At 43.2% G+C, this 60,948-nt stretch overlaps 3 protein-coding genes across 5 annotated transcripts; 1 reads left to right on the forward strand and 2 right to left on the reverse strand.

Moving 5' to 3' along the window:
* Window positions 1-20,343: 20,343 nt before the first annotated feature.
* Window positions 20,344-42,531, reverse strand: smg7 (SMG7 nonsense mediated mRNA decay factor). 3 transcript variants are annotated; one of them, XM_047589795.1, is made up of 24 exons: window positions 42,417-42,531; window positions 41,308-41,339; window positions 40,235-40,352; window positions 38,859-38,991; window positions 37,892-38,063; window positions 37,289-37,360; window positions 36,483-36,633; window positions 36,269-36,404; window positions 36,022-36,184; window positions 35,360-35,519; window positions 35,208-35,278; window positions 33,625-33,685; window positions 33,350-33,469; window positions 32,005-32,428; window positions 30,664-30,805; window positions 29,486-29,880; window positions 29,123-29,328; window positions 27,949-28,096; window positions 27,650-27,799; window positions 26,849-26,935; window positions 26,085-26,235; window positions 24,897-25,067; window positions 23,252-23,412; window positions 20,344-22,592 (listed from the first exon to the last, which is right to left on the reverse strand). In XM_047589795.1, the coding sequence occupies exons 1-24, from the start codon at window positions 42,440-42,442 to the stop codon at window positions 22,479-22,481; spliced, it is 3,564 nt and encodes a 1,187-aa protein (XP_047445751.1). In that variant the 5' UTR covers window positions 42,443-42,531; the 3' UTR covers window positions 20,344-22,478. The 3 variants fall into 3 exon arrangements, with proteins under 3 accessions (XP_047445751.1, XP_047445752.1, XP_047445753.1); XM_047589796.1 differs by lacking the exon at window positions 27,650-27,799; XM_047589797.1 differs by lacking the exons at window positions 26,849-26,935; window positions 27,650-27,799.
* Window positions 42,532-45,695: 3,164 nt separating this feature from the next.
* Window positions 45,696-47,800, reverse strand: LOC125010964 (zinc finger protein OZF-like). Its single transcript, XM_047589935.1, has 2 exons — window positions 47,647-47,800; window positions 45,696-47,294 (listed from the first exon to the last, which is right to left on the reverse strand). Exons 1-2 carry the CDS (start codon window positions 47,690-47,692, stop codon window positions 45,868-45,870), a joined length of 1,473 nt encoding a protein of 490 aa, XP_047445891.1. The 5' UTR covers window positions 47,693-47,800; the 3' UTR covers window positions 45,696-45,867.
* A 3,421-nt stretch (window positions 47,801-51,221) lies between these two features.
* Window positions 51,222-59,878, forward strand: LOC125010611. The gene is made up of 4 exons (XM_047589377.1): window positions 51,222-52,586; window positions 53,760-53,830; window positions 53,923-54,289; window positions 57,479-59,878. The coding sequence occupies exons 1-4, from the start codon at window positions 51,222-51,224 to the stop codon at window positions 58,862-58,864; spliced, it is 3,189 nt and encodes a 1,062-aa protein (XP_047445333.1). The 3' UTR covers window positions 58,865-59,878.
* The last annotated feature ends 1,070 nt before the right edge of the window (window positions 59,879-60,948 follow it).

The raw sequence follows: 60,948 nt of genomic DNA on the forward strand, positions 1-60,948 counted from the left end.
ATTTGTCACTGTTCAGTTGAAGATAGTTTGTTTGCATCTATGATTTCATTTCTATGAGACAGATGCTGAGTGTGGAGTGGATGGTGTTGGTGATGGTTTTGGTGGAGATATACAATTGGATGTCGTCGGCATAACAGTGGAAATGTAGTTCATGTTGATGGATGATCTGGCCAAGGGGGAGGATGTAGAGAATGAAGAGGAGGGGGCCAAGCACCGACCCTGGGGAACGCCTTGCGACAGGGGAGCGGTGGGGGAAGTGCAGTTGTTTATGCTGATGAACTGTTGTCGGTTGGTGAGGTAGGAGTGAAACCAGGAGAGTGCTGTGCCGGTGATATGGAGAGAGGATTCCAGACGGGGGAGCAGGATGGAGTGGCTGATGGTGTCAAAGGCTGATGTGAGGTCGAGGAGGATGAGGATGGTGAAGTGTCTGGAGTCCGAGGAGAGGAGGAGGTCATTGGTGACTTTCAGCAGGACTGTAAATACTATTCTCTAAATACTGAGGTTCCTCAGTCATCCAGGTGATGGCATAAATCAAGGAACAAACTGAAAAGGGGGAATTTAGGGTCCTTTTACGTCGTTTTAATCATAAATGTGACAGGATCCTAAATGTTATTTACATTGTCTCAATACTGCTGTTGGCAGATGGTTGTGTTCATCACATGGCTTAGTTACACCAGTAGGAGCTAATTCTCTTCTGTTGTGTTGTGTTTGTTAGTTCCTTCAGTCTGCTGGGTTGCACTTAGGGTTAGGGTTAGAAAAGGTATAATGGTTAGGGTCAGGGGTTAGGGGTTGGGCGAAGGTACCGGCCCTGCCTCCCCATGAAGGCAGGATGTGCACAGTCCATTATGCGGCGTCCACCTCCCCTCTGGTCCCAAAACAGTGGTTGGGTGCTGCCACGTCTCCTGTAGGAGACCACCCCTCCTGGACATGGCTCCAAAAACAGCTTATCCTTGAGTGCCTCCTTAGGGTAGGCTTAGGGTTAGGGTTAAAGGTTAGAGTTTGGGTTAGAGGTTGCGGTAGGGGTTAGGGCTTAGGGTTAGAGGGTTAGGGGGTTAGGGCAAAGGGTTAGAGTTAGAGCATTAGGGGTTAGGGTTAGACGCAGATCAACCGCAATTTTTCGCTTGATGTGAAAGGGACTTTACTAGACTCAAACTTTGAACTTTGGAAATTAAGCATGCATCACATATTTTTCCACATCAACCTCTGCAGTTCATTTACTATTTAAAACCAGACTTTTTACATGTTCTTTGTCCATTTTAACATTGTATTTCTTTTATGATCAGAGAAGCTTTTTCATCAGCTGAGACCTTCCTTTGAGGTTGGAAGTTTCTTGGGTTCAGTTCTAATCTGAGTGTTGTCTTTAAATTAACTAAGGTCAGAAATAAATTAGAATTTATCATGTGAGAGTCTTTCCATCTTTTTCCTAAATCTGGAGCATGTTCCTGGTTGTGATCCAGTGGTAGGTAGGGATCCATTGTTTTGAGAAAACTGCTTCTGAAATGTTGAATATGAGTGAGGGGAAAAAAAGGAAAGTAAAGTACAATAAGGACACCGTTCATAAGTAACTTAACTCCACATCTATACTTTACATGATTTCTTATTGAAAACTTTTTACATATTTACCTGTTTTGATATTGTTGTCTTTTACAGTGAATAATTCCCTCTATTTTAATGTGACAGTAAAAGCATCATGTTGTGGTTTTACAGGAGGTTTTGGACCAGACTATTCCCTGAGTTTGGGAGCAATGCTCTAAAAATCAGAAAATCCCAAAAATACTAAAAATAATTTAATCTAAAACATGACGATGTTTTTGTAAATGGGAGCAGTTCAGAGGTTTAATGAGCTGAAGTATAAAAAGTGTCTGGTTTTATTTTGAGAGAAGAACATCTCCAATGATCTTGAATAAATGTCAGGAGCATCAGAAGAAACTCAGCTGATGTTTGTGGAGGTTTTTGTCATAGAGTCAGACTGACTTCAGTCACTGTGGTACGTAGACACGATGAAAAATACTCGTACAAAAACTGTTGCACGGTTTCTCTATGGAAGACTCAGAGCAGCAGCTGAATGAGGCTTGAGGTTTCTCCCCATCAACCCTCTGTGGTTTATTTGAAGAGATGAGAGCTCTTATCTGATAGGAATAAACAAACAGACGTCAGAAAAACTCTTTGGCTTTTTAACAATTTTAATAAAACCTGAATTCAGTGAGAATTTAAATGAATGAAGACATCCATTCATTAACATTTTAACTATGTAAATAATAATTTATTACTTTGGTTGTTTTTTTGTTTTTTCTTTCTTTTTTTTTTGTTGTCTTTGCTTTTTCTACCACACGATGGCAGCAGATCTTTACCAGCATTAATCTGACCTCATGTTCCATGAAAATCTGTTTGGGTTATCATGAAGATCATCTGTTACCCCTCAGCCCTTGTTTCTACTTTCTACAAGGACTCACTGGTCTCCTGAATATTTCCCTTCTCCTCCAGGCATTTCCTCACTTCCACTTCCTGCTGTGGATTCAGAGACTGGACTCTGGTTTTTATCTGTGGTTGGTTTAACAGTGGGTCCTGGGCTGGAGCTTCGTTAGCTTCAGAATGAATCACATCCTCCCTGTGAGTGAGTCGACTGACCGATGGATGGAAAATACGTTGTAAAATACATCCTCCCTGTCCACTTCATTAGGTACTAGTGACTGAATTCTAATCTAAACGCTGTTTAGTTGGAGTAGAACCAGCAGGAAGGTGGTGGATCACCTGTAGATCACTGTGGTTAAACTGGATTGAATTAAACTCTAAAAGAGTTCCATTATTTAGCCTGGTCCACTGACAATGTACAATGTCAAAATAATAGGAACACCAGTCAGTTCAAAGGTCCAGCAGAATGAAAATGGAGTTGAATCAATCAGAACCTTCGGTGAAACAAGATTTAGAGCTGGACTGGTTTCATTAATTCCATGTCCACTCCATGAATCCTCTCATACTCTCAAACTGTCCCATAAGATCAATCATCAGCATATGTTGTATAATTAGCTTCTACGTGTTTCCTTCAGCTTGATGTTTGTATCTATGACAGAAGTTATTTTATCTTGTTTCTCCTGTTCTTCTTCTCTCTCTATCTTCTCTGTTTCTACCCGACTGGTCTTCAGCAGATGGTTCCTCCATGTGAGGTCAAGGTTCTATATCTGTCTTTTGTTTTGTGATCATGTTATGAAGTTTCTTGTTTTGTTTTGTCAAGTTTCCTAGTTTCCTGCCTGTTGTGTGTTCTTGTGCTTTGTCATGTCTGTCTGTGTCATGTTTTGTGTTTCTGGATTTCCTGTCTTGTGCCTCTTTGTCTCTTGATTGTTAATTTGTCATTGCCCTGATCTGTTTCACCTGTGTCTTGTCAGCCCTGAGACCTCTTGTGTCCATATAGCCCTGCCTTTCCCTTTGTCCCTGGTCACATCATTCTGTCAGGTAGTAGGTTGTGGTGTGATGAGGACGCAGGACTATTAATGAGGCAGGAAGTTCTGCGCATGCAAAGAGAACACATGACACGAACAGACAAGACAAACCACAAGGAGACAGGAAACTAAGAAACTTGACAAAATAAAACAGGAAACACAAAACATGATTCACAAAATAAAAAAGACAGACAAACCATGACAGGTTTCTTCCTGTGTAAAGGGAGTTCTTCCCTCAGGCTGCTGTGGAGGCTTCAGGTCAGTATTTGTAAAACGTCTTGAGACAATTTGTATTGTTATTGGCGCTATATAAATAAAACTGAATTGAACTAATAAAGTGACCAGAGACTGTTTATATCAAAACAGAAACGTATAAAAGCTAAACATGAACATTTCCCTGGAAAATGTATTTCTAGAAATCATGTGTACAGGAATGAGGTGTTGGAAAGTTTAAGATGATCATATAAAAAGTATTAATTCTGAATATATTAATTAAAATAATTTGTCCTCTTTTTGTACCACATGGTGGCAGCAGAGCTTTACTATTGATAATTATGTCATTAATCTGACCTCATGTTCTCTGTTATATGAGAACTGTTTGTCCTCTAGGTGGTGGTGGTTACCTGGACATAAACCCAACCAGACATGAGGGACAACATGGAGCTCCTTCAGCTTCGACTCATTGATTCAATAAGAAGCTTCTCCAATGTCTCCAGATCTATTTCATCCAGTGTTTTAATTCAGATCTTGTATTGATGATGTTAAAGTCTGACCACTGATCAAGTGGGGACTGACATCCCAAACATTCTCTATGACAAAGGTTTTCAAAAGGGGGTCCTCGACCCCTCGGGGGTCCGCAGGAGGTACTGCAGTGGGGTTGCAAAATCTTTGGGTGATATTTTTCATATATATATATATATATATATATATTTAGAAAAAAACAATTCCTCCAAATTTAAATTTGTTTAAGGGCACATTAATGTGAATCCAATCCAACATATTTTAGTGAAGGGATAAATTGAGGAGGGAAACAGTCAGTTCTTTCAGTCACCACTCATTCAGAGATACAGGAGCTGTCTCAACAGCCATCGTTTCATACAGAGCGCCGCACTAAACCTGTCAATCTAAGCCTCCTGTACACAGTAGGACCCACCCCACTGCTGCTGAGCCAATCACGAGGCCACATGTTACACACTGACTCTGTCAGGTTCCCCACAATTGGCCAAGAGCTTATTCAGTCCCCAAGTGAGTGTGGGAAGGAGTGTGTGTTGGTGTGTATTGTTGTAACATAAATGTATGGGATACAGGGGTCAGCAGAGACATCAGAGGAGTCCCCGAAGAATGAATTGGTCGAAGCTGTGGATCTGGCCTGAGGGTCAGAGGTTGCCATGGCAACTTGAGGAGTTGTCAGTAATGACAGAAGCGTGCTGGGTACAAACTTTTTTTTTTTTTCACCTCAGTTTGGGGTCCTTGGCCTGAAGAACCCTGTTCTATGGGGTTCAGGTCTGGTCTCTGGTCTGGTCTCATGCTCCCTGAACCTCTTTCACTATCTGAGCCCCATGAATCCTGTTGGTGTCATCTTGGAATATGGAAGGAAAAAAAAAAAAAAACATGGATGCAAGAACCTGCTCATTCAGTGTATTCAGGGAGTCAGCTGACCTCATTCTCTGGGACCAATGTTGATAAACCTGGACCTGAGCAACTGCAGCAACTCCACATCATAGCAGAAAGAAAAGTATAAAATGTAAAGGTGAAAAAAAAAAAAATTGTACCAGAAACGGGTGTGTTATAGATTTATAGGATGATCAAATAAAAAGTATTAATTATTAAAATTATTGTCCTCATTTTGTACCACATGGTGGCAGCAGAGCTTTACCAGTATTAATCTGACTTCATGTTCTCTGTTATATGATGATGATAATGATTTCACGTCATCCTCACATTGAGATCAGAACTTTATCTCCCAATGAGTCTCTACAAAGTTCTTATTTATTGAGCTTTTTATGTTTCAAGAATTTAATTTCTGTGCAAAGAAATCATAAGAGACTGAAGAGAAATAAATAGTAGGTCTACTTTAAAACCATCATTGCTCTTCATCCATGTGGTATTAACCAGGTAAAATGGCTCAGGGGTTGGATTCCTGCTCCATCCAATCATTCAGTGTTTGGAGAATATCTCTCCTCCTCTTCGTTCCACCATGTTCTCCTCTCTAAGCCTCTTAAAGTTCTCCTCCCTGCTCTCAGCACATCTCACTGCAGAACCTTCTTTAGGAACCTTTCCTCTTTACCTCCATCTAGGAACAACTGTGAGAAAACATCACGGTTCTAGTTTCATTTTATTAGGAGCAACTCTTTGCTCTAAGACTCTTAACAGTGGGGTCCATTCACTGGCAAACATATCCTACCTGTCCACTTTATTAGGTATACTAGTGAAGTCATTCTAACATAAATAATGTTGAGTCAGGAAGGTGGTGACTCACCTGGATGATCACTGTGGTTAATCTGGATTGAATTAAACAATAGGTTATCAATTATTTAGCCTAGCTCAATGACTACAATGTCAAAATAATAGGAACACCAGTCAGTTTAATAGTTCTACAACATGAAACGTTGAGTCAACATCTCTCTTAGTTATTAGAAACTAAACCTTTAGGATTCAGTTCAGGTCTTTACAATTAGAATACATTCACCAGTGATCATATACATCATTATATTTAAATATGTTAATATTACATTGCTGTCTCTAATGGATCTGTAGCTACTGCTGGATCAGTACCGTGAACATTTTTGTGTGTTATTTATTTCTGGATCTCCATCCTGTTATTTATGAGACCAATCTGGAATTAGAGCTAGAATTAGTTTTAAAATGTATTTGAAGGTGTTGTCATGAATTTAACCTTGTGTTTAATATTTGTTGGCATTTTAACGGAACATTTCTCTCACCGACATAGTTTCCACGTGATCCTTTAGTCTGTGTGCACCTGTATGTTGCAATGTTTCTGCAGCAAATTGTTCACATAAACAATAAACCCACAAATACTTGAGCAGATGATTACAAAGACATGTAAATGAATCTGAACGTGTCACATGGGGTAAATGTGAGAAACAAGCAGCAAACAGAGCTGCTGCTGTAACCGAGGAGTTTCCTGTCGATGTGAAACTGTTTCTGGTTCCAGCTTTCTGTTGAAATGTGGTTTCAACCGCTGAAAACTGACAAACAGAGCAGAGCAGAGCAGGCTGATAAAGTTACAGCTCGCGTTAAGAAATAAAAATCTTCTCCAGATAACAAACAAAGAAATAAAACAACAGTGGTCCCAGGATTAAACCACAGGGAACTCCATGAGACTCTAATGGATGTGAAATAAAACAAAACTCTTATCTAAAAGAAACTATTAATCTGCATGTTCTCTCATAGAATGACTACGATAAAATAAAATCAGTCAAAGTGACTCCACAGAAAAATAAAATGCAAACACAAGGAAATTACAGCTGCTGAGTTTTTATTAGGAACAAACAGGAAAGAAGTTCAAATAATACGAACTGTGAAGGACGTAAATCTACAGAATGAAACAAACAATCAAATATATATGAGAGCAACGGTTTTATTTACAGATTTGAAGGTTAAATACTGAATGAGTTTAGATTCATGACAAACATTTTAATTTATTGTCACATTTTTGTCTCAAATGTGACGTGTAAAGTTTTTTTCTTTGTGGATTTGTGTCGTAATAATTGCAATTTAAATTTAGCATAAATTTAAAACATGCGGAACATTTTTAACACAGGATTTTTAAAGAGTTTGATTTATGTACAAAATATTTGTCGCATTACAAATAGAAACTGAAAAGTACTTTTATGTTTGTCCTTCTTCTGAATTTAAAAAGCTGCAGAACCCAACAAATAAATGTTAAAAAAAAAAACAGGCTCAGTTACTGGCAGTATTCAGGATGCAGGACAGAACCCGTCCGGGTTCCGTCTGGTCCGAGCTAGAACAGCACAGCTCTGATGGTCAGGATGGTGTTGAAGGCCAGAACTTTGGTGAAAACCACTCGGACTCCGTTCATCACCACCAGGTAGAAGTTCAGCTTGGCTTTTTCTGGGAGGGAGAGAAACAAAATGTCTCTGTATAAGAAAAAAGTTTCCACCCAAGTTTAATCGTGATTTTCTTCTTAAGATCTGAGGGTTGGTGCGACATTATTTTTCGTCACATTTCCACTGACATGATGCAACTTTTATCAAGTCTGTTTTTACTGTTTGTTTCTGTGCTTGGTTTGGAAATATTACTCTATAAAATAAATAAATTAACTGCTTTCATTTAAACCATTTATTAAGCTTTTTATTATTCATGCTTTTATTTTCCTTGTTTTATTGAACATTTTATCTGGTTCTTATTTTTTTATTTCTAATAATGTCTTTATTGTCTCTTCTGTTCAGCACTTTGTGTTGCATTTTATGTATGAACATATAAATAAAGTTTATTACTATTGTTATTTTCCTCAATAAACAGAATAGATCTAGAAGTTTTATACTGCACGTTGGAGCCAGATGTTGATGAAGTGTAGAGCTGTGAAGTTGAACACTTTTCTGGTTTGTTAGTGCAGGTACGTTCAGGTGACTCACCTGGGTGGATGTTGGTGTCGGGTTCTGTTAGGAAACAAGAAACAGGTCAGTTTATTATTTTAACATCCTGAACTGGCTATTTCTAAAACTATTTCTAGTGTTCAATATTTGTCAAGTAAAAACATGTAATTTCTTTCTATCTGATATTCTTAAAATGTTTTAACACCTTCTGTATTGTTTTTAGGGCAGGGTGTTGCTGTGGGTGCAGCTGTGGGTGCAGCTGTGGGTCCAGCCACGGTCTCTGTTTTTTCTTCATTCTTTCTGTCGATGTTCCTTCCATGCAGGCTGCAGGAGTTGATGGTCTTGTTGCTGAATCCAACGTAGTAGTAGGTTTTCTCCTTGGTGGACAGGGCGGCGTTCTTTGTGTTGAGTGTTTGGGGATCGCCAGTCACACCCAGAATCATGTTACCTTCCTTGGGACGGAAGCTGGCGGCCAGGCAGACGTCTGGACTCAACGGGTTCCTGGCACCATCAGGCCCCAGAGGGCTCAGGATGAACAGGACCGGTTCCACGGGGCTCGGATCTGAATCATTCACAGAAAAGGTTTCATTTAAAGTAACAGGAGCTGATTCACTTACTGTTTAACAATATAGAACTCAATCAGATCCTATTTACAGTAGAATGAATGGAACCAGAGGAGTCATCAGAAACTTTAAAGTCAGTCTCAGTAACTTATCGTATAGTGTTGCTACAAAAATAGTGTTTATTGGTCTGACGCTGTAACATCAAGTCTAGCATCAGTGTTTTGACAGGATATTTCACATTTTAACCCTTTATAGGGCTCCCATTTAAATCCTGGTCTCATATCTGGTTCCTGGTCCTTAAACTAATGTGAAAATATATTTGTCACATTAGAACATCAGAGCTGATTCAGACACTTGTCAACATCATCACATTAGAAACATTAGGACACTTGTTCTTCTTCATGGTTCCTAATAAACCAGATATTGTATAGAAGTATTTACACTCACAATTTCAACAATAATTTTCCCCCAAGTCCACTTAGTAGATGAGCATCAGCGGCTAAATCTATGTTATGACCCAGTTTCCAGATATTTTCTTTTTTTTTTTGTCTGACACAAACATGTACAGATATAAACAGACCTGTACGTGACCACTTACATTAGCTTTTCAATTAAACATATTATTGAATCATTTATTGCATTTTTGAGCCAAAATGCAATTATTTCAGTTCTTATAGTCTGACCATTACAAGTCCAACTTCATTCAAAATTTCATTGCAATTTTAAAAATATAATACATTAATATTTAATTTACCCAATTCAATTGAAAATATAACTCTGTTCTCAGTCAATGAATAAATGAATTAATCCACGAGGAAACACATCAATAATTAGGTTAACTGAATCCTGTATTTTACTGTTTTTCTCCACTTTTTCTCCGCTAAATTTGGGAAATGAATTCATCTTCCACTGCTCAGGTCAGACAAATAAAACACAATATAATATTATTTAAGACATTTTACTGGTGTCTTTTTTTTATAGAGAAAGTCAAGAGATAATCTCACGGTCATTTCATTTATATGTGACATAAATGAAGATAAATACATACTTTCAACTAACAACTAACAACTTTAGTCAAAGAAAAAAAAATAGAATTTCAGATGGTCTCTATGACTCTTGCTTTTTTCCAGAAATCATTGATAAATTATTTTAAACGATCAACAGTAACTTTGGTATCATTTTATTTCCTCACATTTTTTTATTTTATTTTTTTTATTTTAACTCCATCACAATTTACTAAAAAGCTCATTGATCAAACTCAGTCATTTCACTTCACATAAACTAACAAACAGGGACTGACTTGATTAATTTGGGCTCATTTTCTATTAGATCAAAATGTTTGATATCGTTTTTCTTGTAACACTATTTACAAACTGAATAACTTTAATAATTTTTAATTTACAGATCTTTGTGGGAATTATGAAGAATGTCTCAGAGAAAATGTGGGAAATATTTACTTGTTTTTACTGGATTAAAAAGCCATATTTCAAATATTTATGAAAAACAGTCACCTGGCTCGGAGAGCTCCAAAATTGTCTGAAGCCTGATTTTAAAGCAAACAAAAGCCCTTACTAACAGTTTGAACAATAAGATATTTACAGGTTTAAGGAAATGCCTCGTTGAGTCAAACTTCCTTTAGTCTTAGATGAAACAGATGTGATGTTCTATTTACTGAAGGTGTTCCACAGGGTTCCGTTGTCGGTCCTCTTATGTTTCTTTATTGCACATTTGTGAAACTCATCAATATGCAGATGATACTGTTTTATATTACTTTATTGACTATTGCTTTATGTCCATGTGCGAATTTGATAAATGTATTGACTGCCCCACAACATTATGAAGCTACAACTGCAGAGAATATTCGTGTTGATCTTTCTTTATTTCATTTGCTACGAAAACAACAATTTTACACGAGTATAATAATAATAATAATAATAATAATTGTTGTTGTTGTTATTGTTGTTATTATTATTATTATAGTTTTACTAATTGTAGTACTCGTAATTTTTGGAGTAAAAACAAAACAACAAAAATGATTATACTTAAAAATACTTAAGTACTAAGTCGTCACAATACATTGTGTATATTCTACAAATTCTTATTATTATTTTTATTCAACAACTAAATTAAGAGCAAATATATTTCAGTGAGTTTAATTATTTCAAACGACTTAAAATGTTTACCTCGTAATTAAACTTGTAAAATAACTTCTTACAAAAAAATGTGTCTCTTTAAAAAAATATATGAATATCAGTATTTTTGATTTTTATGATCAGATTCTCAAGAACAGAAGCAGAAGATACTAAAACCTTTCAAAGAGTTTTAAACTGAATTAAAATTAATTTCCTTTAAAATAACTGAACTTCCTGAATTCACATATTAAAATATTAATTTGAGATGGTTACGCTCTTCTGTCCAGTTCTGCTTTTGTATTTGTATTTGTATTTTTTTTTAGTACATTAATCTTTTATTAGTATTACTATTATAATTATTTCAAATGTTTGACATTTAACTTAATTTAAATTTAACAACCAAAACCTTTTAAATGAAATTATTTAAAAAAAAAAAAAAACTTTTATCTGTGGAGCTCTTTACCCGACTACACATTTAGCTTCAATAAAACGTTTTACTTATTTCATGTTTTTTTGCTTTGACTCTTAATTTGTGACTGTTTAGTTTTAGACTTCATGTAAAGAATGAGCAGCATTAACTGTATATTATTCTTTGTCTTTAACAGCCGCCTCCGGCTCATTAACAGACTAAATCTAGGACCCGACACTGACTGACTGACTTCACTTTGGATGATTTCAGGCTTTAAATGAACAGAAAACATCCTTTAAGACCTTTTCTGACTCTTCCAGGATTCAAACCATCTTTTCTTTCAAGAATCAACATTTAGTTTGTGTGAGGACGAGTTCAGCTCGGCTTCTTCAGCAGCTCGACCTTCACATCACGACTCAACTTTAACTCAAGATTAAGCCTTAAAACCTACAAACTCAGTTCCAGGACTAAACAGACATTATAAATATGTCCAATTTTCACAGTATTAACCAGCAGAAACAGTGTTTTCTTACCTTTAGGGTCGACGGTGAGACGGATTGCTTTTCCAAATGTTAGAGCATCACAGTGATACAGAGCTGTACAAAAACCTGTGAGCAGTCTTTTGTCGTCAGAGAAGCTGAAACAGGTTAAAATCCATTTCCACTGGACTCCATGGGAACTGTGAACCCCACAGGAGCAGACAAAGAGAGACAGAGATGAGTTTTTATCTGGTAAATGTGAAAATATGACAGATTTCAGCAGCAGACGCAGCAGCAGAGCAAAGACTTCAGAGTCAGAAAATACAGAAAAGAGACAGTTGATATTAAAAAAATCATCTGCTGAGGACTCACCTTTGATTCCTGGTGTTTCTGTTGAGTCTGGACTGATCTGAGTGGATTCATGGTTCTAAACTGACTCTTCAGACCAGGCTGGAGGTTTTTGTTCAGCTCTGGGTGGATTTTCAGTCGTAGTGGTACCCCACCCCACACCGTGAAAAACCCTCGTACAAAAACCTGTCACAGCTTCGGGAGGAAACGCTGCCACCACAAACAAAAACTGTCACGCTCACTTACTCTGATACTCGGACCTGTTCACAGGATTATTGACATTTTAAGAATAACTTCTGTTATTATATGATTCATAAAATTTAGTAATCGGTGCCATGGTTAAAAGTCAAATCAATAAAAATGGAAAAATATAAAGTATAACGAGGTAGAAATGTATCTATCTGTCTAATGTGAATAAATGAATATGCCTTGAATCCATATAAATATATGAAGTATATTTATGAAATTATACAACATATATAAAAGCTGTATATACTTAAAACATATAACTTGTATAAATAATATAATTTTAATTATAGTGTAATTTTCTATATAAGTTATGAAATATATAATCCTGCAAATTATATAATGGCATCACAGTCAAACAGACAGCAGAGGAAACAACAAGTAATAAAACAAAACATGACAAAAATACATTTGATTTTACCACACGCACCACAAAGAGATGCAGCACTAAACAACATCATTTCTCAACATAAGGTTCATGTTCAGACCTGATGTGTAATTAAAGTTATTTTGATCTATGGAATATTGTAACAATGGATCACTATGTGCCGCTGCTTCAGAACAATGAACAACCAGGACAATGGACAGTAGGTGGTTTATTTACCATGGTAGAGGTGCAACCAAAAGGATGACAAAGAGAATTTGAAAACACACTCGTGGTAATACCACCATGAATGTACATTGTTCCTATTTTCACCCACAATTTGGTTAATTTGATAATGCAAATACTGTGGAATAATTTGATTATACTCTGGTATAGGTCATTTTGTTCATTGTTCTGGTTTGATGTTAAAAGACAGGAGCTTATAGTCAGAGCTGGACTTAACCATCCCTTAGTTATGCTGCTCTAGGCCTAGGCTGCAGGGGGACGATGCACTGAGGACATGTCCTCTCCTCTTTGTCCTCTAATATCTTATCATTTTATTTTCTATCTCTTATAATTTACTAACCACTGTGTCTCCCTCTCTCCCCTCCATCTTCTTGTGAGGGTCTCTGGTCTGGAGGCTGAATATCTGACCTGTGGAGTTCTAAGCTACATCTGCTGCCGTGGCCTCATCAACCAGCCCAGTCTTCATGGTCTGGAGTCTGTGTATCAGACCTGTGGAGCTCCATAAACTACATCTGCCCCAGTCTTCATGTCCTCCTCCAGGTGTCCCCTCCTACCTAGATGAACTATTCACCAACCTGCCCATGATTCCTGTTATACTCACAAACTGTCACAGATCATCAGCTGTGTGTTATATTACTAGATCCTACATGTTTCCTTCAGCTTGATGTTTGTATCTATGACAGAAGTTAGTTTATCTTGTTTCTCCTGTTCTTCTTCTCTCTCTATCTTCTCTGGTTCTACCCGGCTGGTCTTCAGCAGATGGTTCCTACATATGAGCTGGTTCTGCTCCAGGTTTCTTCCTGTTAAAAGGGAGTTTTTCCCTCAGGCTGCTCTGGAGGTTTCAGGCTGGTTTTTGTGAAGCGTCTTGAGAATATTTGTGTTGTTATTGGTGCTATATAAATAAAACTGAAGTGAACTGAATTGATGAAGTAGACTATTCAAAAACTCTGTTAAGTCATTGGTGAGAAACAGGGGTGGTATTAAATAAATGAATGGCCTCTATACACTGCGATTTTAGCAGTCAAACTAGTGCAGACACACTATGCGACAGGGATCTAATGATCTTTGGTACAACGTCAAGTTTGACGTGTGCAAATTGTAGCCTCCGATGATCGTTCTTCACGTCCCGTGGATAGCTGTGCTCTCTCTCCCGAAATGATTCTCATTAACATCTGGCTCAGTGCAAAAAAAAAAAAATAATAATAATAAAAATAAATAGCTAGACCTACCTCTCTCCCTCACATTTCTCCTTCTCCCAGCTTTCTTTGTCTCGATCCCCTTTATTTTTAAAGAACTGTCTGATGTCCATGACGCCAGCCAGACTGTCCGCTGACAGCGCATCCGTATCTATGATGCGCCGCAGTGTTTGTATTTAAATTTTGCGCGCTACGTGTCGCCCCTCAGTCATAGCGCAGGGGTTTGGATTTCTATTCTGTGATCATAAACTGTGATATAAAATAGACTTATGCGAGAAATTTCATCTGGAATTTTACAGAGGGGCACAGCGCGTGTTTACCGGGGCACGTGTCCAGGTAAAAAGTGTCTGGCGACGCGCATGGGCGAAACGTCTTCAAGAAATTCTACAAGTCCAGTTGCCTTTATTCAACGCCTTTTGGATTTAATGTTTAAATTATATTCGTAAGTTCGTTTAACTTCGCGGCTTCCAATGCCGTGAAGTTAAACAAACTTAATATAATCCATTCGCCGCAGGTGTCCAAAGGAAAAATAAGTGACAGTTTCGTCCGCAAAAACAAGAAGAAAAAAAAAACAATAAAAATGTGCAATCCACGACTAACTGGTATATTAGGAACAAAAACGTTACAAAGAAATGTTGTGATTGGTCATCTGTCGTTTCATTCATTCGTTTCTATTTTATACCAAGAATGAGCCATGGGTCAACGTGGGGCACAGAAGAGACGCGCTGCCTCCTCGATATATGGTCAGAGGAGAGCAGATATCAGCTGCTTGACGCACAAAAATGCCGACGTCTACGGCCAAATCGCCAAGACAATGTGCGACGTAGTGTCGGCTTAAAGTGAAAAAAATAAATAAAATAAAATAAAAATTGCCAAAGATCCCTATTGGACTTTCCTGGTGTGAATACTCTTTAAATAATACAGATTTTATCAAAAGAGGTGCAGAACTAAACAAGTTGATGCAAAAACATTTCTCTCAACATACGTGATATTAACTTATGTTTCTGGATCATATTTTAGTTTCTCTGTATGTAAACAAACATTCGGTGACTAGAACAACATCTGCTGCCTTAAAAATATAATGGATTTCATGGCTTTTTCAGAACCATGAACAACTCTGTTCTTGGTGTGAACATTAATATGACAACCAGCTCAATTGACAGGAGGTGGTTTATTTACTGGTGTAACCAGTCATTATTACACAGGATGGTATGTTACAGTCCCTTGTGCCAAGATCTCAGGCAAAACGCATTTAGGAGCCCAGTCCAACTGGAAACCAACCAGCAGGCTAGCAGTCAGCTACCAACTAGCATCCAACAAGAAGACACCAGCTAACTAGCCTAGCCAACAGCAGCAGGTAAGAAGTGATGGGACATGCAACTACATGTCAACCAACACTTCTCCCCTCTGCAAAACACATTTAGAAACTCAGCCCCCAGAAAGAAAAAAAGAAGCCCAACCAGCAGGCTAACCGTCAGCTAGCACTAGCAACCAAATAGACAACAGGGAACCAAGAAGTTGATGAACAATTAACAAAACACAACGAGGGTAAATGAAATGATTTTATCAGTGAATATGAAATTTGGTTAAACAAACATAATTTGGTCAGTGGATCAACAGCTGTTTGGGTCCCTATGTACCGCCGTTTCAGAACCGTGAACAACTCTGTTCTTGGTGTGAGCAACAGCACAACAACTAGACTGACAATGGACAGGAGGTGGTTCATGAGTTTGTGACAAAGTTTGACCAGAAAAAATGATCTGATGAACAGAAGCCTGAGAACCTTGACTTCAGTCTGACCTCATGTTTATCAAAACCAAGAAGACGAACTCCAGACTCATGTAGTTGATTGTTGGATTCTAGAGTTCAGATTCTGGAGGCCAGTCGTTCTGTAAATGGAAGGGCAACATGAAATGCATTCTGGGATACCTAGCTGTACCAAGTTACACCTCAAGCTCTGTCCTTGCTGACCCACAACTTAATGCTCTTGGCTTTGTAATAAAACGTATAATTTTTCTATAAGTCTAGAGATAGTTTAGAGATTGTGTTTGTGGTGTTCTGATGTATGTGATGTTTCTGGTTTATTTTGGTGAAGGTTCACAGTCGTTCAGGTCTTGACTAGAGGTGGACTCAAAGATGTTTCCTCCAAGAGTTCAGCTCTGAATACCTGGTGGAGAGTTTAGGTTTTTATCAGCTTGAGGTCACATGACAAGAGTCTGGTAATGATTTGATTTGGACATTTTCCGACCTACATTCAACTGAATAACTTAAGTTGCACCAACAGCCCCTCATACCGTCACAGTCGATGGTCCTGAACTCTGATAACTATTTGGATGGTCCTTTTCCTCATGTTGAACCACAAACCTACTAGATCTGATCTACTGATCTACTGGACACAAGTGTCTTAGGGTTCCGTGAGAGGAGACACTCTGTAGATGTTTGAGGTCCATAGAAAGAGGCCTTTTCCTGTTTTTGTGTGATAAGGTGTGACAGGAATGTGGTTCAGTGACGGTCATCTTCATGAACACTTGTGCCTAGTGGTAAGTAAGAGACAAATATTTCTCTGTTGGACCTTTCAGGCCCTCCTCCCCACTTGGTGTGATGAGGTACAGTGGTCTCCTATCTTAATTACAATATACTCGTGCTTTCAGTGACGTATGGTTAGTATGTGTCCAGAGTGCTACCCATCACATTTCCACCACAACACAGCGTCATGATTTCAAGAACCAGTTTGAAACGTGGACCCATCGGACCTCAGCACTTTCCTCTTTGTGTCCCTCTTCTTCTCAGAAGAGGCGGTGTAGTTTCTGGTGGGGTAGAGTTTCAACTTGTAGATGTAGAGATGAACTGTGTTGACTGATGATGGTTTCCTGAACCTCCTGGTAATATCATTTACACAATGATGTGTTTTAAAGCAGGGCAGCCTGAGGGGTCAAAGGTCATGGACATCCTCTGAATCTTGTGATGACGTTAAATAAAACTAGCAAATCCCTTTCAACCTATATTCAACTGAATAAACTGCAAAGATATTTAATGATCTTATTGTTTTTCTGGTCAATTGGAAACAGACCATAATGTCATTGGGGTTTATAAAAATTAATTCAGGAGCATCAAAAGAAACTCAGCTGATGTGAATATTTGTCGAGGAGGATTCAGTGCTAGAAGGTGTCTGTAGGTTTTCGTCAAAGAGTCAGACTGACTTCTGTCACTGTGGTCCATCCACTAGACACGGTGAAAAACACTCGTACAAAAACTGTTGAACTGTTTCTCTATGGAAGACTCAGAGCAGCAGCTGAACGAGGCTTGAGGTTTCTCCTCGTCAACCCTCTGTGGCTTGTTTGAAGAGACGATAGCTCTTATCTGATGTGAATAAAGGTCAGGCTGATGTCACAGCGTTTACTTTGATGTTTAAATATGAGCCCAAATTAAAAATGTGTCTAAAACCAGGTGGATGGAAATGGAAATAGAATCTATGAAGGTTGGAGTTAAATTATAAATCTCAGATCAATGGAGTGTAAACCTTTTAATTTATTTATGGTGTAAAAACAAAGTCTGATGAATTAGTTCCAACACTTCCTGTCTGCTCTGAACTGATGGACATAAATACAGTTCATTCATTCATAAAGATAGAAAAATGAGCCTCCTTGGGGGCTGGTTGGAGATGATAGAAAGGCAACAGGAACTCAAATAACCACTGGTTCCCACCAAGGAATTCACACAGGCTCACCAACACTGGACAATAGACGACTGGAAAAACGTTGTCTGGTCTGATGAGTCTCAATTTCAGCTGCTACATTCAGATGTCAGGGTCAGAATTTAAACAACATGACAGCATGGATCCATCCTGCCTTGTACCAACGGTTCAGGCTGGTGGTGGGGGTGTAATGGGGTGGGGTGGGGGGATGGGGGGGGGGGGGGGGGGGGGGGGGGGGGGGGGGGGGGGGGGGGGGGGGGGGTCATGGTTTAAATGCCACAGCCTACCATGTCCATCCCTTCATGACCACAGTGGACCATCTTCTGACTATCATGTCAACATGGACCAAACCTCTGAGGAATGTTTCCAACACCTTGTAGAAAGTCTGACACCAAGAATTAAGGCAGTTCTGAAGGTGTACCTAATAAAGTGACCGGTGAGTGTGTATAGGGACGTGGAATATGGCAGCGAATCATAGGGTGATGAGTTAATAAGTTTAGCCTTGCTTTTTGAACTGATCTCCGTATATTCTTTGTTTTTCCTTTTTACTTCTAACTAAATAAACAAATGAATAAATAACGTAAACTAAACCTCCTGTCTGCTCACGGCCAGTTCATTAGGTACACTAGTGAATTCATTTCCATCTAAATAATGTTGAGTTGATGGAGAAACAGAGTCAGAAAGGAGGTGATTGACCCAGATGAACCTGAAGGGTCTTTGCACATGGTTGTTGACGAAACGAGAAGCTCCTCATTGCATCAGTTGGATCAAGTTGGTCCTAACTTGTTGAATATCAGCAGAAAGATAATCACCATGACCTAATTATCCACCAGGAGGCTCTGGACTAGCTCAGTTACATCCAGGTGGAGGAGACTTTATTTTTTGTCCAGGCTGTGAATCTTTGTGGAGGATTCAGAGCTGGAAGGCCTCTGGAGGTTTTTGTCATAGAGTCAGACTGACTTCAGTCACTGTGGTACGTAGACACGGTGAAAAACACTCGTACAAAAACTGTTGAACTGTTTCTCTATGGAAGACTGAACAACGGCAGCTGAACGAGGCTTGAGGTTTCCCCCATCAACCCTCTGTGGCTTGTTTGAAGAGATGAGAGCTTTTATCTGATGGGAATGAACGTCAGGCTGATGTCACAACGTTTACTTTGATGTTTAAATGTAGGTCAACAACTGCAGCTTTTTCAGAATCTAAATTAAAGATGAATTCAGTCAGAATATAAAAATATAGAAAATATTCACTAATTAACATTTTCACTGCATGAATAATAATTTTATTTTAGTTGTCACAGTTTTCAGAATATGTCTCATCATTTTCTGCAGGAAAGTCTTGGACCAGACTATTTCCTGGTCCAGAGCTATTTCCTGAATCTAGGACAGAGACTATATAATTTTGTGGACGACAGTCATGAAAACACTTCATGTTTCTTGGTAGTTCTCCTTTTTCTGTGCAAATTAAAAATGTGTCTAAAAAAGGTGGATGGAAATAGACCAGATTAAAACTGAAAGAAGACATGTCTTGTTAGAACTATTTACAGAGAGTTAAATTATTATTAATTATTAGATCAATGGAGTTTAAACCTCTTCGTTTATTTATTTATGGTGTGGAAAACAGAGTTTGATGAATTAGTTCCAACACCTATATTAAATCTGTTCATTATACACCCACTGGCCACTTTATTAGGTACACCTGTTCAATTACTTGTTAACACAAATATCTAATCAGCCAAAAACATGCTGCAATACAAAGCATTTATTCATGTAGAGGTGATCAAGACAACTAACTGAAGTTCAAACATCAGCATCAGAATGAGGAAGAAAGAGGATTTGAGAGACTTTGAACATGGTCTGGTTGGTGGTTGTTGGTCTGAGTATTTCACAAACTACTGATCTACTGGGATTTTAACTCACAACCATCTCTAGGGTTTACAGAGAATGGTCTGAAAAAGAGAAAATATCCAGTGAGCAGCAGTTGTTGATGTGAGAGGTCAGAGGAGAATGGGCAGACTGGGGGGTGGTCATGGTTTAAATGCCACAGCCTACCTGAGGATTGTTGCTGACCATGTCCATCCCTTCATGACCACAGTGGACCATCTTCTGACTATCATGTCAATATGGACCAAACCTCTGAGGAATGTTTCCAACACCTTGTAGAAAGTCTGACACCAAAAATAAATGAATAAATAATGTAAACTAAACCTCCTGTCTGCTCACGGCCAGTTCATTAGCTACACTAGTGAATTCACTTCCATCCAAATAATGTTGAGTTGATGGAGAAACAGCGTCTGAGAAGTGATTGACCTGGACATCTGCAATGGATCTCTACCTACAACTGGATCAGACCCAGGAACAGGAAGGATGGAAGGAAGGAAGGAAGGAAGGATGGAAGGAAGGATGGAAGGAAGAAAGGAAGGAAGGATGTCTCTTATTCAGGTTCATTTCTAGCAGTGGATGAATGAATGAGTTCAGGTTGTAGTCTTTAATGGGACCAGGACTCACTGTGTGTTCACACTGACCAAATAAATGAGGTCACATTGGTTCCAGACCACCTCCACATGTGGACTGAGACCAGATCAGGGTCCAGACTGGGACTCTAGAAACCAGATCAGGGTTTTTGATCAAATGAGAGACGAGGACAGAGTGAAGTCACCGTTAACGTTTATTTAAAGGCTGATTCTGAAGGTCTACAGAGAGACAGGAACACAAAAAGCCTCCAAGTCAAACTCACATCTGGACTTGAGTCCTCGATGCTTCTGGCCCAAAGTCGTCCTCACGTTCAACAATAGTTTATCTTTATTATTTTTCAAATACATTTCGTAAATGCGACATGAAAAGCACGATCACACAGAAAATAGACACGTCTCTTTGTGAAGAAAAAAAAGAAATAAAACCAAACACAGGCTGTGAACGACAGCAGAGAACTGAACTACTTCCTGCTTCCTCTTCTTCGTTGGTACCGCACAGGGCTGCGGCTTCCACTGACGCCTAGAGAGGTCAGAGGTCAGCTGACACCGAGCCAAGGCTGAAAGCACGCAAATAAAAACCAAGGCAGGAACTTTACACGAAGGAGCAGGAACCACCGGGAGTTCATCCGGGAGCTGGTTTTAGTCGAGAAGCTTCTTCACGTTCAGATGAACCAATAAAAAAATATAAATGTTTCCATCAGTCGACCGGTTTATTCTCCGGTTCATCAAGTGCCGTTTTTTTATTTAGTTTCTCTTCATGACAAACAGAATATTTTTAGCTTCTGTGTCCGATTAATAATTCTTTAAAAGAAAAAAAAACATTATTGAGATGAAATGAGGCTCAAAAATCAAAGTCCTCATTTTAAACATTGGGAACTGAGGTTTTGACTTTGAGTTCGTCCGTTTGTTAATTTATTATTTTCTTCACTTTGTTTGCTGCGGCTCATTGTTCAGATTTCAGGCTTCGGTTTCAATTAAAAGTTGCTCCCGCTCATAAAACTCCGCCCACACAAGCCCCGCCCACACATGCCCCGCCCACAGCCTGGTAGTGGACACAGCCCCCTTCGGCCTGTGGTGGTGGGACGGGACGGGACGGGGGGGGACCAGGGGGACGGGGGGAAGGCGTCAACACAGCTGCTTAAAACCAGTAAAAAGGCAGAACATGAACCAAAACAAAAACAGTAAAGAAACAGAGTAAATGCAGGTTAATTAAGCGAGCAGGGTTACACCTTTAGTCTCCTCTTCATAAATTAAGGAGAGAAGAAGAAGAAGAACACCGAAAATATCAAAGCAGGAAGCCAATAGAGCTAAAACTGCTACGAACAAATCACAAAGTACAGTTTCTTGTTAATATCTGCGTCTCTTGAAGCTAACAGTAATACTACCCTAAGATCCACAGGGTTCTTGTATTGGATTTTTTTATCTTTTTTTTTTGTTTTGTTCCTAGCCCCGCCCCCTTTCCCTCCCCTCCTCCCACGCCGTTCCAACTTCTGTCCACTCGCCGGCGTCTCTTCCTTCAAAAGACGAATTCTCGGCTAAGACTCGAGGTCCGTTTAAAGCCCAACTATGGCAATATATAGTTATTTATATATTTATATAGTCGCACTGGACTCTGCTCCTCCTGCCTCCAGCCAGAGAGAGAGAGAGAGAGCCTCCTCCTCCTCCTCCTCCTCGGTAATGAGAGTGAATGGAGATCAGAAATCCGGTCCATTATTGTGATTCCCCCCCAAACCCCCCGTTGGTCGACCACCTGAAACCCGACCACTGCTCCGTCCTCACTCTCCCACGACCCCGGTTCAGTCTGTGGCGACGAGGCGCTAAAAACCGAGCAGACGTCCGGGAGGTCGCTCATCGTCTTTTTTTTTTATTTTCAGACCAAAACTATGAAGGAAGGAGTTCGTTCTTTCTTTCGTTCGTTCGTTCTTGCAGATGAGAGGAGTGGTGGAGATGTGGTGGTGGTGGTGGTGGTGGTGGTGGTGGGGGGTTCCTCAAAGTTCAGATTCCCGCGGGTCGAGGGAAACCCTGCGGATGAGATCCCACGCCCTCCGATCCAGGAGGCGCGTCACCGCTCCTCGTCAGCGAGGGGGGGGTGGTCGTAGGGGGGTGGTGGTGATTCAGCCTCGTCGGGGGTCACGTCGCCTCCCCAGCCTCCACCGTTTAATTTCACCTTTGATTTGGAGCTCGTCAAACTTCTCTGGTTTCTCTGGTTTTGTCGTCATCGTCCCCCCCCCCCCTCCTCCATTCACGTTTTCTCCTGGTGGTGGGTTCTTGTTGACGTCCGGACACAAAGCGCCGCCTTCCCGGCCGCCGTTCAGTGGGGGGGGTTCATGGCGCCGTGGCCTCGCTGCTGCTTCTGCTTCTGCTGCAGGAGGAGCTGCTCCAACGCCGACGGGCCCGGCTGCATCATAGAGCTGGACCAGATAGACTGGAGGGGGGAGGACAGGGGGGAGGACAGGGGGGAGGACAGGGGGAGGACGGGGGGGAGGACAGGGGGGGGGGGACGGGGGGGGAGGACGGGGGGGGAGGACAATATTTCAGAACACGTTTCACTTTGAGGACAATCTGTCTGAAAACTAGGTAATTAATTAAGGAAGGAAGGGAGGAAGGAAGGAAATGAGGGAGAGGAAGGAAAAGGAAAGGAAGGAAGAAAAAGGGAGGGAAGGAAAAAGGAAGGAAGGAAGAAAGGAAGGGAGGAATGAAGGAAGGAAGGAAGGAGGGAAGGAAGGAATGAAGGAGGAAGAGGAAGGAAGGAAAGGAAGGAGAAGAAAGAAGGAAAGGAAGGAAGGAAGAGGAAGGAAGGAAGGAGGAAAGGAAAAATGGAAGGAGAGGAAGGAAGAAAGAAGAAAGGAAGGAAGAATGGAAGAGGAAGGAGGAAGGAGGGAAGGAAAGGGAGGAGAAGGAAGATGGAGAGGAGAAGGAAGGAAGAAGAAGGAAGGAGGAAGAGAAGCAGGAGAGAGACAATAGTGGAAGGTGAGCGGGTCGGGTTGTGAACGAACCCGGTCTGAAATCGTGATATGTAAACATGAAGCAGAGCATGAACGTGTAGTGACACATCGTTGGGAGACAAACCAGGAGGAGACGAACCTTGAGGCTGTCGAGCAGCACGGTGGAGGACGACTCCTCCATGGGAGACTCCTGGTTGGTCCAGGACGTCCCCGTGGACCCGGCCTGGTGCCAGCTGGAGTCTGAGGACGAGGAGGCGGCGGCGGTCGGGAGGTAGTCGAGGCCGAACCCACTGACGCCTCCTGGAGACGAGAACCAGACTCAGACCAGCTGATACAACCCGGTTCACACGGGACCAGATCTACCAGGGTCAGTCAGAAACTACCGGGGACCCACGGTTATCACTGGTATCACTGGTTTCACTGGTATCACTGTGTTATCACTGTGTTATCACCGTTATCACCGTTATCACTGTGTTATCACTATTATCACTGTGTTATCACTGTGTTATCACAGTTATCACCGTGTTATCACCGTGTTATCACTGTGATCACTGTGTTATCACTGGTATCACTGTTATCACTGTGTTATCACTGTGTTATCACTGTGTTATCACTGTTATCACTGTTATCACTGTTATATCACTGTTATATCACTGTGTTATCACTGTGTTATCACTGTGTTATCACCGTGTTATCACCATGTTATCATCACCGTTATCACCGTTATCACCGTTATCACAGTGTTATCACTGTTTATCACTGTGTTATCACTGTGTTATCACTATTATCACTGTGTTATCACTGTTATCACTGTTATCACTATTATCACTGTGTTATCACTGTTATCACTGTGTTATGACCGTTAGCACTGTTTTATCACTGTGTTATCACTGTGTTATCACTGTCATCACCGTTATCACTGTCATCACCGGTATCACTGTGTTATCACCGTTATCACCATTATCACTGTTATCACAGATATCACTGTCATCACCGTTATCACCGCTATCACCATTATCACCGTGTTATCACCGTGTTATCACCGTGTTATCACAGTTATCACAGTTATCACAGATATCACTGTCATCACTGTCATCACTGTTATCACTGTTATCACCGTGTTATCACTGTGTTATCACAGTTATCACAGTCATCACTGTCATCACTGTCATCACCGTTATCACCATTATCACCGTGTTATCACTGTTATCACAGATATCACTGTCATCGCCGTTATCACCGCTATCACCATTATCACCGCTATCACCATTATCACTGTGTTATCACTGTTATCACTGTGTTATCACTGTGTTATCACCGTTATCACTGTGTTATCACTGTGTTATCACTGTGTTATCACTGTGTTATCACCGTTATCACTGTTATCACTGTGTTATCACTGTGTTATCACCGTTATCACCGTTATCACCGTTATCACTGTGTTATCACCGTTATCACTGTGTTATCACTGTGTTATCACTGTGTTATCACTGTGTTATCACCGTTATCACCGTGATCACCGTGTTATCACCGTGTTATCACCGTGTTATCACCGTTATCACTGTTATCACTGTGTTATCACCGTTATCACTGTTATCACTGTGTTATCACCGTTATCACTGTGTTATCGCTGTTAACACCAACATGTGACGTATCTAATATGTTCACACAGATATAAATGCAGTGACTGATTTAATCACTGGCTCAGTCAGACATGGTTCAGTGACCAGGAATAAAGGACGAGGATGTGGTTTGTGTTATAATGTGTGTGTCTCTAGACTCACCGGTCTTGTCCGCCTTCCAGCGGTCCACCACCCGCCGGTCCCGGCTGTCCGGGGTCCCGATGGGTCCGAAGTTGGAGAAGGGCATGGCCCCGTGGTTGTGGGTGGGGGGGGAGGACGGCAGGCTGCTGGGGTTGGAGGAGTGAGGGGATTGGCTGGCCGGGGTGGAGTGGTCTACAATCAGAGACACGTGGACACGGAGACATCAGAGCTCAGTAACCATCATCTGTCAGGTTATAGCAACTATGCTAATTAGCAGGTAACACAAAACAAGACAACAAGGATAAATAGAGACAACACACAAAACCCGCACACAGGCAGAGCACCTAACATATATACAGAACACACAACACAATATATAAAATATATACACACACACACACACATATATACATATACACACACACACACATATAACATATACACACACAACACATATATTACAACAATATACACACACAACATACACACACACATATAAATACACACACACACATATATATACATACACACACACACACACACACACATATATACATATACACACACACACACACACATATATATATACATATACACACACACACACACACACATATATATACATATACACACACACACACACATATATACATATACACACACACACACGTGTATATATATGTGTATATGTGTGTGTGTGTGTGTGTATATGTGTGTGTTGTGTGTGTGTGTGTGTATAGTGTGTGTGTGGTGTGTGGTGGTATTGTGTGTATATTGTGTGTGTGTGTGTGTGTATATACGTGTGTGTGTGTGTGTATATATGTGTGTGTGTGTGTATACGTGTGTGTGTGTGTGTGTATATGTGTGTGTATATATATGTGTGTGTGTGTGTGTGTAAATGTGTGTGTGTGTGTATAACAGTAGTTCTTTGTACGTTGGGTCCTGTATGTTAGTTCCCTCTTTGCTGGGTGGAGGGGGAAGGAGGAGGAGGAGGAGGAGGAGAAGAGGAGGAGGAGCAGGAGGAGGAGGAGGAGGAGCAGGAGGAGCAGGAGGAGGAGAAGAGGAGGAGGAGCAGGAGGAGGAGGAGGAGGAGCAGGAGGAGGAGGAGCAGGAGCAGGAGCAGGAGGAGGAGGAGGATCAGGAGGAGGAGGAGGAGAAGAGGAGGAGGAGCAGGAGGAGGAGGAGCAGGAGCAGGAGGAGGAGGTGTACCTGAGCTGGCTGGAAGAGAAGGGGACCACGGAGTTCCCTCAAACAGGGAGTAGAGGGAGGCCTCCTGGTGCATCATGGGAGCGTCGGGCTTGGAGCTGGGGGGCAGGTTTTTGCCGTAGGCCTGACTGAAGATACTGTTCTGGTTGAACTCCTGGACACAAACACACACTCAGTTCATCACACGCTGTGCGCCCCCTGCTGGACCAAACACTGAACTACCGCTATTCAGAAATACACTTCACAGACTTAAACTAATCATATGTTTTCAATATGTTGATTTACACAAGCTGAAGAAAACTCATCTAATCAAACTCATCTATATATATATAAACACTCGTTCCTCGTTCACTGAAAGAATATATACGATATATTTAATGTGTCATTTACATATACATATATATATAGATTTGACACTGGATAAACAAAGGACCTGAATAACTCACTTAATATTATACAAAATAAATTAATAATAATGAACATAGAATAAAAGGAGGAGCAGGAGGAGGAGGTGGAGGAGGATGAGGAGGAGGAGGAGGTGGGGGAGGAGGAGGAGGACGAGGAGGAGGAGGAAAAGGGGGAGGACGAGGAGCAGGAGGAGGAGGAGGACGAGGAGCAGGAGGAGGAGGAGGTGGTGGAGGAGAAGGAGGAGGACGAGGACGAGGACGAGGAGGAGGATGAGGAGGATGAGCAGGAGGAGCAGAAGCAGCAGGAGGAGCAGGAGCAGAAGCAGCAGGAGCAGGAGGAGCAGGAGGAGGAGGTCTGACCTGCATGGGGAAGCCGGCCATGGGCAGCAGGGAGGAGGTCTGACCCAGGACCTCGGAGCCGCTCTCCATCCTGTTCTGGTTCGGCAGCTGCAGAGACAACGGACGAGTTTCTGAAAATCAGCTCCATGAATCTATTTTAACTCGTACGTGGAAAATAAAAACAGGAGCCTCGTCTCTGAAACCACTTTACACCCGACGCTGAAGAAAAACCAGTCATTCAGACGTGACTTTAAGGAACCAGACGGAGATTTACGGGTTTTAAAGGACTCAATGTTTGGGGAGTTTGTAAAGAGACAAAGTGTTTTATGAGATTTAAGCAGAAAAAGTTTTTATAGCAAACAAGGACGTTTTTGTCCTTAATGAAGGGACAGTAAATTAAACCGAGGGTTGAATGTGCTTTAAATAAACCTGTGTGATAGCGTCTGTACATAGAAGCATAAATACAGGTAAATACACGTTCTATCTTATTATTATTATTATTATCTACAGCTGTGTTATTATTATTTATATCTGGCTGCAGGTTCAGCTGAAATCATTAATGTCTGTTCACACGTTCTAAGAGGCTTTAAACTCAGATCAGACGGTCACTGCTGTTTCATAAGAAGGTGTTAGAGGCGGTGAACATTCAGGCTGGGACGGATGGACGGATGATGGAGGGACGGATGGACGGAGGGATGGACGGATGGATGGATGGAGGGATGGATGGATGGAGGGATGGACGGGGGGGGGGGTCAGCAGGGATGAAAGGATGATGAATGAATGAAGGCAGACGAAGGAGGAGAAGACAGAAGTGCTACATACAAATATATTTGGTCCAGGAGCAGAGCTCAGAGGACCGGCCAAGGCCTGGAAGAAATCAGGAGGCTTAGAAAAGACGAGCTCCTCCTCCTCCTCAAAATCTGCTAGAGTTTTTAACAGGTCGGGAGGTAGAAGAGGCGAGCTCTTGTTGTCCTATGAGAGACGGAGAGGAAGGAGGAAGGAGGAGGGAGGAAAGAGAGGATAAAACCAGAGACAAAGAAAGAAGGGACGCCAGTGAGACCGAGGTGAAGAGAAGGAAAGAAGCTTCGTCTCATTAAGGACCGGCACTAGTCCCAGCCTACCTCAAAGGGGGGTCCCCTGGACCCGGCGGGGGCGTCCTGCTCCGAACACATGCCCCCTGGTGGAGGCCTCCTCATCCTGTCGGCCACCACGGCCAGACCCTCCCCCATCCGGTAGGAGGGCTCCCAGTAGAAGTCAGGATACTTGGAGCTGCACAAGCATTAGACACAAGTAAGAAAACAGCATCAATGATTCCCAGGCACAGACACACCCCCCCCCCCCCCCCCCCCCCCCCCCCCCCCCCATACACAGCCCCCCCCACATCTAAATACACAGGACTAGAGCTGTGATTGGTCGTCTTGGTAACAGTGTGTTTCCTCTTCACTATTTAAATGTGATTGTTTATACCATCAGCTGGAACATGGAGACACTGGGTAAACTAGCTAATTAACTAATTAATTAACTGACTCATTAACTGATTAATTAACTAATGAATTAACAGACTCATTAACTGATTAATTAACAGATTAATTAACTAATTAATAGATTAATTAACTAATAAATTAACCGACTCATTAACTGATTAATTAACTAATGAATTAACAGACTCATTAACTAATGAATTAACAGATTAATTAACTAATGAATTAACCGACTCATTAACTGATTAACTAATTAATTAACGGACTAATCAACTAATGAATTAACAGACTCATTAACTGATTAATTAACCGACTCATTAACGGATTAATTAACAGATTAATTAACCGACTCATTAACGGATTAATTAACTAATGAATTAACAGACTCATTAACTGATTAATTAACAGATTAATTAACTAATTAATAGATTAATTAACTAATAAATTAACCGACTCATTAACTGATTAATTAACTAATGAATTAACAGACTCATTAACTAATGAATTAACAGATTAATTAACTAATGAATTAACCGACTCATTAACTGATTAACTAATTAATTAACGGACTAATCAACTAATGAATTAACAGACTCATTAACTGATTAATTAACCGACTCATTAACGGATTAATTAACAGATTAATTAACCGACTCATTAACGGATTAATTAACTAATTAATTAACCGACTCATTAACTGATTAATTAACCAACTGATTAACAGATTAATTAACGGATTAATTGACAGACTCATTAACTGACTCATTAATGGATTAATTAACCGACTCATTAACGTATTAATTAACGTATTTACTTGATCTTCTTGTCCATGGAGGACAGCGGCGGCTGCTGCTGGTGCTCGTAGAGCTTCAGCGGGTCCTGGGGCGCCATGTAGAAGGTCTGCTGGGGCTGGGGCTGGGTCTGGGGCTGCTTCAGGGACATCGGGATGGGGGACATCTTCTGGAGACTGGCCTGGGCCTGGTTCCACATCTGAGCCGACTGGTCCTGGACCTGCATGAACTGTCCCACCAGACACGGGAGGAAGCATCAGTTACCATGAGGACATCTGGACCGAGCCACCAACCGCGTGGTCCAGTGGTTCTGGCCCAGTGGTGGGTAGAGATCTATCTAATCTGGACCACTGAGGGTCCTGGTCTAGTGGGTGGGGGGGTCTGACCTGCTGCAGCCCCGGGTGGTGAGGAGGACTCTTGCCCATCCCCACCTGCTGCCCCGGTTTGGTGGGAGACTGCTGGTGCTGCTGTCCCATGGTCTGGACCTGGAGCTGGACCGACTGCTGCGAGGGCGGCTGGGGCTGGGGCTGCTGACCCTGGGGGGGGCCCTGGGCCGAGGCCCCCGGCCCCTGACCGGGCCCCGGCCCCGAGGGCCTCTGCTGACTGTAGGGGATGTGGGACTGCTTCCCGGCCTGGACCTGGGTCCCAGACTGGGTGTGGACGGCCGGCTGGAGGAAAGGTCCGGGGACGGAGACGCCGGTGGAGAAGGTGAAGCCCGGGTTCACCTGGAGGCCCGGGAACGGCACCGGGGGAGGGATGACGTAGGCCGAGGGGGGGAAACCTGCAGACAGAGGGCGGGAGACACGATTCAGGACTTCCTGTCACATGACTCATCACTTCAAGTTAATAACAGTCACTCAAAGTCGTCGTCTCTTTCTGGTTAGTGAACGTCTTTTAGTCCAGATTCTATCCAGCGCGTAACGTCCCTCCGCTCTGCTGCGTCCCCTGCGACGTCCCCTGCGACGTCCCCTGCTGCGTCCCTGCTGCGTCCCCGTAACGTCCCTGTAACGTCCCCTGCAGCGTCCCCTGCAGCGTCCCCTGTAACGTCCCCTGCTGCGTCCCTGCTGCGTCCCTGTAACGTCCCTGTAACGTCCCCTGCAGCGTCCCCTGTAACGTCCCCTGCTGCGTCCCTGTAACGTCTCTGCTGCGTCCCCTGTGACGTCCCCTGCAGCGTCCCTGTAACGTCCCTGCAGCGTCCCCTGCAGCGTCCCTGTAACGTCCCTGCAGCGTCCCCTGTAACGTCCCTGCAGCGTCCCCTGCAGCGTCCCCTGCAGCGCTATCATTCCGTAGCAGTTGTAGTTTAGACGGAGCCGTTGCTAAACGTGCTAAACGTGCTAAGCTGAACAGAGACGGGACCAGGACAGGAAATCCGACCAAGAATCAACGTAAAACACTTCGGCCCCTTTCAAAATAAAACACGTTATTGCCGCTCACGTAGCCTCACAGCTTCACATCCACATCACGTCACGGCCGAACTGAAGCGGAGCAGCACAGAATCCTTTATGATACGACACATTCTTTTCATAAGGACAGTAGAAGAACGGTTCTACGTAGAGACACCCACCGGGTCGGCTGGGGAGGGGGGGGAAGGCTCCAGGGTGGTGGATGGGGATGAACTGGGACGAGCAGGTGGTCTGGGTCTGGGTGGCGGGCGTCTTCTTGGCCTCAGAGACCGGAGTCTTCCTCAGCTCCGTCTGGGCCTTCACCTGAACCAGAACCAGAACCAGAACCAGAGAGATGAGAGTTCATTCATTAATCTCTGGCTCCAAACGTCTGATCAACACAGGACGTTAGTTACAATATAACACTTCAACCAGTAAAACATGTGACGCATACGTGGAGGTTTCTTTTATTTAAAGAGATATTTATAAAGTCAACAAACAAACAGAAAGAACCCGACATATAAACTTTAAATGCTTCATAAATTTCTTATTTAACTGTTTAAACTGACGCAGGATAAAAAGGGAAAGTTTGAGGGTAATAGTAGTTTAAGTTTAAGGAGGCGCAGACACATAAAAGAAGAAAGAAGTAAGAAACAAAAGGAATTAAATGTTCTCAGGATGAAATGAAGAAGCAGGAACGTTTCCAGCTGCATTTATCTGTGACGTATTTATTCACATCTAACCCGTTATGTCTGTGATGTCATCAGCAGCGCGACCAGCTACTGTTATAACTGATTACACTCACGCATAAAAAGCTGCATCTGGGGACATTTTAGGGGACAGGTTCAACCAAAACGGGGACTGTCCCCAGAAATAAAAAAACAAACTCTCGTCATTCTGCTGCTTCTGTTTGTTGAAGCTTTGCCTCTTCGCCGCCTCAGAGACGGCAGGTTTACATGGAGACGTTTTCACATCAGCTGTTTCCGTGTGAGGTCGTCTCTTCTACATGAACCTGCTGTTAATCTGTTTTACAGGCGAGCGACAGATCAGTGAAAACATCATGAGACGGATCAAAGATGGACGTCTTTCCTCATCTGCCCTAGTTTCTGTTGTTTTTACGTTACGTTATTTGGTTCCTCGCTTCAGTCCGTCTCAGCTTCGATGAATCTTTATTGGACCATTTGAACCAGTTCATTCCGTTTCTATGTTTTCTGTCTCTAAGTGTGAGGTTTTATTTAGCTGTTATTATTAAAAACAAACTCTCCAGATGAGAAAACGCCACTCGGACAGACTGAGCATGCTCAGACAGGACAGGGACTGACTTCACTCACACTTTAGATCGGTTGAAATGTGAACACGTCTCCGTGTGAACCCGGCTCGTGTCTCGTTGTGCAGCGTTTCCCACAGAGTCGTACATTAAAGGTTTTTACCGGCGCTCAGTGAGACCCAGCTCCACCTGGACCTGCTGGTCTGGGAGCGAATGAGCCTTCACGTTCATGTGGCGACTGAATAAATCACTGCACCTGTTTGCCGGCGTCGGCCGTCTTGTCGTGGCCGGTCTTCTTGGTCTCGCTCTTCCTCTTGCCGTCCCTCTTGGCCTCGCCTTTGCCCGCGGCCCCGTTGCCTTTGGGGAAGTCGCGGCGCTCCTTGCTGCCCTCCTTCAGGTGGTGGTTCCTGGTGGCGTCGCGGCTCAGCTCCCGGGGTTTGATGTTCTCCTTGAAGGTGACGACGGGCCGCTCGCTGCTGTCGGGCCACGAGCTCTGCGTCTTCCCCACGGACAGGACCGACTTGAGGCCGGAGACGCCGCCGTCGTTGGACGTCTGCTCGCCGTTGGACGACTCCTGCAGCACCGGCGCCTCCTTCTCCTGCGGCTCCTCGATGGCCTGCTCCGGGATCTCAGAGACGAAGACCAGGACGCCGCTCTCGTCCACTCTGCACTGGATCAGCCTGGGGACACGAGACACCATCAGGAGGACGCCATGCAGGGACGTCAGTGAGAGGACAACATTTAATATTATTCACTTTATAACATGAAAAAACTCCCATTCAATTTAATTTATATGGAGTTAAGACATAAATGAATGAAGACAAACGAGTAGAAGTTCAGAAAGTGTAAAATAAAAAGTAATAACACGGACGAACATGATGAAGACAAACTAGAACAAGAGGAAGATGAAACTTCACAAAGATAAGAAGAGCAGGAAGGAGACGAAGGAGAAAACAAAGATGAATAATAAGGACACGATGAGACAAACTGGTAAAAGACAAGTGAGACAAAGAAAGAAAGGAGACGACGAAGGAAACTAACAGCTAGAATAAGAGGAGAAAATGAAGAGTGATGAAGACAAACGAGAAAAAGGTAGAAGACGAGATGATAAAGAAGACAAAGCGTCTTTTCCTCCTCTTATGTCTGTCTACAGTCTGTCCACCCATCAGCTGCCAATGGTTAAGACACGTATGGGACCTAAATAATTCATTCATATTCTAACTCAATTCACTCAAACAATTTACATCCTAACATTTAATATTATTATTATCTTTGTCTGTAGTTGGGACGTCTCATGTATTTACTGTCCATCTCATACAACAGTGAAAAAACACTGGTTTAGATGATGCCTTCATGAAACCTTGGAAATGAGAAAGTCTGGTACATCGACTGTTTATTTTAGAACTTAAACTAATTTATATTCTGGCTTGTTGTGTTTTGTTTTTTATGATTATTGTCGTTTGTTTGCTTTTTTCTTTTATTCTGTTTTCCAGTAAACTTTCATTCATTCATTCATTCATTAAGGAAGCAGTCATTTCTGACTCGGAGCTCCTTTTTCCCGAGCCGCCTTGAATGCAGCTGCAGCCCAGGTGTCCACTCACCCCGGCTGGTTGTCAGAAACCCATTTCCCCAGACTGACGAGCCTCTGGTGGCGCGTGTCCTCCAGGAGACCGTCCCTGTCCACCAGGATGCCCTGATGTCCCTTAGTGAAGTCCAGACTCCTGAAACATAACGAGACGTTCAATGACCCAGGAAACACCGTCACCAGGAGGAGACGACGGCTGAGCTCACTCCTCTGGACGTGAGTGGGGAGCGTCCACACTGTTAAGTAAGAGTTCAGGTGGATTTCAGACGTTTTACTACGGGTTAAATGTACCTGAGGGCAGGACGCAGGGCTAAGAAACCCTGGAGCTCAAACTCCTCCGGCAGCGGCGTCACTGTGAGGAAACAAAGAGACAGACGCTTCATTCACAGGTTCAAACTCACTGAGGTCAATGAGGAAGCACCAGAATTAGATCCAACCATTAACACGTCACAATCAAGCACTAAGTTATTATTTACACCTGGACTGAACGCTGCAGATGTTACTGTTTCTTTCTTTTTAATCATATTTATCTTTTTTTCTTGTGGTTTTAAGAGTTTTTCTTTGTGACCAACTCATTTGTTTCCCCCGTGAATCATTAAAAACTAAGTTCATACTAGTTTAATCATTTCCTAGTTCCACTTGGTGTGTTTTACAGGATGTTTCAGGCTGGAAACGTTTCATAATTTCAGTCTGTGATAACGTCTCTGATCAGAACCACAGCACACGGAGGGTTTGTTATATTAGGAAAATATCTGTTGATCCATTAATGTAAAACACAGTTATCAGACTAAAATAAACTCAGGTTATGATGTTCTACACTTTCATAAAAAGACCTGAAATGTCAGATGACTGAGGATGATGAGGAAGCAGAACTCATTCTTCACACTTAAAATCCCTTCGTTTTCCCACAAATCAACAGTGCGTCTCATGTATTAAGCGTAAAACACACTTCGCTTCCACTTATCTGACGGTTTTGTTCCACTTAATGTGCCTCATAGTGCATGTTGTTGCAGTAAGTGATTTAGTTTTTCTTCTACATCTGAATCGTTTATTTATGGTTTATATAGGACAGACAGATACTATAAGACTCAGGCTGTTTGGTCAGTGATGTTACACTTTACTGGAAAGTGAAAATAACAACCGAAATAAAAATAAAAATGAAATAGAGAAACGAAAATAAATTACGAAACAAATAATGTTATTGTGCTGGAAAACAATTCACTAAAGGGAAGTGATTCTGAGTCCAGGTTTATAACTGAAACAAACAGAGGAACCTGGTCAGATTAAATATTTACAACCAGGCTGAACTCAGGTTTAATCATTCCCTCGTTCCTCTTCATTTATTTCAGGGGCGTCGACAGAAGGAATTAAACTACTGGTTTAAACTCTGGACGCGTCCAAACGCGAGTTTAAAACGACGCAAACTTCTCCTGAATATAGTCGGAAAACGCTGGAGACATGCATCCATCAGCCAATCAGGACATGAGGTGTCAGTGGTTGCTAAGCAACAGTGAGGCTATATTCAGTCTATGGAGACAGGAGACAGTTTAGAGACATTCAGACATTATTACTGGTTGGACACCTGATAGTTGTGGACATGGTCCTAAATAGTTTTGATGGAAATAGTTGTAAATAAGTAAATGTGTTGATCAGCTGTAGAAATGTCCAGGTTAGATTTACATTCTAAGTTCTAGAAATGGTTGGTTCCACATGTTTGTGGTTTTCTAACTTGTTCCTCCTGGATCTGATGGTTCTAGTCTGGTTTTAGCTCCAACGTGTTCACAAAGAATGAAACCAAACGAGAGGAAATAGAAAGAAAAACCAGTCTGAGGTCTGGACTCTGGACTCCAGAGGGATAATATCCGTCTTCTCACCTGAGGAGCAGGACAGGTCGTCCTCTTTGGGCTGGAAACTGTTGAGGATGGACACCAGCCAGGGCCAGACGCTGAGGAGACAGGAAGAGGATGAGATGAACAGACGTCCTGCGTGTGATCAGGAGGAGCTGGGAGTAAAAGAAGAGACTCACTGCTGCCTCTGGTCCACGGCCGCCTCGTGGAAGACGCTGGGTCTCAGTTTGAGCCAGTCCAGAGACACCTTGATGGCCGGCAGGGGACACTCCCCCATGATCTCGTCCCCACGGTTCTTGTTGAGCAGAACTCGGCTGCACATCACACCCAGGAAGGACACTGGTGGACGGGAGGAAAGACGGGAGGAAGAATGGGAGGGTCAGTGGGTGATGGAAGAAACCTTGATTCTGGAAAATGAATCCAGACAGAAGAAGAAGAAGAAGAAGAAGAAGAAAAAAAGAACCGTGCCGCTGTTGCTATGCAACCAGCCAAACATCCGCATCACCTTGGAAACTGTTTTGCAAGCTGCTTTTCTACATTTAATTTTCCTGATTATAATTATTTTTGATTTTGTTTTAATCTAATCTTATTTTATCGTTGTTGTGTGTTTTTTTTCTTTCTTTAAGAGTGTTTATCTTCATGTACAACGAAGCTACGGTGACAAAGTCATTTCCTTCATGAATCATTAACGTCTAAGCAGAAGAAAAAGAACAAGAGAGGCAGGAGGAGAAGCAGGTGTTGTGACGTTGTGGTGGTTGTTTTGTGGTGGTTGTTTTGTGGTGGTTGTTGTGACGTTGTGGTGGTTGTGACGTTGTGGTGGTTGTGAGTGTGTTGCTCTCACTGAAGAGTCCGAGGAGCTGGAACCAGCTGATCTGCTGCTCGCTGCTGTAGTTCTGGTCGCCGCCGTCGGCCGCCAGGTCTCTGAGGTGGTGGAGCTCAAACAGGTTGATTACGGTGATGTGGACGAGCTGCTGGGAGCTGAAGGCTTTCTGGAGGATCAGCCTCTGCAGGGACAAGACGGGTGGTGGTGGTGGGGGTGAGAACTGAACCCTGGAGTGAACCGGTAGAACCGACAGAACCCTGTTTACCTGAAACTGCTCCTCCAGTTTCTCCCTCAGACCGTCCAGTTTGTCCAGACTCTTACTCAGGTAGACGTGACCATGAAACTTGATGAAGGCCTTGATGAAATCAGACACGCTCCACTTGGTTTTCACCTCGTCACGACTGCACAGACACGGCAGGGGGGGGGGGTTAATACCAAGGTGATTACAGACCAGTCATGTGATGTGTGGGGGGCGTCACCTCTCCAGAGCCTTGGACAGGGCCTTCTGCAGGTTGGTGGACGCCGCTGGGAACGGGAACTTGACGGCGATGCTGCGGCAGTAGTAGAAGATGGTGGTGAGGTGGTCGCCCTTAGAGGAGGCCAGGATGGCCAGCTGATTGTAGGGTTGACCTGCAGGAGACACGGGGATCCAGGTCTTTATTGAGCCCTGATCTGACCCTAAACGCCCTCAGTCAGATAAGAACAGCAGGATCCGTTCACTGTTTGTTGTTGTTAAGATGACTCCATCACACTAGTCACTGACCAACACCTCCATCACAGCATGGCTACAACCACTGGCTCTGGTTCTTCTTCTTTGGTTTTTATCACTTTTCACGCCAAGAAGAAGAACCACAGACCTTCGACTGCAGTGGTTCAGGTTTATGTCAGACCTGAAATAATCAAACTCCTAAAGATTGTTCTTGGCTGAAGCTCAAAACTGATTTTAAAACGGACTGATATCAGACCCGATACCGATCAGGACGTCCCTTAAAAACTACAAACATGGCTGCTACTGAACATCTTGCTAGTTCACGTTCTACGTAGGACTGTGTGGGTAATGTCTCTACTCCATGGAGCTGGTTCTGGTTCTGGTTCCGGTTCTGGTTCCAGGTTTGTTCCTGTTAAAGGGAGTTTTCCCTTCGAGCTGTTCTGGAGGTTTCAGATTATATTTTGTGAAGCATCTTGAGACTTTTTGTTTTGTTTTTTGTTTTGTTATTGACACTATATAAATAAACCTGAACTAGCCTAGCTTAGCACGATGTAAGAGGGGACCTCTGAGACTCACCGTTTGAAGGAACCAGCTGAGCGGCGTGTCGGTAGTAAGACTCCGCCTGGCTGGTCTGGTTACGATAACGAGCTGAAACACAGAAAACATCCAGAGACGCTCAGTGCACATGTTCAGAGCCAAGCAGCTCTCAGCTTTCTTTAAACGCGAGTATTTAACAGTGGATTAAAGAAAGTCCAGTTCTCTACCACGTCTCAAATCAAACTTCCTGGTATCGTTCAGGTCCCGTTAACATTATCTAGATGAAGCATTTCATTTATATCGTCCATGTTTACAGTCAAATGTTTAATTCAGACAGATTCTCATAACGTCTTCCCTCAGCAGAACTGTCCCGCTAACGTTGGACGTTAAATTAGGAACTTAACAGATGTAAATCGCTCTGTTAAAAAAAATGGATTAACCTCAGTTCTGATAAATGTGGCTAAATAAAAGATGCTAACGCTCAGAGCTTTACTGAGAAGTAACGTTAGCCGCATAATACCGCAGCGTTAAAAGGACGACGAGGACTGATCACTAATATTCTCTTGACCGGTCACTTCCTGTTGCTGTGACATCACATCCGTGGCCTACGTGCGGTGTCCCTGTGTGTTAGCGCGTCCTCACCGATGTCTCCCAGGTGGACGAGGCAGTGCTGGCAGATGTAGGAGCAGGAGCTGGGCTGGGGGGTGACGATGGCGCTGCTGCTGCTCTGCTTGTTGCTGATGATGCCGAGCTGGGACGACTTGACGCGACAGGGCAGGTCCACGTTGAACACGGTGCACAACTCCTGCAGCAGCTGCAACACAACGCAGCACACGACACCACAAGTTTCACTGTGTTTGTGTTGTTGGTGACGTGAATTTACAGCAAAAACTTCTAACAAACACAGAACAAACCTTCAAACAACAGATAACACTGACATGGAGTTTATTATCGATGACAGACTAAGGTAGAAACCACATATGAATCATATCCAGAACAAAATATCTAAATGTGCTGCAACTAGTGCCGGGCGGGATATTTATCTTACTACTGTAACGTTGTACTGGTGTATTTTATTACACAGACGGGACCATTTTCAATGAAACTGTCTCTGTCTGAGGTGGTGAAGACGGAAAAGTCCAAAAAATGACGCAGCAGAACGAGAAGCCTTGTGCTAAGAAAAGTGCCGTGTTGGGTGGTGGTTTTTTTTTTTTTATAGGGTGACCAGACGTCCCCCACTTTCTGGAGACAGTCCCTTTTTCTGTCCCCTGTTTAAAGCTGCTCCCGAAAATGTCCCAATTCTAGCGTTTTATAAATGAGGAAAAAAAATGTGGCGCACAGACTCCAGTTATCACAGTAAATGACTTTACAGACAAATATTTATATTAAAATATAAATATGTCAGAATAAATTAAACTGGAATTGTCCCTATTTCTGTCCCTGTAAATGTCCAAATGCTAACTTATTTTACAATATTCACTCATCATCACAGTAAAATAGTTCATCCTTAGTCAATCTTCTGCATTATTATATTATATTATATATATATTATATTATATTATATTATATTATATTAAATTAAGAGGAGGAGGAACCGCTCTGATCCCACCTGAGTGTAGAAGCCGCTGGCCGCCTCCAGGAACAGGGACAGGTTGGCCTGGACCTCGCTGCGGTTTGGGTTGGCCCGGTTCTTGGCCTGGCTCTGCAGGGTGGTGATCTGGTTCTTAAAGGCATGGTTCCACCTGCAGGGGGACGGGGGACAGCATCAGGACGGGACCGGGGGACACGAGAGTCGTGACGATACGCTCAGCTCACTTTGCTTTTAACAGAATGAATTATAACTGAAAAAGATGCTTCAGTTATTTCTCAGACACGTTTCTGAGGTTAAACTGTGCAACACAACACATATATTTTACCCAACAACAAAAAATAAATGAAAAAAACTACATCAGACAAGGGAATGAGGAACAATTAGATGAAGAGACAAGAGAACGGGGGGATGAGGAGACGAGGTGACGAGAGGATAAGGAAACAAGGAGATGAGGGTAAAAGGAATGAGGGGACAAGGAGACGAGAGGATGAAGAGACAAGGAAATGAGGTAGAATGAGGGGACGAGACAAGATGATAACGAGATGAGGGGACAAGGAGGTGAAAAAAACAAGGGGGCGAGACAAAAGGATGAGGAGACGAAGAGATGAGGCGGCTATGGCACGAGGGGATGAGGGGACAAGGAGACGAGGGGATGAGGGGACAAGGAGACGAGGGGATGAGGGGACAAGGAGATGAGGGGATGAGGGGACAAGGAGACGAGGGATGAGGGGACAAGGAGACAGAGGATGAAGGACAAGGAGATGAGGGAATGAGGGAGGGACAAGGAGACGAGGGATGAGGACAAGGAACGATGAGGATGAGGGGACAAGGAACGAGGGGATGAGGGACAAGGGACGAGAGGATGAGGAAAGGAGACGAGAGGATGAGGGGACAAGGAGACGAGGGGATAGGGCAAGGAGACGAGGGGATGAGGGACAAGGAGACGAGAGGATGAGGGGACAAGGAGATGAGGGGATGAGGGGACAAGGAGACGAGGGGATGAGGGGACAAGGAGACGAGAGGATGAGGGGACAAGGAGATGAGGGGATGAGGGGACAAGGAGACGAGGGGATGAGGGACAAGGAGACGAGAGGATGAGGGGACAAGGAGACGAGGGGATGAGGGGACAAGGAGACGAGAGGATGAGGGACAAGGAGACGAGGGGATGAGGGACAAGGAGACGAGGGGATGAGGGGACAACACCTTAAGTGCAGATATATTCCTTTTCCTTGAGTCTGTTTGCTGAACGAACGATATTTAATCTGATTAATCTAAATTAATCCACATCAGCCCTGAGATTAATCTGTTACACCACTAATAATAAACTGTCTCTGGACACGTGGACCAGGATCAACCGTCCAACTACAGCGTCCAAGCAGCTGGCGGAGACTTACAGGTCCTGCTCCACCTTCTTGTCCAGAGCGTACTCCAGGTCCGTCACCAGCATCTTCTGGTAGAGGTCCTGCAGAGCCTGACGGGACGTCCACACCTCTGCCGCCCCCAGCTTCGAGTCTGGACACAGAGAGACAGGTTTACAGGGAATAACTGGACACAGAGACAGGTTTACATGGAATAACTGGACACAGAGACAGGTTTACATGGACTAACTGGACACAGAGACAGGTTTACAGGGACTAACTGGACACAGAGACAGGTTTACATGGACTAACTGGACACAGGGACACAGAGAGACAGGTTTACAGGGACTGACTGGACACAGAGAGACAGGTTTACATGGACTAACTGGACACAGGGACACAGAGAGACAGGTTTACAGGGACTGACTGGACACAGAGAGACAGGTTTACAGGGACTGACTGGACACAGGGACACAGAGAGACAGGTTTACAGGGACTGACTGGACACAGAGACACAGAGAGACAGGTTTACAGGGACTGACTGGACACAGAGACACAGAGAGACAGGTTTACAGGGACTGACTGGACAAAGGGACACAGAGACAGGTTTACAGGGACTGACTGGACACAGGGACACAGGGACAGGTTTACATGGACTGAATGGATGGACACAGAGACACAGGGACAGGTTTACAGGGACTAACTGGACAAAGGGACACAGAGACAGGTTTATATGGACTGAATGGACACAGAGACAGGTTTACAGGGACTGACTGGACACAGAGACAGGTTTACAGGGACTGACTGGACACAGGGACACAGAGAGACAGGTTTACATGGACTGAATGGACACAGGGACAGGTTTACAGGGACTGAATGGACACAGGGACAGGTTTACAGGGACTGAATGGACACAGAGACAGGTTTACAGGGACTGACTGGACACAGGGACACAGGGACACAGGGACAGGTTTACATGGACTGACTGGACACAGGGACACAGAGACAGGTTTACATGGACTGACTGGACACAGGGACAGGTTTACATGGACTGTCTGGACACAGGGACACAGGGACAGGTGTCCACGGAGGACGTGGAGCAGACCTACCTGTCATGTCAGCCTTCAGGGCCTCTGCCTGTCTGCTCGGATATAAACAAAAGAGAAGGAGGTTAGACAGGACCGAGCTAACATGCTAACACAGCATCACTTCCTCCTCAGAGACTAGCCGAGCTAACAGCTAACAGCTAACAGCTAAAGCTAACCAGAACAAAACTGAAACACATTATCCTCATTATTCTCAGTAAGCGTGTTAAGGAGTGAGAGGAAGAGGCTGTGTGTTGTTGTTGTTGTTGTTATGTAAAGTCAGTTATAAGAATTAAATGCTTTCAGTTTCATTTATTTCGACATGTTTACTAATATTAAACATGTCTCATACACTCATACAGTGATTATATTTTTATATCTGCTTTTCCTCGACTGGTAGACGTGTAAATATACATAAGTGTACTTAAATGTTTTATATCTTATATTATTTGTACTCTGCCTTGCTTGTAATATATCGTTCATAGTTGTTTTTCATACATAGTCCACCTATATGTGCGCTGTTTGTGTAAGCGTTGAAAGTTTCTGTGTTTCTGAAAGTGAATTTCCCCATTGTGAGATAAACAAATACTTATCTTATCTTATCTTATCTGTCTGTCATCCAGGTCATGTTATATCCAAAAAAGCGTTTTAAAACAACAATAAGTCAAATTCCATGTTTTTAATGGCGCTTTCTGGACTCATGTAAACGCATTTATTCATATTTAAACATATTTAAACTGACATGTCTCTAATGTCAATAACAGCGCGACGGACTACCGTAATAAATGCTGTTGCGCGCAGCATGCTCACTGGCGCTTCCTATCCGCTACCGTATTAACCGTTGTTGTAGTATATGCGCAACATTTTTTTCCTCATTGGTAAAACGTTAAAATCGGGGACATTTCCCGAGACAGCTTTAACCGGGGGACAGGTCATCCAAAACGTTGACTGTCCCCAGAAACCGGGGACGTCTGGTCACCCTATCTAGCTCTAGCTAAGGGGGTGGTCCCCAGACCAGCTAGCTCCGCGGCTAGCAGCCGAACAAAACAATCCACCTTCGGGGTTAAAACCTCCGCTTCTGGGTGGCCCGGTACCACCGGGGGTTCGGTTAGAGGACACGGTGACTGGCTTACCGTAGGTACTGGGCGCAGAGGTTCATCCTGCCGGATCTCCAGCCTTATTAGACAACGACTGGTCCAGAAGCTAACGCTCCTCCCGCCGCCATCTTGTTCCTGTCTGACCCACACAGGGCCTCATGTGTCATGCGCAGAAGAGCCGATTCTAAGAGCCGATGTCTGGGAGTGAATCAGAAGAACCGATTCTAAGAGCCGGTGTCTGGGAGTGAATCAGAAGAACCGATTCTTAAGGAGTGAGAGCCAGTTTCCCATTATTATTATTTTGTTTACATTTTGCTCGTTTGTCACGGGTGGAAACGAGTCATTTATACTATGTATAATATATATTACTGTGCAGGTTCTCCACAAGGACCCTACGCTGGTATTTACTTGTACCCCATCAGTCTGGTTCACTCTGTAACAACTCCACCCAAACACTAGGCGGCGCTGTGTCCTTTTTAACAGTTAATTTTTGATTCAACTTCCTGCTTCACTTTCAACAATGAAGACTGAAACTTCCAGATAAATACTAAACTATCAATTTGAAAATCTTGGAGAGTGAGAAGCAACCAGAAATGCTAAACATGCTACTACCCAGAGGACCTATCACAGCTCTCGTTCTTGGCGTCGCTGTGATGCTTAGTTGCATTGCATCAGCTATGCAACATGCAGGGTCTCCGTTAATGCAGGAATCTCTGCAACACTTTAGTGCAGAAGCGGAAACTACGCGTTGACGACATGAGTAATACCATCCATCACTATGGGTGGCGCTAATGCACTTCAAATTAACCACTTTGTTATACAACAGAAGAAGACTGTTTGAAACGTCTCCCTGTTGGAGCTGCAGGTTTTTTGTACTTCCTCATGGGCTTCATCGCTCAGAGCTGGAGTCACCACTTGGTTCACCGCTGATGCATGCCACTTCCTTTCATCGTGTACACATCATGTAAACCATACGTGAGATGCAACACACTGGTCCCACAACTGGGGGCAGCAGAGTCACCGGTGACGCACAAATATCCACCGAGGAGAAGAACCAGCGCTGGCAAAAGATGGTGGCACGTCATCTTCCCCTCCACACATACGTATAACAAAGTGGTTAATATTAAGTGCATTACGTGAATTAGCGCCACCTGTGGTGATGGATGGTATTACAGTAATCGCTGCATCTCGTATCTGACCACACATTTTGAGGCAGTCATCACTTGTGGTTAAATGGAAGTAATGACGCTTTTGTAACAGAATAACTGCACAAAATGAGACAATTATTAAACGTCTCACCAACACACACAAACCATGTGTATTTGTTGTGTGGGGCTAAAATATTTTAGGTTACAAATGATAATAAATAAAGACTCGACTCTTCTTTAGGAGCCGTGGCAAAAGAGTCGACTCTCAGAGAAAAAAAGGTGAACTTCCCACCACTGGGGGGGGGGTATCAACGTAACCTACTGAGGGGTCAATGGAACAGGATTTATTTACTTTGGTTTCATTAAACATTAATTAAAAAGAAGAAGAAGAAGAAGAAGAATATGGAAAATGTATTAATTTAAATTCTGATTTTTTTTTCTGAAGAATTATGAGGAATATTTTCCAGGTGGTGGTGGATCAGAATTCACACATGTAAAAAGAGAAAAGATGCAGAATTACTTAGAGATTTTTTTTTAAATCATTTATTTCTTTATTGTTGGTTTATTAGAGTCACTGTAACAAAACCCAACCTTTCTTCGGCAGAATTCAGACTTTATCTCTGAGTCGCCTTTTATTTTCTCAGAATTAAAAATAAAATTAAAGTAAAAAATCCATTATTTATTTGATTTGATTTATTTATTTATTTATTTTACAGTTTGTTCTCCCAGTAAAAAAAAATGGCCAGAAAGACACGAAAGTTAATTTTTGGTCATTTCCACCTTGCTAGCCTGCTTTAAGCGAGCTAATGGAACGAGTCACAGAGTTGGAACCACTGAGAGAGGAAGACGTGGAGAAAGGAAGCAGTAGTTTGGAGAGAAGACCGTGGAGTCCATAATCCACCGTCTGTCCTCTACTGTCCACGTTATAAGTTGGACGTGTCAATGGTTTCAATGAAAGACGCCTGAGCAGAAACACTGCAACGCCTCATTAGCAGAAGCTAAGCTAAGCTAAGCTAAGCTAGCTGGAACCACAATGAGATATAATGGTGTTGGATAGATACAGGAGTATCATCCACCTTCCTCTGTCTCTGTCTCTGTCGACCTCTGTGGAAACCACCAACCAACCCCATGACATCACAGTACGACCATGCTAACAAACATGCTAATAAACATGTGACGTCCATCGTAACCTCCAGTTGTTTTCTTGTTTTCTTATAAGTGGCTCTTATCCTTTTATATAATTTTTAAATTGTACAAAAATAAAAAAATAATAGAAAAGATAAAAATGGTCTGGTGGCTACAGAGGAGGATTAGGACCCCTAACCACACAAGTCACATTTTTATTATTCATCAAGGAATGAATTTGTGTTCATTAGGACCAGTACATGCCTCAAATCATGTATTTGTCTCCATCTAGTGGAACAATGGTGAAACTACAGATAATAAACCACGTTTAATTAATCAGAAAACTTTATTAATCCTTCAAAGGAAATAATAGTTGTATTGCTGTTGCAAATATAATTTTTTAAAAAAAACATAAAAATAGAGGTAAAATGTATAAAAGCCAAATATTCATAATATCACAGAGGTAAAATGTTTAGAAATAGTGGTCCTTTGTCCCCATCTAGTGGTGTAATTGTGGTATTACAGCCTTGGTGGCTGGTAGCTTAGCATTGCTATGTAGCATGTAGCCTTGGTGGCTTGTAGCTTAGCATTGCTATGTAGCATGTAGCCTTGGTGGCTGGGGTCCTGGGGAGTTCCATGTGTAAATCTCCATCTTCTCCTGGATCGTATAATGAGCTCAATGGTAGAATGTGATGACGTCCAGGAGAAATAAAATGTCCAAAGGTTGAATTGTGTGAACGTTGCCTCCTGATGAATGGTGGAGTTCCTCAGGGAACCAGCTCGGGTCCTCTGTGGTTCTCCATGTAAAGTCACTGTATTTGTTATAGTTATATAGTATACATTATTATATGTCATATATACATATTACTATTTTATATAACTAATCGTAGTATATATTGATTTAACAGAAGGGGCGGGATTTAAGGCTTTGGCCTCTTCCTACTCTTTGAACATAAAGTTAGGGTTTTTTTTCTTTGATTCTGTGTTCAAACATCCATTCATTCATTCATATTTGAGTTCTTGATAAATAAAAGAAACACAATTTAGTTGAGCATTCAACTTTTAACTATTTTATTTCTAGTTAAATTTCTTATTTCAGGATAAAAACATTGAAAATTGTCCTTTAATATTCACATCAAAGACTCCAGCAGCGTTTCTAAACTTCACATCATATTTGTCTTTCACAGTTACTTTTATTATTTTGAGTTTCAGGACTACGACTTCTCAGCTGTGTGAGTCTTCATGTGGACGACCAGGTGTCTATTTTGGCTGTAGGCTTTACCACAACGTTCACACCAGTACGGTTTCTCGCCTGTGTGCGTCCTCATGTGCAGCAACAAAGCACAACTCCGGCTGTAGTTTTTTCCACACGTTTTGCAGCGATATGGCTTCTCTCCTGTGTGAGTCCACATGTGCTGAAACAAGGCGTAACTGTGGCTGAAGCCTCGACCGCACGTCTTACAAGAATAAGGCTTCTCGCCTGTGTGCGTCCTCATGTGGACGACCAGCGTGCCATAGTAACTAAAACGCCGCCCACACATCCTGCAGTGATACGGCTTCTGACCCGTGTGGATTCTCATGTGGTTCCTCAACGTTGACGAGTGACAAAATCTCCTCCCGCAAACTTTACAAAGGTACGGCTTCTCACCCGTGTGGATTCTCATGTGATTTTTGAAGGCATGCATGTGCCTAAACTTCTTCCCGCATATTTCGCAGAAATACGGTTTCTCGCCCGTGTGAGTCCTGATGTGGAGCGTCAGCTGGATATTCCGAGTGAATCTTTTCCCACATGTGTCGCAGCAGTACGGCTTCTCACCAGTGTGCGTTCTCATGTGTGGGATCAAATTACTAGTGCGGCTGAAAGCTTTCCCACAGATTTTGCAGAGTGGCTTCTCACCTCTGTGGATAATTTTGTGCTTTGTAAACACTGAGCGGTCGAAAAACATCTCCCCACACATCTGACAGCAGTAAGTCTTATCACCTGCGTGAGTCCTCATGTGGACTTTCAGGTCGTACTTCAATCTAAAATGTTTACCACACGTTTCACAACCAAACGGTTTCTCGCTTGAGTGAATCTTCATGTGGGTGGTCAAATATTCCTGGACACTGAACTGTTTCCCACACGTCTCACAGGAGTACAGCTTCTCACTCGTGTGAGTTTTCACGTGGACGCTCAGGTTCCCACGTTGACTAAATCTTTTACCGCATATTTTGCAAGAGTACGGCTTCTCTCCGGTGTGAGTCCTGGTGTGGGCTTTCAGCGAATGACTCTGACTGAACTGTTTCCCACATGTTCCACAGGAGTACAGCTTTTCACCTGTGTGAATTTTGCGATGTCTGTACAGTGTGGATTTATGCTTCAAGGTTTTTCCACAGATGTCGCATGTTACAGACTTTGTTCCTGTGTCAGTATCACTCTGACCACTCTTCTTCCTATCTGGTTCCTCCTGTTCCTCTTTAATCTGTGGAGGTTCTGGTTCCTCCTGTTCCTCTTTAATCTGTGGAGGTCCTGGTTCCTCCTGTTCCTCTTTAATCTGTGGAGGTTCTGGTTCCTCCTGGTCCAGATTCGAGTTCCTGTCCTGGTCACAGAGCTGCTGGTCATCTAGAACCTCCTCTTTAAAGACATGGTGCTGGGACACATCTGAAGGAACAACAAACAAAGAACAAGTTTCTTTTTCTGGGCCAGTTAAACCCTCCAGTTAATGAATGGGCTTCATATTAAAAGCCCCCCATTTCAAATTAAAAGCTTCAAACCACTTCCACTGAAGACAGTGACCGTGATATTTCTTCTTCTGTGGTACAAACACATATTTTAGTGGTATAAAACTTAACCAGACCAGATTTAACCAGACTAGACTAGGTTAGACCAGATTAGAATAGATTAAACTAAACCAGACTCCACTAGACCAGATCTCTGTCTTCTACTACTCAGCCTGGCTACCGTGGCTAGGCTAACAGGCTAACAGGCTAATGCTAGCCGGAGCTAATGTTACCTTTGAGGACGTCGGACCTCGACGTCTCTGTCTCAGCTGAAGACATCGTTAGTTTTTATCTGCGACACGACGACACAACGTCCTCCAGCTCAGTACACACACACACACACACACACACACACACACACACACACACACACACACACACACACACACACACACACACACACACAGAGTCAACGCTTCCGCCTGGTGTCCCGCTGCCCGGGTCCGGCCGAAAACCGAGCTCCACTTTTAGTTCCGCTCCACTTTGAAATCTTTATTCACACGAAGAATAAAATGTTGGTCGTTGAGTTTCATTAAATCCGAAATACATAAATAAAATGAATAAATAAATAAATGACATGAGGACTGGGATAGGCTCCAGCAAACCCCGCGACCCTAGTGAGGATTAAGCGGTACGGAAGACCAGACTCAGAGGGGGGAAAGTAAAAGTAAAAGACAAGACTCTGAAGTTTCTATCAGAAAAGTCTGAATCACTTTAAGTCAGTGTTTCTGAATTCTAGTCCTCGGGAGCCACTGCCCTGCATGTTTTCGATGTTTCCCTCCTCCACCACACCTGATTTAAATGATCAGCTCATCATCAAGCTCTGCAGTGGCCTGATAAGGAGCCATTCATTTGAATCAGGTGTGTTGGAGCAGGAAACATCTAAAACATGCAGGGCAGTGGGTCCCGAGGACCAGAACTGAGAAACACTGCTCCAAGTAGTTTTGTCCTGGAGGAATCAAAGTTGGAACACAGTTAAAAAAAAGAAGTTGTTGGGTTCACCTGATATTTTTTTTTGTGTTGGTTGAATCCATCATGCAGCATTTACACAAACACAACTTGTGTCCAGAGCTCTGATTGGTTCAGAAAGATACTGGTGGATTTTAGGTTGAGGCTCAACGCATTTGCACTGAATCATTCTTGGAGCCAACAACATGGAACAGTTCTCTTAAATAAGGCTGTGGATGTGTAAGGTCTGGCTTTTCCAAATCTTCACCTTTCCACAGTTAACTGTTCCTCATCTACTTCTTTTGACTTTCTCTCTCTAGTCCAACGCTCTAGTCGTGTCTGATCACGTTACGTCTTTTATGTCATGTCATCCCGTGACGTTAAAAAAGTGGTAAGCCTGTTTTTCCAATGGAAGGCGTAGAAAGTTCAGATATTTGTGGACAAATGTAGGAAGTTACAGTAAAAAGTTGTCAGAAAAAGAAATGCTCACGTAAAGTACAGACACCTGTCTGAATGTGTTGGTGGTTGTCAAAGCAGTTTCACTGAGGGGCTGCAGAGTGTTGAACTGGAATGGGTCCATCAGGGGGGTCTGTTGTTCTGATGATGTGGTGTTTCATGATCCTCTCCATGGCTTTCAGCACAAGGAAGGTGAGAGCCACTGGAACAAGGTCTGAAATAAGCAGACCAGGGTGGTGGTACCCAGTTTTAAAGTGGGGGACTGGACTGTGTGCTCCAGGTATCGGGATGTCGCACAGCTCGGCCTTCCTCGGAGAGTTTACACCCAGATACTATAAATGAGAGTCCAACTGATGACTTCAGATTCAGGAGGAGTCATGTGGATTCCTTCCTGGGCGTGGAACAATGGAGCAGATCTTAACCCTTACAGAGCTGCTTAGGGGATCATGCTAGTCTGAAAATCTAGTTTACATGTGTTTTGTAGACTTGGAGAAGGCCTATGAGTGTGTAGCTTGGGGAACTTTGTGGGGGATGCTGGGTGTTCGGCTTGTGTACGGTTTAACTACACCATGACCACAGTAAAGTGCCAGAACATTCAAACTGAGGAAGTCCTAAAAAGACTCTCTTTTCATTCATTCACTGCGACATTCACGTCTAGCTGTGAAATCCAGTGGAGTCAAGTCCTGACTCTCATTGGACGACTCCACAGGACGTCCCGTCTCTTGGCTGTGATGTCACAGTTACTATAACTACCAGAGACGTGTGCACCCATACTAAGTGCATTTACATGCACATGAAAAACCCGAATTATTGCCGGAGTTCTCTTTATCCGATTAAGACACCCAGATAATGCGAGTGGAATTCTGCCTTAATCGCAGTATGGATCGGATAATGTGTGTGCGCATGCTCCACAGTCACTGCGCTGGTGTGTGACCCAGCGCAGTGACCCGGAACAAAAACATCAAAGACAGACGGTCACGGAAGAAGAAGAAGGCAAACAGAGCAACTAGAAGAACCGTCTGAGGGATAGCGCATATCTTTCCTGCACGAGAAGTAGCGCACATCACGTAGGAGATTAAAAGAGCTGTACTATTATCCCTATGGTTGTTATTTGAAACGCTGGTCTGCCACATGAACGACTCTTGTTTATTATATGACGCAATAGGTGAACCGGAAAACGGGCCGTATTAACGTGGTATCATCCCGCTGAAAAGACGCGTATCGCCACCAAGTGTGGAGGAGGAGAACATGTTCGCGTGAGTTAAAAGATTTTCTTCCACTGCATGTAAACTGGGACAAGGACTGTAGTCAGAAAGTCAAATATTGAGCATAGCTCAATTAAGCTCTGCATGTAAACGCACTGAATGAACTGGTGAACAGCCAAGTGTGAAACATTTGTGATGAGGGTCAGAAACTCCAAGTCTGAGACCATGGTGTTCTGCTGGAAAATGGTGGATTGTTCCCTCTGGGTTTGGAGAGTTCAAGCATCTTGGGGTGCTGTCACCGACTGATGGTAAAGTGGATCAAGAGATAGACATAAGGTTTGACACAGTGGCTGAAATAATGAAAGTGCTGAATCAAACTGTTGCTGTAAAAAGGAGGTGAGCTGTAAGACAAAGCTTTTGATTTACCAGTCGATCTTTGTTCCAGTACTCACCTATGGTCATGAACTATGAGTAGTGACCAAAACAAAGGAATCAAGGTTTTAAGCAGCTGAAATGAGGTTCCTCTGAAGGCTTGGCTCAGCCTTAGAGATGTGGAGGACATTCAACAGAGCTCAGAGTAGAACCATTGCTCCTTTGCAGAGAAAGGGTTCAGATGCCCCTTGTGCATCTCCCTTTGGAGGTTCACTGGGCATGAGAAGACCTCGGGAATCCCCAGGAGAAACTGGAATGTGTTGCTGGGAAGAGAGACATCTTACTTAGCCTGTTGCCACCACAACCCGACCTTGGATAAGAACATGGAAAATGATTTCACTTTGTATCAATAAAATCATAGCACACACTGGAACAACTCTCAGCTGACGCTGCCTCTAAGATTAAACACTTTGGAGTGAAACACTCACTTGACCAACTGGTCCAACTACATTTATCAGAGTAGTTTTGGTAAAGCTCCACCCCCCTCACCTGATTTACCTGAGACAAACCAGAAAACAGTTTATTAGTGTGTGACTAAAGAGAGACACAGACGATCAGATTCAGCTTCAGACCAAACAAACACCTTCCTCTGAGTGAGTCCAGCTACAGGAGAGAAAAGTGGAAACTACAACACTGCTGCTTCAAGCTGCTGACTCTCCACACACTGAAGGTGAGTTTGACCAAAAACAGGAAGTTAGCAGAAGATGGAGGAGACATGACTGACTGGACTTTGTGTCTGCTGTGTTCCAGCTTCACTCAGAGACTAAATGGCTTCCAGATCAGAGGAGGATCTCTGCTGTCCGGTCTGTCAGGAGGTCTTCAGAGATCCTGTTCTCCTGTCATGTAGCCACAGCTTCTGTAAAGTCTGTGTGAAGAACTGGTGGAGACAGAATCCATTACACCAGTGTCCAGTTTGTAAGAGAAGAGCTTCAAGAGATGATCCACCGTTGAACTTGGTGTTGAAGAACCTGTGTGAGTCCTTCTTACAGGAGAGGGATCAGAGATCTCCAGAGGCTCTCTGCAGTCTGCACTCTGAGAAACTCAGACTCTTCTGTCTGGACCATCAGCAGCCAGTGTGTCTCGTCTGCAGAGATTCAGAAAAACACTCCAAACACAGATTCAGACCCATCGAAGAAGCAGCAGCAGATCTAAAGAAGAACCTTGAGGAAACTCTGGAGCCCTTAAAGAAGAAGTTAAAGGTTTATGAAGAAGTTAAAGTGAAGTTTGATGAAACAGAAAAACACATCAAGGTCCAGGCCCGACACACAGAGAGGCAGATTAAGGAGCAGTTCAAGAAGCTTCACCAGTTTCTAGCAGAGGAAGAGGAGGCCAGGATGGCTGCACTGAGGGAGGAAGAGGAGCAGAAGAGTCAGATGATGAAGGAGAAGATGGAGGCTCTGAGCAGAGAGATAGCAGCTCTTTCAGACACAGTCAGAGCCACAGAGGAGGAGCTGAGAGCTGAAGACGTCTCATTCCTCAACAACTACAAGGCTGCAGTGGAAAGAGTCCAGCGCTGCCCCCTGCTGGATGATCCACAGCTGCCCTCAGGAGCTCTGATAGACCAGGCCAAACATCTGGGCAACCTGGCCTTCAACATCTGGAACAACATGAAGGACCTGGTCTCCTACACTCCTGTCATTCTGGATCCAAACACTACTTATCCAGAAATGATCCTGTCTGAAGATCTGACCAGTGTGAGACGAGGCGATAAACAACAACTTCCTGATAATCCAGAGAGGTTTGATTGGTTCTGGTCTGTCCTGGGCTCTGAGGGCTTTAACTCAGGGACTCACAGCTGGGATGTTGAGGTTGGAGATAACACATTCTGGATACTGGGTGTGTTAGCAGAGTCTGTCCAGAGGAAGGGACGTATAGAGTCTGGATTGTGGACAATAAGATTCCATGGAGGTAAATATGCAACTTTCTCACAAGCTTCTTCCATTGATCTCCCAATAGAGAAGAAGCTCCAGAGGATCAGAGTGAATCTGGACTGGAACAGAGGACAACTGTCCTTCTCTGATCTTGATACTAACACACACATACACACCTTCACACACACTTTCACTGAGAGGATGTTTCCATATATTAACACTGGGAAGAAAGTGAAGATATTACCAGTGAATCAGATCAGTTAGAGATAAACAGGGTAATGATTTATGTGTATTACCTATAAAAGCTGAAGCCACAAGCATTAGAGTCACAAAATACTACAATATGTTAACGGAGCTTCTTATACAAAGACACAGTTAAGTTGAACCGGTTAGCAGACATGGGGCTAAACGGGTTAGCCTACTGTGGCATGGTAGCACACATGGCTAAAATATAAATGACACCAGTACAGCTAAACACCTGCCAGTTAACATACATGACGACATACAGACACACCAAAAGTGAGAAAAGAGTCAACAAACAATGTCAAGAATAAAGTCCATGTCTCCTTTGGTCCGTTCCTGATACTCTGCAGAACCTCAAAGTTCTGTTACTAAGAGTTACTCTGTGTTTGTGTGTGTCCATGATGATTTATTTATTTATTTATTTTCTCATGGTTGGCCCTAATACTCACCCATAGAGCAGAGAGCAGCTTCATTGTTTTACCTGATGTTTCAGTCAAATTTAAAAAGACTTGCTGAAGGATCCATTTTCCCTCTGAGACCACTAACAATAAACTGACTGCACAGCCTTTTATCAGACTTTCTGAGCTGGCAGGCATGCTACACACCCTTCTAAATGTAGAAAAAGCTCAAAACTATTGAAATAGTCAGTGGAAATCTTCCAACAGAACTCCGGGAGCTGACGTTACTCTGCACTCTAATCACAACTCCACCATGTATCCTTTAATTTGACTTCTCTTTAGATAATAAACTGTTTTTATATCTGTCTCTCTTCAGCTGCTGCATCACGGCATCAGAACATACTGGAATGGGATTATAATTAGATGTGAAACATTTAAACAAAATACTGAGTAATTAAACTAATCAATAAGGGACATTTTAAAGATGTAAAATATGTTTATTGTGTAATGGTTGATCAATAAACACATTAATGAATGAACTGAATTTCTGTCTTAATGTTCCTATTTGCTCTCAGTTGCTGGCCTCTAGTGGCGGCTCCTACAAACGACAACAAAAAAAATCCAAGATCCAACTTCTACGAAAAACACACAATTTAAATACACATTTAAATAGAGGTGTTGAGGGGGCGTGGTGCATCAGCTGCTGGGGAGAGTTGTGGAAAGGGCTCAGAAGAGCAGCACCAGGCACACCTGCAGCTAGTTGCCTAATCACTCTTCCCTTCTAACACTGTAGCGTACTGGACCTGCGGGCAGTCGGACAAGAGACGAGGAAGCTGACACCCAGACAGCAGCCAAAGAGAACAAGTAGCCTGCGATTGGCTGAGTGTTGGTGATTCCCTGTGTCTGAATAAAGAGCCCATAACCGGCTAAAGTGTCTGTGTGTGTGGTCTGTGAAGCTGGGGAACCCACGATCCTCAGTCGTTCTTTGAAATGTTTGAGACAACAGCAGCGGCGTGTGGTTGGTCAGGAGCAGAGTGGGCTGTGGCCTGCTGCCCCTATTATCGGGTGACGCACAGACAGCGGCGCTCTGTCTGCTGGCCTCCTCTTGGAGACAATATGGGGAACCGATTGGGATACTCGGCCGAGGACCACTGCCGCAGGTTCAGAGGAACGAAGATGGGGCCCACCGACTGGCCGTTTGTATACGCACAGCAGCTGAGGGACGCAGCGAACAGATGGTTGCAGCCGTGGGAGTCCACGGGCGAGGAGCTGTTCGTGTTGGAACAGTTCATTGAGGGGTTCCCAGCTGGCACATCCGAGTGGGTGTGCTACCACCAACCCGGGGACCTGGCAGTGGCCATCGCCCTTGCAGAGGATCACCTGGACTAATGAGATAATTACCCAGTGGTTGGTACCAAAAAGCCGCCGGGATTATAACCCGATGGCTGGACATATGGGGTGTGATAAGACTCTGAACTATGGCCCGATTCTATTGGCCAGGCATCCGGGGACAGTTTGCACCTGAGTGTGAAGTGTTTGGGACAAGGGTCAGAACCTCCAAGTCGGAGACCACGGTGTTCTGTTGGAAAACGATGGAGTGTCCCCTTCGGGTTAGGGGTGAGTTCCTGCTTCAAGTGAGGCTGATGTTCACAAGTGATGGTAAAATGAGTTGAGGTTTGGTGCAGCAGCTGCACTAATGAAGGTGCTGTCTCTAACTGTCATGGTGAAAAGCAGATGAGCTGTAAGACGAAGTTTTTGTTTTACCAGTCTATCTTTGTTCCAGTCCTCGTCTAAGGTCGTGAACTGTGAATAGTGACCAAAAAAATGGCTTTGAGGTTATAAGCCACTGAAATAAGGCTCCTCTGAAGGGTGGCTAAACTCAGCCTTTCTATTTTTGAAAAATGCATGTGAAGAGTGGCTGCATGCCAGTAGCTCTGTGATTTTTTTTACCTTTTAAGTTTAAGTTTATTTAATTTATATAGCACCTTAAAAAGTAAAGAGCATTTGTACCAAAGTGCTTCACATTCAACATGTCATACAAACATGCAACTTTCAGATCAACATCACCGTCTCAACAAATGGAAAAACTATTTACACCCAAGGTGACCAGATAAGGAAATAAAACAAATCAAATGCCATTGAAAGCCAGGGAATAAAGACGGGTCTTGAGGTGTTTCTTAAAAGCCTCAACAGAGTCAGAACTCCTAATAGTCTCTGGCAGGCTGTTCCAGAGCCGAGGGGCTGCAGCAGAAAAGGCCCGGTCCCCTGCCTCTTTTTCCCCCAAACGTGGCACAGTCAACATACCACGGTCTGAGGATCTGAGGGTTCTGGTGGTGGTGTAAGGGGTGAGAAGCTCAGAGATATACTGTATGAAGGGGCGAGACCATGGAGGGATTTATAAACAAGCAGAAGAATTATGAAGTCTATCCTAAAATGAACAGGGAGCCAGTGTAATGATGGTGTGTTCCAGAGATCAGCTGCCCAGAGTGAGGCCTGAGATTCTCACTGAACTTCAGCAGAAGTGCTGGGGATGCTGGGCTGGAGTTGGAGGTGTTGGAGGCCATCTGGGGAACATCTGGACTGTGTGCAGTTGTTGGGACCCAGAGGGAGTGTGTCTTGAAAAGTGCTTGGGAGACCTGGTTTGAGACTCTATGGGTCAATGGAGACACACTCCTGGGGATTTGAGTTTACATCCCTTACTCAGCAGACAAAGAAATGCCATGCAACACGATCCATGCCAATGTTCAGGCACTGTTCTACAGGCACACTGTGGATGGATAAAAACTGTTGGCCATGCGAGTGGTCCTGCACTCGATGGATCTTAGCCTCCTGCCAGAGGGGAGTCTGTTAAATAGTCTGTATCTAGGGTGAGAGGGATGAACTCTTCAGAGTCCTGGAAGCGTACAGCTCGTCGAGAGACTAATTTTTTCTTTGTTACCTGTCCTGTAATACTGTGCTACTTCTTAATAGCTTATAACCTGCTCTTTCAGTAGACTCTTTGTCTACAGGAACTCAATCAACAATTAACCCTCTGAATCCCAAGCCATTTTTGGCCGATTTTGGTATCTGCCACATTTTTACTCACTGTGATCTCATTTTTCTGTGCACAGTGAAGTCCTACACCTCTATAGATTCAGGACACATAGGGCTATAGGCTGATGTAACTCACTTTTGTCTCCATGAAATATAACAAAATTTAAAAGCTTGTAATCATCAGAAAAAAAGAAAAACGTAAATTGAATTTCTCTGATTTGATGGATTAGTGTATACTACACAGTTTCAGGTACCCTCAAGCCTCAGGAACATAGGAAAAATATTGGTGGTTGCACAACATTCAGAGAATGTAAAAATTCTGAGACCTCTTTTGATTTTAGTAACTTTCGGCAGTTTTTTTTTCTGTTTCATTTTTACTCACTGTGGTCTCATTTTTCACTGTAATATGAAGTCCTACACCTCTATAGATTCAGGACACACAGGGCTACAGGCTAATGTAACTCAATTATGTCTAGATGAAGTGTAAAAAAGTTTTAAAGCCTGTAAATAATTAGAAAAAAGAAAAACGGAAATTGAATTGATCAGATTTTTTTCTTGTAAAATATTCAAAAATTATGAACAACACATTTTCAGGTATCCTGAAGCATAAGAAACATGGGAAAAATATTAGTGGTTGCACTACATTCACAGAATATAAAAACTCTGAGACTTCTTTTGATTTTCATAACTTTCGGCCGTTTTTTAATCTGTTACATTTTGACTGGAGCCAGATCATTGGTTCTGAGCGGCTATGACCCGGATGTTGCGTCTGTAAGGCACCACCCAGGGAAGAAAAGTTCGGCCAGTTGTTGAAGGGCGATCACATGCTGTCTGCAAATCATTCAAGGCTCGCTGGAAGCAGGAAAGACCGTAGAGTTTTTGCCTTTTTACAGAATTAATCTAGAGCAAAGGGTTAATTTTTAAAGATGACGTTATACCGAAGCGATGTTGATGAAATTTCGGAAAATTGGTCCGTTTTCCCGTAAAGTTTCGATATGTGAGACGTCGCCTCTGAGGCATTCAGGTACCCTCGGAAACTTCAGAATCTCGCGATTGCGCAAGTCTCTACAGCTTTCAGATCGGACACTTTCAGCTGACGCAGCCTCTAAGATTAAACCCTTTGGACTGAAACACTCCCCGAATTACAGATCAAAGTTCCACAATTATCAGAGGAGTTCTGGTAAAGCTCCACCCCTCTCCTGATTTACCTGAGACAAACCAGAAAACAGATTATTTTTGTGTGTGACTAAAGAGAGAAACAGACGATCGGATTCAGCTTCAGACCAAACTAACACCTTCCTCTGAGTGAGTCCAGCTACAGGAGAGAAAAGTGGAAACTACAACACTGCTGCTTCAAGCTGCTGACTCTCCACACACTGAAGGTGAGTTTGACCAAAAACAGGAAGTTAGTACAAGATAGGGGAGACATGACTGACTGGACTTTGTGTCTGCTGTGTTCCAGCTTCACTCAGAGACTAAATGGCTTCCAGATTAGAGGAGGATCTCTGCTGTCCGGTCTGTCAGGAGGTCTTCAGAGATCCTGTTCTTCTGTCATGTAGCCACAGCTTCTGTAAAGTCTGTCTGAAGAACTGGTGGAGACAGAATCCATCACACCAGTGTCCAGTTTGTAAGAGAAGAGCTTCAAGAGATGAACCACCATTAAACTTGGTGTTGAGGAACCTGTGTGAGTCCTTCTTACAGGAGAGAGATCAGAGATCTCCAGAGGCTCTCTGCAGTCTGCACTCTGAGAAACTCAGACTCTTCTGTCTGGACCATCAGCAGCCAGTGTGTCTCGTCTGCAGAGATTCAAGAAAACACTCCAACCACAGATTCAGTCCCATCGATGAAGCTGCGCAGCAGCATAAGAAGAACCTTGAGGAAACTCTGGAGCCCTTGAAGAAGAAGTTAAAGGTTTGTGAAGAAGTTAAAGTGAAGTTTGATGCAACAGAAAAACACATCAAGGTCCAGGCCCGACACACAGAGAGGCAGATTAAGGAGCAGTTCAAGAAGCTTCACCAGTTTCTAGCAGAGGAAGAGGAGGCCAGGATGGCTGCACTGAGGGAGGAAGAGGAGCAGAAGAGTCAGATGATGAAGGAGAAGATGGAGGCTCTGAGCAGAGAGATAGCAGCTCTTTCAGACACAGTCAGAGCCACAGAGGAGGAGCTGAGAGCTGAAGACGTCTCATTCCTCAACAACTACAAGGCTGCAGTGGAAAGAGTCCAGCGCTGCCCCCTGCTGGATGATCCACAGCTGCCCTCAGGAGCTCTGATAGACCAGGCCAAACATCTGGGCAACCTGGCCTTCAACATCTGGAACAACATGAAGGACCTGGTCTCCTACACTCCTGTCATTCTAGATCCAAACACTGCTAATCCATATCTGATCCTGTCTGAAGATCTGACCAGTGTGAGATTAGGAGGAGATAAACAACAGCTTCCTGATAATCCAGAGAGGTTTGATTATTACTTATCTGTCCTGGGGTCTGAGGGTTTTAACTCAGGGACTCACAGCTGGGATGTTGATGTTGGAGCTACCACAGTGTGGACACTGGGTGTGTTAGCAGAGTCTGACATCAGGAAGGGAAGCATAAGATCTGGATTGTGGAGAATAAGGCTCGATGAAGGTAAATACTCAGCACGGTCATCACCAGATCCTGCCATTGATCTCCCAGTAAAGAAGAAGCCCCAGAGGATCAGAGTGAATCTGGACTGGAACAGAGGACAACTGTCCTTCTCTGATCTTGATACTAACAAACACATACACACCATCACACACACTTTCACTGAGAGGATGTTTCCACACTTTGGGACTAGGGGTAAACTCCCATTGAAGATATTACCAGTGAATCAGAGCAGTCACAGATGAACAGGATTATTATAAATGTGCATTATAAGGTTGGCCTGAAGAGGAAAACACAACGACATTTCAGATTACGGAAAACAGGGACAACACATCTTGTTTCTGATTGGACAGATCCCATTCTGAAATGGAAGATGATGTGATTTGTTGTTTCACTGCCGAGAAAGGACAGAACCCGACAGTGTAACATCATTTCCTGTTTCTACTCTGGACAACTGTGTGGAAACACATGCAGAAATCTGGCAACGTATCATACTAATAACATGTACTGTGTCTACATTGACCATCAACAAAGCCTCCTTTTGGCAGAGAAACAACCAATCACATCAGAAACAAGAAGTGTTGTCCCTAACCATTTCCATAATATGAAATGTTGTTGTGTTTTGACCTTCAGGGTAACTGTAGTATTGGGCTGTTGTGATGTGATCAAAAAATTGTTGTTTTGTTGGCATGAATGTTTAGAGACAAGTCAAAGTCCCAACCTTAATCCAATAGAAATGCTGTAGCATCAGTTGATGAGAGGAAACCACAAACATCTCACAACTGAGGTGGTAGCATGCTACCGTTCAGTAGCATCCATGTTACACAGCTAACACATTATTTGGCTAAGTTAACACCATTATTGGCTCTGCTCTCCACGGTATATTATGTCAAGAAAAAAGTCAATCTCTCCTTTGGTCCATCGCTAATTCTCTTCAGTACTTCAAAGTCCTAATACTGAGGATTAGAGTGTGATTGTAAGCTAAAAGAGAAAGGATTTCTTTGTCAGGCTTTCAGTCTGAAAATGTCAATTTCGATTTTATTTTCAATATTGTCGACTTCTTTCTTGACACATTGACTTTTTTCTCAAAGTGTGTCTCATTTTATTTTCTCATGTGTGGCCCTAATACTCATCCATAGAGCAGAGAGCAGCTTCAATGTTGATGTGTATCTGATGTTTCAGTCAAATTTGAATTGACTCACTGAACGACACATTTTTCCCTCTGAGAACACTCATAATAAACTGACTGCACAACTTTTTATCAGAGTTTATTTATTTAGTTTAGCTGGCAGGCATGCTACACATCCTCTAAATGTAGAAAAAGCTCAAAACTATTGAAAAAGTCAACAACAGAGCTCCGCGAGCTGACGTTAGTCTGCGCCGTTAATCACAACACTGCCATAAATCCCTTAATATTAACGATATTAGTATAAACATACTGGGATGGGATTATAATTAGATGTGAAACATTTAAACAAAATACAGAGTAATTAAACTAATCAATAAGGGACATTTTAAAGTGCGATCCAGTGTGTTCTGAGGCTTTGGTGCAGGAGGGTGATGATGCCAGACCTGATGAAGGTTCACTTTATGGCCGTTCAAAAAACTCGGAAGTACTTGCTAGCACACCCACTGCCCCTCCACCCAACATGGGGCTTCAACACCATTCACCCAGAACTTCTGAGGGACAAGCTGGACCACGCAGGGGTACACCAGCAACTGTCAGTCTAGTACCTGGACTTCCTGACCAACAGATAAAAGACTGTGCGTCGGACATGGAGATCTGCGGCACAGGGGACGCTCCTGGCCCCTCTCCTATTCATCATGTATACAGCTGATTTCACCCACTACACAACCAACCTACACCTATAAAAGTTCTCAGATGCCTCAGCCGTTGTTAGTCTCATCAACACCGAAGAGTAAAAAAAGGATACAGAGAACTGAACTAGAACTTTGTGGCCTGGTGCCAGCCGAATCACCTACGCATTAATGCAGTAAAAACCAAAGAGCTAGTAGTGGACTTCCCCTGAGGCAAAACCACTCCTCCATCACTGGTGAACATCCAGGGAATGGACATTGAGATAGTGGACTCTTACAAGTACTTGGGTGTTCACCTAAACAAGAACCTGGACTGGACTGACAAGGCATTGTACAGGAAGGGCCAAAGCAGACTCCATCTTCTGCGTAGACTGAGGTCCTTCAGAGTGCAGGATGCCCTCCTGAGGACCTTCTACTTTTTTGCGTTGGTCATCTTTTATGGTGTAGTCTGCTGGAGCAGCAGCATCACGGCAGCAGAGGGAAAAAGACTCAGCAAACTGGTGAAGAAACC

The sequence above is a fragment of the Mugil cephalus genome, chromosome 7 (assembly GCF_022458985.1).
Source record: "Mugil cephalus isolate CIBA_MC_2020 chromosome 7, CIBA_Mcephalus_1.1, whole genome shotgun sequence".
In the NCBI taxonomy this organism is placed as follows: Eukaryota; Metazoa; Chordata; class Actinopteri; order Mugiliformes; family Mugilidae; genus Mugil; species Mugil cephalus.

Coding starts and splice junctions, on each gene's coding strand:
- smg7 (XM_047589795.1), bottom strand. CDS start 42,442: ATGAACCTCTGCGCCCAGTACCTACG. Junction 36,405..36,482: donor CTGTCCAAGGCTCTGGAGAG/GTGACGCCCCCC, acceptor GTGTCTGTGCAG/TCGTGACGAGGTGAAAACCA. Junction 29,881..30,663: donor CCCCCTCCCCAGCCGACCCG/GTGGGTGTCTCT, acceptor CTCTGTCTGCAG/GTTTCCCCCCCTCGGCCTAC.
- LOC125010964 (XM_047589935.1), bottom strand. CDS start 47,692: ATGTCTTCAGCTGAGACAGAGACGTCGAGGTCCGACGTCCTCAAAG. Junction 47,295..47,646: donor GAGGTCCGACGTCCTCAAAG/GTAACATTAGCT, acceptor TTGTTCCTTCAG/ATGTGTCCCAGCACCATGTC.
- LOC125010611 (XM_047589377.1), top strand. CDS start 51,222: ATGGCTTCCAGATCAGAGGAGGATCTCTGCTGTCCGGTCTGTCAGGAG. Junction 53,831..53,922: donor ACAGCAGCCAAAGAGAACAA/GTAGCCTGCGAT, acceptor TGGTCTGTGAAG/CTGGGGAACCCACGATCCTC. Junction 54,290..57,478: donor CAGCTGGCACATCCGAGTGG/GTGTGCTACCAC, acceptor CTCAGAGACTAA/ATGGCTTCCAGATTAGAGGA.